At 35.3% G+C, this 60,948-nt stretch overlaps 1 protein-coding gene across 1 annotated transcript; it reads left to right on the forward strand.

Moving 5' to 3' along the window:
* Nucleotides 1–45,289: 45,289 nt before the first annotated feature.
* On the forward strand, nt 45,290–60,291 carry LOC115448683 (cytochrome P450 9e2). Its single transcript, XM_030176194.2, has 10 exons — nt 45,290–47,054; nt 48,038–48,201; nt 49,846–50,000; nt 50,373–50,546; nt 51,083–51,221; nt 51,619–51,663; nt 52,521–52,736; nt 55,347–55,447; nt 56,500–56,668; nt 60,116–60,291. The coding sequence occupies exons 1-10, from the start codon at nt 46,861–46,863 to the stop codon at nt 60,289–60,291; spliced, it is 1,533 nt and encodes a 510-aa protein (XP_030032054.1). The 5' UTR covers nt 45,290–46,860.
* Nucleotides 60,292–60,948: the final 657 nt, after the last annotated feature.

Below are 60,948 nucleotides of genomic sequence, written 5' to 3' on the forward strand. Positions count from 1 at the left end.
TGGCAGTGTGTGAATTGAAATAGCTAACAATCCATTCATGAGGAATAAGGTCGCGCGAATTGCGTTGGTTATTGGTCGAGATGATGTTCCTTCTGGAAATTAGTTAACACGAAATTTGGCTGGCATTAAAGTCGTCCTTCTCTAAAAGAAAATATAGGCTTTATTTAAAACTGCCTTTTTCCAAGACAAAACTTAATAAACATATTTTCAACTCGGTAGGTAGGCAGGTACTTCTGATTCAGTCCTTATTTTCCTATTATAAGTTATTATTTTAGTCGTATTATGTACTAGCTAGTAGCTACTTACTGGTGGTAGGTTTCTCATATCTGAAAGCCCGCCTGGGTAGGTACCACCGCAATGTGTATTTCTGCCGCCAAGTAGCAGTGTGTAGTCACTGTTGTGTTCCTGTTTGAAGAATATTATAGCCAGTGTAACTACTGGACATAATAAGACTTAACCTCTAATGTCTAAAGATGGCGAGCGCAGTGAAATACCAAGCAATACTATGTAATTCCAGGTGTTGAATGGTGTTCCTACTGTTTATGGGTGGTCATATCGCTTACCGTCAGGCAAATGGCAAGCTTGGCTCGTCATTCAAACTAATAAAATAAAATAGTTGACGGTAAATAAGTAAAGTAAAAATCACTAGTAGCAAATATGTCCATAAACATAATATTTGACTCAACAAAGGAATACGAGTGCCATGTTACATCGAATATAGAACAAATAAAGCAGTTTCCGAGAAAACAACGAATATAAATGCAAACACGTGGAATATTCTCTAGTAGGTACTGTTTCGTAGAATCCTTTGAGTGATAATATTTAAAAAAACTAGACACTGCTGTACTCATAAGATATTGATAAACAAATTAATTAACAAATATAGGTTAAATATCATGTAATGTTTTATTTGTGTCTATGTATGATCAATAAATATTGTGCTATATTTTTATAATATGTATGTACAAGATGTTTGACATGTGCGCTCTAGACTGCCATTTCAGTTATCTTTTCTTATTCTAGCCAAAGGTTGTCTGGAAGAGATTGCGTCGAGCGATAAAACAGCCAATTACACCTCCTCTGTGCCTTTGTTGTTCTGAATCTTAAGTACAATGTTCTTGTTTTCGTGAATAATAAACTATAAATAAATATAGTTATATGATTATTACTTTAAAAGCTTATATTAGGTCTTGTATATGAGTATCTCCGTACCACCCTTTGTCTATTTCCGCTGTCAAGTAGTAACTCTCAAGCATTGCTGCAATCGTTAATAAATTATGACTACCGTCATTTACATTTTAATTCTTACTGTGAGCGCAAAGTTCCGCAAATTAATTGAAGATGCGATGAACCGATGGAGACAAATAATCCGTTCTAAATGCTGTATATCTAATGATGATCACGATCCTCAGTCATGAGGGACCGACTACAGAGAGTGAGCGAAAAGCAGTGCCCTACAATACCATAATTCAAAGTTATGAATAGTTTGCTAAAATGTATATTTGATGGAGGGTGCCACAAGGCTTCATTGCACTCACTACAGGCGAAGGGCTACTTACACACACACCATCACGCATTTATCCTCGAAGGGGTATGCAGAGGTGCAAACCAGGGCACGCACTTTTCGCCAAGTGTGTTCTGTCCCATGATGTGATAGGGGGCGAGTCTATCGGGCACAACTTCACAGACTTCGGGTTGATACTGAGCAGAAAATCTCACATATCACTTTGCCATACCCGGGATTCGAACCCAGGATCTCAGAGCGCTGTCGTACTGCGCATGCAGTTCAACTACGCCATCGAGGAAGTCGGTACTTTATCTATTTTTTTATATTAATACCGCATCCAAATCATACTTCCTTTCGTGTACGAGTAAACGTCTTTTTCTTAAGCAACCGCGACCGTTTACCACTTCGTTTAAGTGCTTATGTAATGTGACTCGTCCCGATTCCCCCTGACCCCCTTCCATTTTTCCCAGTTATATTTCATTAACACGGCGCACCATCTTCATCACAGTTAACAAACGGTGTTGCCGCGCGTTAATTTTAATAAGAGATAAAAGAATACTTCATTCGTAATTGTTTTCTTAAATACTTTGTTGTGAAGTTGCCCAGTGTTTCCTCTTTGTTGCGAGCGCCGAAAATTACCGAATTTGTTTATTAAAACTAAGTTTCACATTTAATATTTTGTTATTATTCATTATACAATTCTGTTATTTGTAGACATGGAATGTTTTTGTCACGGGACTTATATGAATTCTTAAGGTCCCTTATGTCGCGTTACATTCAAATTGCTTCTCAAATCAATAAGAAAAATGTATAATTGTAAAATGTAAGTAGAAACTGTATCATTGACTTTTCGCACGACCAACACCTCAGTCATGAATGCAGCAATCTTCGATTTACGTCGGAAAAAAATATAATATAAAAATCCGCGGTAAAATCCGAAAAATAATTTAATTTCGGTATATTAACTTGTAGTATTACCCTACAATATAGCTAAAACAGATCTTCCTTCAATTAGGCCGTGCCTAATAGATAGATATAGGCCAGTATTCTCATCAACACATTAGGACAACTATACGTTAAACACCTAACAAATAAAACATGCTACAAATATAATTATCAACTGTTTTATTTTAAATCCATAACGTTCATAAAGGAATAAATAAAAGAATGCCTAAGTATTACAATCTTTCACTATAATTTAGATACTAACACATTTACATTTTTTTAGATTAACAGAATAATTTCTTAATTTACCTTATATTACTGCCAAGGCACTTAGGTGTTCGATCTTCCAGCTAGTCACCACTTTCAACCGCCCGTCCCTGACAAAGGCTCCCGACCAAGTGCCTTGCAACATTACACTTTTTAAATAACGGCAATATTTCAAATATATGCTGACAATATTAAATTACAATTTAGTAATATTAATAATTTTAAATTAAGACCTAACAAACTGTATAAAGATATATTTACAGTTTAAATAAGTAGGAATCGATGTAGCGTGAGTGTTTGATTTTTTTCTATACGGGCACTGAAAATTTACCCCTTTGGATGTCCAAATGCCATTATGTAATGGCCAGTGAATAGGAGTCCAAACATCACTGGTTGGTTACTAAATGTTTTCCAATAATCCTGAAAGATAAATAAAGGGAAAACCATGACTTTAATGTCTTTATAAATTTTTAGCAACAAGATAATTTTTACTCAAATTTTTTCGACATATATATATAAAAATTCGATTAGAACCTTATAATACTGAGCCACCGCCATATTGAGTTGACTGACGAGATATTTTTATCCCTCGCCAGGCGACATAATCATGCCGGTCCAATTGAATCCGCAAAATAATTCACTCTGTGTTAAAAAATCATTCAAATCCATTCAGCAAGTCATCAGTTAACTTCCAACAAACATCTACATTCCAAACATCTTCACGAGTTAATAGCTATTATATAAATATAATAGTACTATAATATTTTATAGTATTTCAGTCTAGACTCGTCATTAAACGCAGCATTCGAAACAGCAGTACTCCATTGTATTCGTACCCATTTTGTGTTAATTTGTTAGTGCCAATGGAAACATGAAATCGCTTTCACATCCAACCAATAGTTTTGGTCTCAATAACTGTTTACTGCGTTTCATTTTCATCGCTATGCCTTCGATATTGTATCTATTTCGGCTCGTTGTTGCGGTGGCATTGAGTTTCTAAGTTTGATTCTCAGGGTAGAATTTATTATTTCATATTTCACAAATGTTTGATTTGTATCTTGATTCTTATTACTAAATTACGCAGGTGATCACTTTTGACGATTTCGAAATATGTTTTTAACAAAACCCTAGCCCTCAATCGCTGGAACTAGCAAAAAACTATTTATTATGCCCACATTGAGGTCAACTCCGCATTTATTTATTTATAAAGAAATTACAGCACTTGGCCAATACACTTACTTCTAACAATGTAATCCAAGTCTAATTTTAACAATACTAACTGCTAACAATAAAATTTAAACAGATAACTAAAGCTATTTCTAATACTATCAATATATTCGTGGGTCCTCTCTTGGCTTGCCGGCAAGCCCGACAGCCACATGACATTACGCGTGTCACGGAAAAACAACCTTATTATGTAGTATATAAGTTTATATTCCCGCGACACACGTAAATGTCAATGTCACATTGAGAGGACCCAGGAGTATGTGCTCGATATGGCGCAAGGCTTGACTTTAAACATTCGATAGATTGAACTATATGATCGGGAAAAATCTGATACACTAGTTATAGTTGGGCAAACAATCTTAAATAAATACGAGCATACTTTTTCGTCCACTATTATTTTTGAATCCTTCCTACCTCTTTATACCAAGCGATCACTTCGAGGAAATTGAGTACATTTCCATAGATTTTTTACTGTCGCCAACATAGCCTACAGGGTAGCCCGTACACAGAAAATAACATTTATTTCAAACCAATATGTACAACAAAAAACATCGACAACAGACATTGTATTTATCAAACCCTCTACACATTTGTATTCCAACCTCAAGGAACCGCAAATGAATCCCAAGGGACGCCACCCGAGCCAAGAAACGCCGCTGGCCATGCCACACATAAAATAGTTATATTTTTCACAAAAAAAAAGCATTATGAAAACAGTCCGGCCTCCACTCAACAACCGAGACGTATCCGGATCGTCCAGCCTTTTTTATTATTTTCCGTGACAAAGGAAACCACAAGTAAATCCTCACTTTCGAATAAGAAACCATACACCCTTGACATTATCCCGTACGACGGTTTGTCGAAGTCAACGCGTCGGGGATTTGAGATCGACACGGAGATTAGTGAGTAAGTGCTGGCGTGTAATCCTTTAGGAAAACAATGGAACATATTGCCTCGGTATCAAGTGTGTCTGTTTATTGTAGATTTATCAACATAATTGCTGTTCTGTGACAGTGCTGAGCCATTACGGAATATAAGTTTCTTTATGTAAATTTACCTAAATTTTGTTTGTATTTCATCCTAGTTTAATGTAATTCATTAACTTTACTTTCATTTGATAATAATGTAGTAATTCTTTATCTTTACTTTTTAAACTTTATAAAAATAATACTTTTGTCACATTTCACACTCCTACTTTCCCGTAATTTTCGTAAAAAAGAGTACAAAGGTTTACTTGACGTATTAATATAGATAATATTTACAAAGATTTTATTTATAAATAATCTACATTACCTGTTTTGTACTGTGTTGTTTCGTCATCAATAATAATAATAATAATAACAGCCCCGTATATAATATACTTGCCCACTGCTGAGCACGGGCCTCCTCTACTACTCGTCATCAAACCATTACCGATTCTTTATTATTAGTTATCATTATAAAATATCCATTTTATAATTCTACTATATTAATCAGCGTAATGTAATATAATAGTGCGTTACATAATCTCTTATTTACTCAACAATTTGTTACCTAGAATCCAAACAAACTTCTAATTCAAACAATTAACTAATCAATGAAATATTTTAGGTTTCACAATAATCTACATACTATATACATTCTTTCGAATCTCACTTCGATCGAGAACAATAAGTAATAAAGGATCATTGGAAAACAGCGTCCGGGGAAATCTGTAATCGGGTTTGTCTATTATGCCTTATCCCAATCCCGGAGGCCAACCGGGCGTCTCGGATTTTTATCTTCGGATCTCATGCCACCGCTGACGCGAGGGACCAATTTTTGACTTTAGATTATGTTAAATCTTCGAACAAACACTTTGCCTTTTGAGGGTTTTGGAAGAGAAAGGATACGTGCAGCCAACCATTAAACAATGATCGCTTGCTTCTTGCTAAGGAAAGCATCTTTAGGAAACCTGCATACCTGTGAAGTTCTCTTTAAGAATTTTATGAGTGTGTGAAATCTACCAATCTGCATTAGACCAGCGTGGTGGATTAAGGCCTAATCCCTCTCAGTAGTAGAGGAGACTCGTGCCAAGCAATGGGACAGTATATAATACAGAGCTGATATTATATTATGACCACTAGACATAAGGCGCGGATATTTTGTCAAGACCAATTTGTTACCTTCGATACTAGTGAAGTTATACTGAATTATTTTCAGTTATAGCTGTGGCTGGAAGGAACTTCAAATATGTGTTTTAATAATCGTTTTTACTAATTAAAAAAAGCGCCCAAAAGACACACATGGTGCGGGACCGCCCGTGACACCAGACGTAATACCTTTTTGCAAAAAATAGTAAAATAGTCCCGCAAAACGCTGGATGTATCTTGCATATCCCGTGTGCCTATATTTTTAACAAAAACTTTGTTAGATGAATGCACTACGAAGTAATCACTCGTTAATATTCGAAATAGGTCTTTTCTGTGTTTTATTAACACTATAATTACTAAGTACATTAATATCTAAAAACACCACCAACAGTACCCCAATAAAACGTACTTTTCATGTTCAAAGAATACAAAAACACAAACATATTTCATGTCCAGTAATTAATGCTATTATTCCATTGAAGCAGACAGACGTTCAAAGAAATTAGTCTGCCGAAAAAATAACACGCCTGAGTCCACTTTGTAATGCAAGAACCGTGGGTGTACAAAGCGGCACAATGCGAGTACTCGCTAACAAAGTTACCCAGTCGTCTCATTATCTAAAAGCCTAGACGAACCGTTTACAGTTTACGACACGACTCTTGGACTTTTCTGGTTTCCTGGTACTTTTCTGTATAAAGGATCATGGTAGACCGCAAAACGATACAAAATACAGCTTTTATTATAACAAGAAATTATTTAACCAATTTAATAAATAATAGTAAAAGTTAATATTAAACGAATTTGTAGTAATATTTTACTTTACAATGACAGCGTGAATGAGTATCATCGTTGTCAAATTACAAGCCGACAGTGTTTGCGTAACCTCTTGAAATTTCTTGAAGACTTTGATAATACTACAAAACTTTTTTAATATTTCCACTTTGTAGTTACACTTCCAGGATCGTAAACTTATTAAGAAGGACGGGTGGGTTCTTGTTGGAATATCTTCAACTAGGTGAGAGGAAACTGACCTGGCTCGGTCCCTTAGAAAAAATTGCTGAATTTATCGAAGATTTCCAGAACTATCTTCTTCCCTGCCTAATAGTGTTCCTCCTTCTGAGCTGGCAACATAACACACATTTAAAGACCGTTACGAAATAGTGTTTCAATTGCATTATTAAAACCTTCTTGCGTCGATTCCCTAATGTAGGGGTCGTGTTTCATCAGGGAAACAATTCTTTCAGACGATTTTGTGCCATCTGGTTCAGTTTTTGGCGACATTAATGCCATTTTTTCTTTAAAAAAAGCTGCAAAATTAATAATGATTTTGCAGCTTTTTTTAAAACGATTATATTTAGATTCTTAATTTATCGCTGTAAATGTGCTATCGAGATTCAGGAAACATCTTTTGACAGTTACATAACGTTTCATAATATATTATCAAATATCAACACGCTTCCAGAAGTTATACTTAATAAATACTATCCAAGACTTTTTGGGATTTACTGCTTTAGTTTGGATTAATATCACATTCTATAGCCCACATCATGATCATCAAAATGGATTGAAACAATAATTGTGACATCAATAAGCACCAAAATGAATACCTTCGCATTCATATTAGTAGCATTACACATACTACAAGAACACAAACATTAAACATGTTTTAAAAAATAAATACCAAAGAGCTATATATTGATTAACCAGATTATTGAGATGTAAATTAAAGCACTGAATTCTTGTTAAAATACTTAAAAGCAAGTTATTATGTCTTCATATACGTTTTGAGAATAAGTGAATTTAAGACAGATATATTTAAGGTATTTGCCATAAATGCGAGCCGTGAGTCGAACATTAGTATATTAGATAATTTTTTTAATGCAGGATGTTGGTATAAATTTACTAACATTTAAAACCAGTATTCAGTAATTTGCAAATTATTTAAAAATAGAACATGAAGTAACTTAACTTTTAGGCAGATTTAACGACATACCCCAAATCCCCATATCATACGTAATACTAAACTGCACTGTGACACTCTAATAATTTATGTTAAATAATTGAGCCCAAAATCCAAAAAGAAATTGAATGCGATTCCGAACTAATTTCTCAACCCTTATTCATATAATTATATAATAAACACAAACTCGAAAATACCCTTTCAAATTGTAATAAATGAACACGGAATATTTTGTCCCAAACGTCAAGTAAATACGTCGCAATTGTTAGAAGTTTGACGCCCTCCGCTTAGAAGCCGATTTCCGCATTACCCCTTTTATCTTACGCCTCGGGCTTGGTGGAATCTTTGGGCAAACTTGAAATTCCTGATCAAAGGGCCCTCGAGACTGCGACGATGGTTCTTACTTAACTCCAAATTCAAAAGACTTTCTTTTTTTGAATTTATTATTCCGCTTAAATGGTTTTCGAAGACGGAATCAAATTATGTATCTTAATGGGGTAAAAATTGAATAACAATTTTATTATGTTGAGAGACGTCTTGTCGGCATAATAATATATCTTTTTTTTATTTTGATATTACGTTTAACGAGCAAGAATGTCAATTTTAAAAATAGAAACGACTTCAATCCTACAAGATATTATGATAATATTACATAATATGTGCAATATAGAACTTTCTTTCATACGGATGCGATTAAACCAACTACAGAATATTACCAGCACGTTCCCATCTTTACACATATTTTTTTTTATCAAAAAGGTATTTCTTTTGTTAGGGAGCGATTAGAAATTAGAAGACTCTATCCACCAAACATTTGCGTGTCAAACATTAGTGTATTTCAAACAGTCAACGCAAAATTTTAGAATAATTAACCATAACTTTTAATTTTCTATTTGGACATTCTATATAACACATACTTGACATAAACAGATTGTCTGATTAAGTAGTCGTGATTTCATATTCACTAATTTAGTATATGCTTAATTACATACGTTCCTATGAATAAAATAAAAGTAAATAAAAACCTCATGCATTACAGCGAGACACGATCGCTAGGTAATAGCTAGCCAGTTCTGACGCTGTGCAAATTAGCTCAACTGTATCGTGTGATGTAAACACCCCGGGTCGGGTTAGGCTACGTTATTCGATGATCTAATCATGGGTAATTCTCCATATGCATCTGCATTAGAGACGTGAAAACACACGCACACAATAGGATACTCGCTTCGGTTTTACTATGATTACGTTTACGGGTACTGACGACTTTTGTACCTAAGTTTTTACCTGCTTTAACGAAGACGATTTTTTTCAGTTACTAATTATTATATGTTCTGGACAAAAAATTCATGGGGTTTTTTTTTTTAGAATTTATGCTCAAAATGCCATAACTGTATTGTCTACTGAATTGTCGCAAATAGTTAAATAAACTTACTTGATTTTAAGACACATTCAGTCTCTCTAAAAGGCATGTCGGTTATAGTATTTTAATTAGACGGTAAACTTATGTCGTATGATGTAAATACCCCAACACACGTTAGTCCCGTGTTATCTGATGATCTAATCATGACTAATACCCTTACATATGCATTCCTGTAATGTGAAACACGTGGACCAACGAATAGCTAGTGTAGTCAAGTGTAGGTGTTTTACACAGTATTTGCTAATAAGGTATTTTCACATGTCTTACGCTCAAATGGTTTGAACCCACAACGTTTATCTGGGCAATATATTTTACTACGCATTAAAAATAATCTAATTTAATATTATATTATATTATATCTAATGTAATAAGCGGCGATAGCCTAGTTGGGTGTGGACTGCCGAGACGAATGTCCGGAGGTTCAAATCCCAAGGGCACACACCTCTGACTTTTCTAAAATCATTGTGTATTCTTTATGAATTTATCGTTCGCTTTTGCGGTGAAGGAAAAAAATGGTGATTGAACCTGCACATCTGAGAAGTTCTCTATAGGAATTTCGAAGGTGTGTGAAGTCTACCAATCCGCAAGTGGACTAAGGTCTAATACCTCTCAGTAGTAGAGGAGGCCCGTGCTCAGCAGTAGGCAAGTATATAATACAGGGCTGTTATTATTATTATTATTAATTTAATATTACTTCTATTTCATAACCTACATAATCCTTTTCAATGGAATTTGCACAGGGGTAAATAGTTTAACGGCTCATTTAACCATTTACCCCATGAACAAATGAGCAATTTAAAGCGTTTGTATATGCAAATTGAACTCAAAAAGGGGCACTAATGTCGACATGGGTAAAATAGCCCCTAACAATAATACATCAAAATGATTCCATAGTGAATAATTGAACGCAACCTACATTAGGCTTCGGGGTACACTAATAACCTAAATAGTTAATTTACTGTTTATTCATTTTCACACAATTTGTTGTACAAGTTCGATTATAGGTTTAGTGGTGATACTTGCGCTATGCTATATCTGGGTTCGACCAGAAGGAGGTTTGCATATCACGTTTTCGTCATGTAAGACAGTAATAAAGCAAGATTTTGTTTTTTGCGTGCACGCCAAAGTGACCCCACTGCACCTGATCATAAGTGGAGTGGGATCCCATAGAATGTCGACTGATGAGAGATGATTACTCCTCGGTAGTCGACACAATTATGCCGGCCTGTTAGAACCGGATATACACAGAGATAGATATAAAATATATCCTTCCAACAACAGCTTATCGCTATATCGGACAAAAGCCCAATTCCCAGTAACTCAAATGTCATATAAACATTAGTAATATGTTTTTGAAATGAGCACAGATTTTTCTACTTAGAAATCAAATTAAGCATTTTTAACGATTATGTCTCCGAAATGGCAAAGTTCGCCAATTATCAGGCTCTCGGCAAGTGTAATTTTACTCATTTACGCGTGACTGATCATTTCTCAATTCACATCACCGAATAATTTAAATTTAGTAATAAAAATAAAAACGTTAACAAAAATAAAATCCGAGAAATAGTTTAATTTTAATGTCTTACATTCGCGTACATATAAGAAATCATTATAAAAATAAAAACGACTTTAAAATTATATAAAGCTGCTAATGCGACTTTTGCAGTTATTATTCATTTGTTGTTTTTATTGTCATTGTATTACTAACATACTTTACTACTACGTTAACTCTGATAGCATAAACATAAACCTAATTGGTTTCTTGATGTTATCTTCTAACAAATACCATTGTAACTTTACATGTTAAATAAATAAAAAAATATAATGATAAAATAAAGGTTAATAAAGCATACTTACTGTAGCCACTTATCCAGATGGACTATCAAACAACACACTTCCACCTCTGCATTCAAACCTACGTATGCTTGCCGATATGGAAGTTACGTTTTAAAACATCACCCAGCTCGACCTTTCTCACTGCAATTTTGGATCCACGTTACAATTTTGTGAAGCAACAGGGATATTGCTTAGTTTTAAAGTAGGATTGCCTAAGATCCACGTTGTTTAATAATCCGATTCCAGATTCGATCAAAATATTGTACACAAAACCTATACAAGTTTTTCTCAACCTAAGAATCAAAATACTGGTAAGCGAGGTAGACCAGAGAAGAAATGGCGGGACACTATAACGCATGGTGATTCATGGAAGGATCTTGGCGAGGCCTTTGCCCAACATTGGGACATTATAGGCTACAATACAAGAATCAAACTTGTACCGTCACTATCATTTGTGTCCCGAACATTTGAGATATCAAAAATTTGAAGATCGTAAAACACCAAATTGCATATATTAATAACTTCGTCCCTACAAGGGTCGAGAACCCCCGCTTATGTTCGTAGACTATGCGATTATCTCCTGACCCTTAAACGAGATAAATACATTCGGACGGCAACTCCGCGGATTTAACAGTTGAATAATTTTCCATATTGCTATTATTTGTGGCGTGTTTCGCAGGTTTATAAATGAACTATTTTGGTGGGCCAAATTGTTTTATTGTTATGGATGGTATTAAACTTCTGCGGGTAGTTACGATTTAAATCGTGTCCGCAACGAGCAAGTGACTCAGTAGGTTATCTTCGCCTATGGACTCCCACAAAACAATAGCGATGGCAAAAAAAAAATTTGGAATTAAATAGAAACTGATATATTTCATTTCTATATTAATCCATTCAATTATTTTTATCAATTTAAAATTTTGTATGCTGTTAATTATGAAAAACATACTCAAGCATAACCAACATTTCAAGAACGACTAACAACACCAACTTCATTAAAAATCACATTAAAAATCAATTGTGGTGCGTTCATAAATCTCCCCATGCTTTTCTACCACTTAAAGATGCACAAATGAACGCGGCTTCAAAGCACGGCACGCCCTCGCAACACCCAGCATTCGCAGGCCGTCGCAAATCATCCCGCATTAGACAACACAAGTGCACCTTAGCAACTTATCTGCATATTTTTCAAAGGAATTGCAAAACGCGTTTTGGTTTCAACATCTACTGGAATAACGCTATATGAATATGAAAATACGCATCGGGTGCTTATCCCGCCGTTTACGTTACAAACACCATGATTAACGGGAATTTTAGGACAATTCTCCCTCTACACTGAATTATGACGGCTATTTATTTTGCAGATTGCGTTTTGTGGGTCGGAATACCGGCATGGCTGACGTAGACGGCGATTTCTGTTTTAAATACGTGATCGGGTAACGGAATGCAGACGTGATTTCACGTTTTGTTCGCATACAGATAAAGCTACACGATCCTATAATAACATCAGCCGTTTATTAAATTATCACCCTCTTGGGCACGGCTTTCATTTAATAAAGGGGCGCTAGAGTTATTGCTTGAAAATTTTTATAACGAACTCTCAACTATCTGCCTTTTGGTTTTTTGGGTCATCGAGATCATTTTTAGTTCGTATGTTGCAGACAATTACGTCATTGCCTTTTAGGAATATACCTCGCGAGCAATCATAGTCAACGATTATCTAAGTATCCCCAAAAAACGGAGATCAAAAATATAACGAGAAACAAAATAAAAATTCTGGAAACTTCAATGGTCACCCCAGAAGCCCGACCAACGCCCTAGCACTAGTTTGAAATCATAAATGCAAACTATGCTATGAATACAATCCCCGACGGTCTTGCATTTAAACGTGCTACATGCCAGGATAAAATCTAAATCAACGAATACGTTATTTTTAATGATCCAGATGAGTTCAGAGTAATTACTAGGTATAGTGTATGCGAGAGTCTGAATAAGTATCATGTATCCTGTTTTTTACTTCCAGAAAGTAATAACCACCAACGCAACTGCTTGTTTTCCACAAACATGACACAATAAGATAATCGTGATAAAAATTAACTATAAGATTTACAACCAGTAAAAGGCCTAGAGTTTTATATTACTAAACACTACCTAGCACTTTTGCTGGTAGTAGAATATATTTCATATTCGCCGGGATAGCGACCACCGTACACAAGACTTTAAAACCGTCATAGTGGCTCGCGTAAGTGTGTCGCGCTCCGAGATCAGCCTGTATATATCCGGTTCCAACAAGCCAACATAATTGGGCCAACTGCCAATGGGTAATCATCTCTCGTCAGTCGACATTCTATTGAACCCCACTCAACTTACCATAAGACTAACAATAAAAAATACCCCGCGCTCAACATCCTCAAACAATGGATTTAAATTCCCATAATCCCTAGATATCACTATTGCTACAATGTCTCTCAGATTGGAACAATACGGCAATTGGTCAATTTTCCTTGGCGGCAAAAATAGACATTGCAGTCGTTTCTACCTATGAGGACTATTGTATACTAGAAATCTCTCATTTTACCCATATAGCTATAGATTCACGTGCGTATAAGTTATTTTGATTGCGTTACTAAAAGAAACCACATATTCGTCTTTACTCTGCTAACATTGCGGCAAAAAATCATCCATGGATAAGAAATATCCCGGTTTTAGTTTTCCGGTTTTTTAATAATTCTGTGGCTTAGAAAAAAATATAGTGTATGTAAATAAATTTCTAACTGAAAGTATGATGTTGCCGCTCCGATAAATTCTCTTTGTGTAGTAGTGGCCTCAGGTTATGTTAAAAATTTATTTTGCTTGAAACTTACAATTTTTTATTTTACAGCTATGGTTAAAACAAGTTATAGTAAAGTGCTGTTTTCAAGTACGGTTTCATGGATTATCGCAAAATTAAAATGTATATTGATAGGTAAAACCGAACTATGTCGTTATGTACCGAATCGCTCTGTCCATGGCTAACGCACTCTTAAAACTTGTACGCCTAAGTTTATTATCAACAATACATAATAAAATTGTTTATTAAACTTAACACTTCAAACACAATAATCACCTTATAAGAAAGTTCATCTGCCTTAGAATGTGATAAAAAACAGGACTTGTTAGTCGATGTCTTTAATTTTATTGTTTGCGGTTGATCGACAGACTAATGCGTCAGTCACGTGCTAGTTTGAACCAATCCGACTCTTACCGATCCAGAAGGCGATATCACTCTGACTAATCGCTGTAAGAACGAGTTCTTGAAACTCCATACTCCACAAGACCGCAGTTCCGTCCTCGCTGCCGAGGACTTCGCTGCGTTCCCATCCCTCCGACCTTTCTAATAGTTCCTGGCGACGAATAACGGTAATGGATATATAGTTCTTTTCAATCATCTTTTCATATAATCGTTGGTCTCCATTCTATCTCAGTGACCGCTCTGAGCCAAGGTTTGTAACCCGTTAGTGAGTTGCCGTCAGCATGGTCACCTAATTCACTGGGTTCCGAGCGCCTAAAGCGTTCACCTGAAAGTCTGGTATGTTTGTATAAGCTGACCCTTGTACGACAAACGTAAGAAATATTGAAAAAAGAAGCTAATCCCAATAAAACGACACGGAGTAATGTCGTGTTTTTTTATTACTTTCTAAGCGCACTGAACTAAGCAGATAATAGAATCGTCATTTAAAATCATCAAGACCCACTTTCAACACAAAACGCAGCACATTCTAAAGTTAACAAAGTAAATCTACAAAGTGAATAATTAACTTCACAATATTGCAGTCGGGGATGGCGAAGCTGTTTAACCGTATGCGTTAGAGTTAACTTCTTGCGTGGTTACGCCGAAACTTTGCCAACAAACTTGGGCAGAATTAAATTTACTGTTGAAGTACATTTGTGTTTCCAGAAAGTCAGAGTGGAAACGAATTTGTTATGACATTCGAAGCTCTTAGATAGTATTGATATTCTTTTTGGTAGAAGAGTGGCAGACGAACAAGTGAAATTGGTGACAGTGAATATTCGTCTACATTTCGAAAGTGATACACCTTATAACAAATTAGTTAGCATTAAGATTACTGAGGACCATATTTCTAAAATTAAGATAAGATCATGTCGTCTTAAGATAGTTCAACCACATTTATTCCTTTAGCAAACTTTCTAGTAAGACTACTTCGCCAACATTACTACCAATGTATGTAGACTACAGCAATATTTGATTTTGACCAGTTTATATCATAGACATAGGGGAATAGACTGCGCTGACTACTAGGTACCTTTGCCTTATGTGTTAGTCTCTCTTAAGACGTATCAAATTCTATAATTCTGGCTACTGACCGCAAGTGTGCTATAAGTCTTTCTTACATTCTTCGGCCATTATTCACTCCAAATTTCGAATTTACAGCACATTATGAATATCATGTTTATGTACCACCAAAGGATATTAATGCACCCCTGCTCGATAAAATACAAAAACAAAATACATCCCAAAACAAACGACTACATTAACAGATTGAATTGTCTTAAACCGTTTTGCCGGCAGGGAATTTTTAAATCAGCAAAATCCTAAATCATCAGCATTAAAAGCATTTTCGGCACGGACATTTGAATACCGCAACGAGCTCAAAATTTTATCAAGCGGAATATTTCCCAATTCAACAGAACCGAACGTTTAAATTCGCGTTGTGAGTAACCAGCAAACCAAATATGTGTTAACAAGAAATAAAAGAATATCAAATGGTATTTTTTGAAGCATCTCGCGCTGCTCTGTGTAGACATATTGAATTTGTCGTTGAATGATTCGATTTTATGAACGAGTGGATTTTTATGCCGGTGGACGGTATTTTTCAGCCAGGTTTTGTGTTAACCTGATGGTGAATACAATCAATTTAAAAAAAGGCTGCCAACGTATAAATCACTGTCATCGGATGTAATCGCTGTGCCAGTCTCATAAGATAAAGGATAATTAATGATAAGGTAAAATGGCTCTTACTTTACTCTCTTCGAATACCCGGTCTATCATTGAAGCATTTACTTCTGTTCTGTTAAGATCAGATATTAGTTGTGACAGTTTAAAACAAATTCTTTAGGCATCGAAAAGTGCCATAAAGTATAAAAAATAACGCACTCACGGGTAATTCTGTCTAGCAATTAATAAAAGCTTTTGTATTAGCAGCCACAATAGTTGCGAACTAAAAGGTCTATACAGCCACAAACAGAGATGTCACATCGTCATTTTCAATGAATTATACAAGTAGAAGGAAATCCAAAGGCTAGTGATGATTGCATAACGAAATTAAATGTCATAGTTTATCCAAATACATAAAATGTTAAAAGTTTATGAGATTCCGTTCATTTTTACTCTACTATCCGCTCAGGTCAAAGAAGAATGAGCAAGACAATTTAGTGTTGCTCTTTTCAAAATAGAATGACATTACGCGCAAATTTGCTAGCAATTCCACTCTGTTTAGCTGTATTCCACTAGATTACAGTTTATCATATACAGTAAATAGGAAACAGACGTGCAGAGGCGCAGCGACGCGCAGGCAGCACGTGTGCGCCATGTGTAAACACGCGTGAAAGTGCAGCCGGCGGGAAGCGTGCGGTTTTGGCGGCAAATCAAGATGGCGCCCAATTTCACAGCTGACAACCGACGCGAAACGTCAACGCGCACCGCAATCCGTATCTCGCTCGTTTAATTTGTGGATAGCATTAGAATAAAGCGGTTTGTTTAGTAAACATCTGTTAGTTTTGTTTATTTGTAATTAGAGATATTTGTTGTTTTTTTTGGAAAATTTTGAGGTTTTGCAAAACGGCTAATGAGTTTGAGCTGCGGATCTCTAGTTAATAAATGTGTAAGGTGAAAGATGTGTGAAAGCTCTGGTCAAGTTACACTCTTATCTATCTTTGGGATCCTTCCTCAACTATAGAGTGACTTTACCGCTCACTCGTGTGAACATACATCATTCGCATGCCATGTACGCTAAGTTTAATCGATCTTTAAACTGAAATTCTGATCACAAACAACACTCTGATTATAACAAGCACAAATTTTATGCCGATCATAATTACCGACATAAGACCAAATCAATTTGAAAACAATTATTTAACCGAAACTGAATATCTAGTTTAATTTTAGCGAAAACATAAATAGCCTTTACTTTGTTTGATATAAGCTCCAAAATACACGTTTAATTAGGCAAGCAACGGATTTGGAATAGAGCTACTTCCGATATCAAAGTTTGCAAACAAAAACAATGATTTGAATCAGTGTTTCGTATTGAGAATATTGTAATGGCAATATAATGTCTAAATCAGTACAATATTGTCTAACGTCCTTACATGATAGGTCTTTTCTATGTGAGCAGCCGCCTGGGAAGGAGTCACATTGTAGCCAGCGCAATTACTGGGCATCATGAGGCTTAATATCTTGTCTGAAGGCCAAGCTCTGGCTCAACGCCATGCGGAGTGGCAAAAGGCACAGTGCAGCGGTGTTATCCATACTACTCTGTATCAGGCATCCTTTGTTTTTCCAAGTATAACTGTCTCGCTCACTCTTCGCTGCTGAAACTAAACTGCTTTCGGAGCCACTCGGGCGGCGACTTCATTGTTTGGCCCTATGGGTGACGATCGCGGTATTGGACCACACAGTACTATTCAGTAATGTATACTCGTATTGTTGCTACTATTTATGAGCGGTCTTATCTTTTACTATCAGCCGAGCGACATACTAGTCTCGCCATCTAACTGCAATGAAAAAGAAACCGGCTGCCACACTTCTTTAATCTGGCTCTGTCTCACTTTAATGTGAGCTTGGTCTGTCCAACATACTATTTCAAGCATCTGGAGGACGAGTATCATACACGATACCTACGAAATGTTTGATTTCGCAATAACACCATGTCACGTCATCGTAAATATATATATGAATTTATTTAAGCGGCGATAGCCTAGTTTGGTGTGGAACGGACTGCCGAGACAAATGTCCGCAGGTTCAAATCCCAAGGGCACACACCTCTGACTTTTCTAAAAAATCATATGTGTATTCTTTGTGAATTTATCGTTCGCTTTAACGGTGAAGGAAAACATCGTGAGGAACCTGCACATCTGAGAAGTTCTCTATAGGAATTTCGAAGGTGTGTGAAGTCTACCAATCCGCACTAGGCCAGCGTGGTGGACTAAGGCCTAATCCCTCTCAGTAGTAGAGGAGGCCCGTGCTCAGCAGTGGGCAAGTATATAATACAGGGCTGATATTATTATTATTATTTAGTAATTTGCAATATGAATATTATTTCAAAATAACCCTGTGACATGCTAAACGACGAGTGATATTAGGCTTCGGGTTTGAAATTCCCAGAAACATGGCGGTCCATTTACTAAATCTGTATTGACATGCTGGAAGTAAACATGTAGTTTATCATTAAATGCGAGGGAATACAAACTTTCAAATACAAACAAGTTCGTAACTCTGTTTTTGGACGAATCAAACTGTTTTGTAATGCAAAATTCTAATTAAATACTAGTTTTTAGGCGGACATAACTATTAATTTAATTAAAACTACATATTTTTTACCCATATATCTTAATTTAACTCAATAGGCTACCATATAAACATTTCTTATATTGATTAATTTACTTTAACTACTGTAAAAATTTCCTCGACGGAGAACCTTCTAGAATTTAGCTGACGATAAGAAACTTTATGTCAAGTCAGGATTTTCTTAGGAATGCTTATTTATTCCTTGTCCTATCATATGGCGAATGCTCGTTTTTCGTAATAATATTATAGATTAAATATGACACGTTATGAAACGTCCTGGATGTCTCATCATGTAATATTGAATAAAGATGTATATTTTATATCGATGTCAGCCAAGATGACATTATAGGTCCCTGTAGGAACAATAACCTGTACGTAGGTACAGAGAAATGACAAGTTTAGTATCATTCTACCATGAATCAGCGTGGTGGCTTATTGATACGAACATTTTACTTCTAATCGAAGCATTTTGCACTGTTAAACTACACCTACAGTGTAACGCTCGTAAAAACAAGCGAAAATAAAGGTTTTGTGTTTTAAATTTGAAGTTACTATTTAACGAGGCATTCAACAAAGGCCCAAGTCCCAATTTATTTCCAATACTCTCAAAGGGACGGAAATACATATCAGATACTCCATTACACTGAAGGATTGTCTCGAAAGTTCGCCAAAACAATTTTCAAATATTCCAATATTGACATCGATAAGCATCGAAACCTCTTACTATATATCATATTACGGCAGGATCGCCCATATGCGACGCAGGGGTTACGTGCCGCTCTGCTGGCTGTGAAATTATCGGGAGCACGTAATTTTATCGCCATCTCATCCATCGGCCGCTCATTGAATATTGACAGGGGATCGGTGGCGCTGTTTACACCGGTTCGAATCTATCGGGCTTTGTAATCGCTCCGGTTAACTGAGTCGTTAATGACTTTCAAATGTTCCATTCATTTATCGAGCGTGGAGGCTAGCAGAACTTTTAGTGCATCAGTTCAGTATCGGTTTTGAATTGTCTTACTCTATTGTTATTACTAATTTGTGCGTCTAAGCTATGGTTTCCAGTGTTAAATTTTTTAGAGTTATGACCTTGATAAAGTGCGAGTAAATCACCAATAGCATTATAGTTCATTAGTTAAAGCAACGTAGTTTACAACGCTTTTTTAAAGGAAATATTTGTTTTTATATCTCCGGAAATTTTCTCGAAGGAGCCATCACATCAATTGGTAAGGAAAAGCACAAGACATTTTCTACAATTAATAACATTGATAGAATTGGACGGCAAGATAGATGTTTTGAGAAATTTTATTACGAGGAGCGTAGGTGTTTCATTTTTCCTGTTATTAATAAATATATTTTCCCCACATACATTCGAATCAGACGAACCTGTAAGTAAAATCTACGCCAACATTTTGTGAACAATGAAATATATTTATAGCGCTAAATGTCTAAGGAACAGTTGAAAACAAGGCTAATGAATGTCAGCTGAGAGACTATAGAAGTAAGACAATTTGAGTGACGTGGTGTTAATGCGAAATCAAACATTTCGTAGGTATTGTGTATGATACTCGTGTATATATATATTATTATATATATATTTATTGGAAAGTGTTATATATATATATATATATAACAGTTTCCAATCAATTACGAGAAACGTCAATGTAAAATAAAAAACATGAAGTTTTGCAGAAAATAAAAATTAATAAAAAGTAATTTCAATTTAACGCGGCTTAATGCTACTACTACTACTCTAAGAGAGTTCGTCACAGCGGCAACATCATACTTTCAATCAGAAATACGCACACGCCATATTCGCACTAAATTACAAAATGATGAAAAAATCAGAAAGTAAAACTAGGAATTTTAGGAGAAATGTTCGTTATTCATGCATTTTTGGTACAATGTTTACAGAGGTAAACCGTGTATGTGGTTTCATTTATTAACTCAATGTTAAAATGTTCCTGTATTGCTGTATTTCGAGACGAAGCATAGGCATAAACACAATGCTTAAACTCAGTTTCTGCGTTAAAACATCCAAAATATATAAATATCTCAAAATTTTCACAATTATTCGCATTTTTAATATAAACAAGATATTACATTTAAATCTCAAAACAAATCACAACACAAAAGGGTTTTGAAGCAAATCTAAATGTTCTTGCGTAAATATTCCGCTCTAATAAACGAATAACTCATTTTATAACGCGAACGTTCCTTAATTATAGACTAAACGAATATACATCAAATAATACAGATAATACGCACTCAAGTGAAATTATAAGTGCGAGTAATGTCAATCATCTGTAAACACTCGTAGAAGCAATGGATTAAGACATTAATAAACTACCGAATATGTTGCTTGTTTACAGTACTTATACATAAAATATGTTAATTTAAATCTCGGGAATATTTAAATATTAAAGGCACTGGGCCTTAATGTGTTTGAAATTCGGCAATATGAACTTAAATATAATTTAAGTAACGCTGTTTTTCTTGTGAATGAGGGTACATTAATTTCACTCGACAATGTTAAACAAATAATCTATATATATATATACTATTATATAAAGCTGAAGAGTTTGTTTGTTTGTTTGAACGCGCTAATCTCAGGAACTACCGGTCCAAACTGAAAAATTCTTTTTGCGTTGGATAGCCCTTTATTCGTGGAGTGCTATAGGTTACATATCATCACGCTATGCCCAATAGGAGCGGAGCAGTAATGAAACATGTTGCAAAAACGGGGACAATTTATTAGTTTTGAGAGCTTCCGTTGCGTTTAAATGGTTAAAGTTATGCAACAATGATGTATGACGGGATTGTTCCTCTTAAAAAGTTCTAAAAAATATATTATAAAACAAAGTCCCCCGCTGCATCTGTCTGCCTGAACGTATTAAACTCAAAAACTACCCACCGTATTAAGATGAAATTTGGTATGGAGACAGTTTGAGACCCCGGGAAGAACATAGGCTCCCGGGAAACTACTACTTTTATAACGGAAAACTTTCGCCTGAAAAACTTTATAACGCGGGCGGAGCCGCGGGCAAAAGCTAGTTGTATAATATAATAATACATAACATAATTCTGTGCTTATGGAGGTGTAGTCAGTCATATTCCGTGTTGGAGTTTTCCCTCGAGCGCGCCACACGCTGATTGATGGATGAGGCACACTAGATTAGTGGCCAGGATTAACATTATTTTTGTATATCTAAATGACAAGATATGCAGCCATGAGCACCGCCAAGATTAGTTTTAAGGGGGTGCATCTGCACCTACACACTATACTACAAGTTTTTTTTTTAAATCAAATCATGCGGGTTTTCAAAAATGCTTTATCATAAAAAAATCTCTAGTCGATAGTTCCCATTGTCAGTTTTATTCAGCGATTTATATTTTTTGTAATTTAGTTCAACCTTCCGGCGCCCATGTATGCAGCCATGACAGCGCCTGTAAAGAAACATTAGCAATGATGCCCAAAAATGTCGATTAGTCTTTGAGTTATACTGGTTAGAATTTTCTTCAGATTAGAACACAAAAGTGCTCGCACATGGCTGCTTGGCGGTATAACTATACAATGTCCCTCCGCAACGTGCACTTACTAAACACAAAAAAAACTATACAGAACATAGCAAACGTTCAATACAAGTCACAAATTCGTGAAACTATATAAAATAACAAACACAACATTAAATATTAAAACGCAGACACGAAAAAGACACAACAGAATAAATCGTCCCTCCATAACTTTGGAGTAATCCTTAACTTTTTGCGCTGAGTTGAAAGCTTTGTGATGTTCAACAAATACACGAGAATAATATACTTTTGATCAAACAGAGCGTGCTTTGAATGTACTTTTATTAGCTACATCATTTTATTAGCTAACCCTATAAACCTACATTAGCAATTAAGTCTCTATGTAAGATCTGTCTCGCAACTGCTTTCTAAGTCCTCATGCTATACTTATTTTGGACAATATGCGAGTAGCACAGATCAAAATCTGTTAGTCAGCCCCAACCTTTTTACCTTGTTTTTAAACGTGCACGTCAAAGTGACCCAAATGTACCTGATGGTAAGTGGAGTGGGGTCCAATAGAGTGCGACCGACACGAGATGATTACCCCCGGCAGTCGATATAATAGGGTACCGGACTCACTTTTGTTCTTTACTATTATCAAATATTTACATAATATAAATTATAACACAGAAGGAATTATTAAAATCCGGTAAAAAATCAACAAGTTATAAGTCTTTGAATTTCGGTGGAAGGGTTAATGAACAAGAAACAGAAAAGAGACGAAATACCCACATGTGACGTCATCGGTAATTACGACGCGTGCGAAAAAAAGAGATAAAGCGATATCCCCACATCGCGCCCACTTTTTGCACATTACATTATTTTAAAATGAATTACTCGCTCATTTTTAAACCAATTTTAATGCAGTTTTCGCAGCAGTGCTTCTTTTTCATATTATTAACCAATACATATTGAATAATGTACAAAATCAAGCATAGGCCGGTCCCCTATTATGCCGACATGTTAAACACAGGCTGATCTCAGAACGCGACACACTAACGTGGACCAATGTGACAGGTTTTAACAGCTTGTGTACATACGGTGGTCGCTTTACGGGAGAATATAAATTATATCTTATCACCAGCAAAAGGTAATCCGAATTATACCTAAGTAATAGAAACACACACTCTGTCCCTCGCAGCCATAACCTTAGGACATCCGACTCTGCTCAACATCCCGATAAATAGCAATGTAATTTGTAACCATTTACCCATTATAATAGTTCAGAGCCAACAATAAATATGAAAAAGTACATACCTACAATATCTAATTCCTTTAGCCCGTCAAGGGTTAAATTAATTTCTATGAAAACTAAACAATACAGTATACTCGCAAACGAAACGCCAACTTCTCGTAAACAGACATCAAACAGCCGAGAGGCAATCAAGAAGGCGGCCTACAATTAAAATTTTAGACATTGTCGCTTCAGAACAAATTAATTCACAACTCAGAATCTTGGATTAATTAATAAAGTTTCATAAAAACTGCATTAATTACTAACAGTCTAATAGTCACTTATATCTTGAGCTATTTATATTACACGTCGATTCTTGTATTAACTAAATAATAGAAATAAATTATTATGATTATAATGCCACCTCTGTTTTACATACCGTCCCACTAATGGGCATCGGCGGAGGCCTGTTTCCTCTGAAAGGGCTTAGGGTTCATCCTGCGGGTTGATATATACCTATGAAATGGTTAAATAAAATTATATGTAGTGTTATCGGGTATCAATGGCGAAGAGTGACATTTTCCAAAAAGGCACCCGACACAACATATAGGTACTACTCAAACGCGTAAATGTGGTTTGCAAATCATTCCAATGATAATTAGATTTTACATAAGTCACGAAAAGCAAGCCGGCAGAAATCGGACTACCTATATGGACCCTTCGCCAGTCGAGTATGTAGGTAGGTTTCCTCGCTATGGTTTCCGTCACGGCTCAAGCAAGCGATTAATTGACCAAAAATAGGTACACACGATAGAAACAGGTAAACGATAACTTAAGCTATTCAATAGTTCATCAAATGTCTAACCCCCTTATTCATAGACGTTACTTATCTAAGGACGGAGCATTGCTGTGATAACAAGTCTGTTACTCAGTGCTGACGGCATGGCAACCTTCGCAGTGCGCAGACGTAGGGCCGTTGTGATTGGCTAATATTGAGACACAACTTGAATCTAGTTGGCTGTCAGATAAACAAAGCTAAACAAACGGCAAGCTGTCAAATAAACAAAGCTGAGATTATACGACGATAACAACGTCAGAGTGATCTCTATGAAGTACTGTAAAAGTAACATGGCAGATGTAATTACGTAGTCATTTTAGTAGCAAATGTAGTTGCGCGTGGAATTGATACATATTCGACCAAAGGATTTAACATAGTAGGAACAAACGTAATATCGAGATGTTCAAACAGACGAGTTAGTTTAATATCCTGCATTAAAATATCGCTGCGTTTAGTTAAATAATTCAGAATCGTAGTAGTTGAATATCCCAATTCAAAATTGATTGTTTTTGTCAAATTGAGAAGAGCAAATACTTTTACTTATTTTAATTGGATTGAAATAAAACTATTTTTCCGGATTTTATCGCGTTTTTTTTATATTGTAATATTCTTCTAAAACTGCAGCTACTGCACGAACTGCCATTGCAGCTGTGTATACCTAGTCTTGCCATAAATATTGTAATAAAGAAAAAAGAAAATTGTTAACTGCAAATAACATTTATTACTTTTACAGTGTGTCAGTTTAATACATAAATATAAAACAATTAAAAATATAAAAAGCTTATTCGAAGTGGTCTCCATTGGCTGCAATACAGTCCTTTAAACGATGAGGCCAGTTATCAATAGAAGCACGCACTCTTTCCATGGGAAAATTCTTCACTGCCAATCGTATAGATTGTTTTAGGGACTCCAAATTATCATGGCGTTTAGAGCAAGCTGTACTCTCTAAAACTGACCACAAATCATAATCCAGCGGATTAAGATCGGGACTAGACGACGGCCAGTCTTCAGCTCTGATGAAGTCCGAAACGTTCGATTCCAACCAAGACTGCGTGGACCGAGCTTTATGACCCGGCGCCGAGTCTTGCTGGAAGGACCATACTTGGTTATTGAACATGGTGATGTTAAGGGGCTTAACTACCTTCTCAAGAATGGTATCTTGATACACTTGTGCCGATGTTTTGATACCTTTTTCACAAAAATATGGCTCAGTCACTCCTTCATAGCTAACACCCCACCAAACCATCACTGAAGTCGGATAATGTCCACGTTGCACTCTGTCGACTAATTGGGAAGCTTCCTTAGAGCTTTGAGCATAAATACGGTCATTTTGTTTGTTAAAATGTTGCTCAATTGTAAAAATTTTCTCATCCGTAAACAAAATTTTTCTGTGACCTCCCTTTGCGTACCGCTTCAGTAGTTGTTTCGATTTTACCACCCTATTCTTCTTTAAATTATCAGTTAAGAAATGGCCAGTGCGTCTCTTATAGGCTGCAAGTCCTAAGTCATCTTTTAAAATACGCGACATGGTTCTAGGTGCTATCTTCATTTCCCGAGATAAAATCTTTTGCTTTCGGACAGGATTTCTTCGAATTCTTTCCCTTACTGCTTTGACCACCTTTTTCGTACGAACACTACGTGGACGGCCAGATCTTTTTCTGTCACAAACAGAGGAGGTCTCATTGTACCTATTAATAGCCCGGTACACAAACATTTTACTAATACCAAGTGTATGGAGAGTTTTAAAAATTGCATTTGGCTCCATACCTACTTTGTGTAATGCTATCACAGCGATTCGGTTCTCTTTATCACCCCACACCATTTTAATATCGCAAAATATTTTACAATGTATTGGCGCCAAAATGAGAAAACACAATGAACAATCGTATAAAAATGACAGATTCGAAATTCAAATGTAATATTTTTTTATAATTAAGTGTAACAGTATTTATGGCCAGACTAAGTATATACTGCCCAATGATCAGTACGAGCCTCTTCACTTACTGAGAGAGTTTAAGTCTTAGTCCACCACGCTGACCTATAGAGAAATTTACAACCTAGTAAGGACAACGGACAGCACAATCTCTTGAACGAATCGTAGACTGTTTAGTCCATTGAAATGTTACATTTTTTAGGCCTTACCTTGCGTTTTTTAGAGGACGCAATTTTATTTTTTTGAAGTGTAGGGGGGGTCAGTCTAAAGCTAAAACCAAGTTTGTGGGGTCGCCACCCTTGTCCCACGGCCGCCATCTTGAAAATAGGGATTGAAATGGTTTTTACGATGTATTTCTTAAACTATTTATCTGACAAAAAAAATGTATGAACATTTTTTGTTGCAAATTAAATTCTCTACAACTTTGGTCTAGTAACTTTTGTCGTAGAACTATAAATAAAAAAGTTATAAGCAAAAATGTTAAGAAATTCAATGTTAAGCAATGTGCATTGCAACGTCATCAGAACGTGTGTTTATAAGGTTCATAATACTTTTTTGTACTCTCATTAATACCCAAATACCCAAGGGACCATTAGGGAACAAAAGAACATCTGCCTGCTATTATTATTATTATTTCTAACCTCTCTTATTGTAAGAATAGCTGATAATATTGTGTTGAAGTTGTCGTTCAACTTATATCTTTTAGTTGTGCTACATATTTCTGTACGTGCGGATGTATTTTATTCTGTTTTTAATTATGAAGACGATTTCGAATGATTTTAGACACGATTTTAACTTTAGTGAAAACTACTTTTTATTAGCATTTTGACTTTTAAAAGACTTTTAAAAGTCAAAATGCTAATAAATAACCTACTACGACAACTTCAACACAATATTATCAGCTACTCTTACAATAAGAGAGGTTAGAAATAATAATAATAGCAGGCAGATGTTCTTTTGTTCCCTAATGGTCCCTTGGGTATTTGGGTATTAATGAGAGTACAAAAAGTATTATGAACCTTATAAACACACGTTCTGATGACGTTGCAATGGACATTGCTTAACATTGAATTTCTTAACATTTTCGCTTATAACTTTTTATTTATAGTTCTACGACAAAAGTTACTAGACCAAAGTTGTAGAGAATTTAATTTGCAACAAAAATGTTTATACATTTTTTGTCAGATAAATAGTTAAAGAGATACATCGTAAAACCATTTCAACCCCTATTTTCAAGATGGCGGCCGTGGGACAAGGGTGGCGACCCCACAAACTTGGTTTTAGCTTTAGACTGACCCCCCCTACACTTCAAAAAAATAAAATTGCGTCCTCTAAAAAACGCAACCCCAAATGTAACTTTTCAATGGACTAGTTATATTCGGCATATGGAGAGCGACTTTTAATATAAACATTCCTTTTTTAAAAATAATCAATCTTCTCTAAACAGGGTATAAAAACTAAATCAGTTTTGGAGTATTTTTATTTTGCATGAACGGAAACGCGGAGGGCAGGCAAACTGCACCAATGAATTGACTTTGGATCCTTCTTAATTTCCTTACCCAATACTGCAATGCTCTCAATTCTCAATCTAGTAATTCAAAATATAATCCCACTTAACATGCCAACCAACAATCCGATCGTATAAAGCGAAAGCAATATTCAAGCCAGGTGTGCTAAGTACAGAGAGCAAGGTAAAACCCGCATTTCTGGTCAAAAGCCAATCGGATTCAAAGCAACCTTTACCTTCAAACAAGCAACAAAGGTGAAGCTGTACATGATTCTCTGAATAATTAACACATCAGTCTCTATATTTTATAAGTATTATAGACGGAAGGGCTGGATGTTCGGTTTGACATTGGTAAGTAGAAGTAGGAGCTCAGCAACTGACATTGAACGCTAACTACATTTTATACAATAAATACAAGTTCAAAATACAACAGTCATTTCGTGATATTTTCCTAAATTAACTAGACAGACCGGCATCTGTTATTTATGATATTACATTTAAACTACAGATCTAAATCTAGTTACAGCGTAGCAGTAGAGATGGGTCGTTGTAGAACCTCTTAGATGTAATATAATTTTAAAATTAAAAACATTAATATTATCTTATGTCAACTCGTGGAAAACAAGTGCTCAATGATAAAAAACATTGTCTAAATTTATCCGTATTTTTCATTTCACGTATAGTATTTCATTATTTTTACTGCAAGGGTCCATATAACCCGATTCATGTTTGCTTCTCTTTCATAATTTACGTAAAATCTAATTATCATTGGATCGATTTACAGACCTCATTTATGCATATTAATACCTATATGTTGCATCGAGTCATCTTTCGGAAAACTTCACCCTTAATCACTGCAGTAGTCGCTTTAAAGGTGAAAAAATTATTACCTACCTGCCATCCAACCCCAGAATCTTGGGTAAACCCACAGCCAGGCGTATAGTTTCGCAAATGGCGTGACTATTCGTGCTCGGGCGGTCACGTACCTTGGCTGTTTGAGACGTAAACTTTATGCCCGTGGGGCGTTGCATATTCTGGCGATATCTCAAAAAGCACGATCCCGGCCGCGTGACCGGAACGCTCGCCGCCGGGACTCGCTTACCGGGATTATTATTGCTGCACACGTCGATATAATACAAATACGGCTTGATAACAAAATAGCTTTAATATCATGATCAAAGACGTTTCTTTGAAGAAACTATTCATGTAAACAGGCTCTCTGAAAAGAGTTCGAACTGCTTATTTATTATCTGTGCTTAAGGTCCTCACGAATTTTTGTGAAATTATAACGAGTGTGGATACCGACCCCGCTGGTCATGAGGGTTAATGGAGTCTTGTGTTGTGGTTATTAGAATATATTCTGGACTATACATAAATTGTGTAAGGCAGTACATTTCACTTCACGAACTGAAAATTAGTGGCGATAGCCTAGTGACTAGACGAATGCCCGTAGGTCCAAAATCCAAGAATACACCTCTTACTTTTCTAAAGTTATGTGTGTATTCTTTGTGAATTATCGCTTGCTTTAACAGTGAAGGAAAATATCGTGAAAAAACCACTGCACTAGGCCAGCGCAATGGGCTAATATCTAATACCGCTCGATGGTAGAGGAAGTCTGTGGACTGCCACAGTATATAATACGGGGCTGCTATTACATATTTGCTATTATATATTTTATAAATACTTATGTCTAACACACTGAAACAGACCACAGACAATTTAGTAATAGAAATACTATAACTACAGCCCAGCATAATGAAAAAAACTTTAATGCATAACACAAAAAATATATTATAAACCAAGTTAAATATTAACAGTGAAAAACTTTATTCATCACTGAAGTATTCTAATAAGCGGCAAAGTTCGTTCAGAATAAGATAGAAAACTATTTAGCATTTTTAAAATTACTTATCACAGGTGTTAGTACCTTCGTTTAGTCATTTATTATTTATTTAAAATACAAGCCCTTATTTTCCACTTTGTATTTTTTTGTTACAAATTATTATAACATAGAATGGGTTTTATTGTGTAGTATTGTAAATAATTCCTAAGCGGTCTAAAGAAAAAGAAAACTTATGTGTACTGTGTATTTATATGTGTACGTGTTTGTGTATGAGCTTGTAAATTAAGTTATGTCGGTTTACATTAACTTCTTATAGAAATAGTGTTATATATGCGGTGCCTTTCCCTTCTAAATACCGCATGGCATTAAATCCTTTTTGTGAATACGTAAGGCTTACCGGTGTTGCTATTTTACAGAGTCTACGTAACTAATAATTGCTATTTCTTACATACTCACATTTTAAAATCATTGTTTAATTAACAATAATAAATCCTCAAAATAAAGATTACACTTAAAAGAATTAACAATTTGCATTTATACTCACAAAACTCATTAAAACGCGCATTAATTATACTTAAAAATATAACATAAAAAGAAAAACAATACGCAAAGGGATCAGGAGAAATGTGATCCGCATAATACCTCGTTACCCATTTTATCCTTCCGCCATTATTCAATCACGGCTAATACATCAGCCAAACGACAATAAATAAACAAAATCCCCGAAACGGAAAAAAAGATCGAATGCGACATTTAAATAGCAAATAAACCGGTAAAGATCGGAATCTACCGGTTTTTTACAGCTTAATCACTCGCGCCGGTGCACGTACAAATAAACGTTCGGAAATGACGACATAAATCGGTTTCCGAACGAAAAATATGGCGGTCGCGTGTGCGCGCCGCGCGCGAAGTGTAGAGTGGACGAAATGTACGAAGAGCAACGAATTTTTGCTGGTCATTTTTTCGGTGACGTGCGAATTGCGTTTTGTTAGATTAATACATGGGAAAAGTGCCCCGAGTGTTTTAAATTGATTGCTAACATGGTGTGATAATTTCATATTGTATTATTTGGGCATATGTCATCCCCTATTGGAGGTTCCCGTTAGTGGCAGATTATGTGACAACCTAAAATATCTAAACCTGGGCCTGACCTTGAAATCAAAAGTACCTGCCAATTCCCAACATATTACAGGCTGCCAAGACTAATGAAGCGACTATCTAGATTGAAAACCTAATTTTTAATTCAATTCCACGTTGGCGAGTAACTTTATAAATAAAATTCATAATTTACTGTGCTCGGATATCGCATAGGATATGCAGAGTTGTCGTTTTTATATCCAAAATCAATTTCCTCCGCCAAGCTACATTGTAAGCGGTGGAAAGTTTCACGTGAAGTTTATTCAAATAAATAGGAATATAGCGATGTTTACTGTCTACGTTTTAAATAATAGTGATTCCAAATCTTCATCATGTATTGGTACTGTTACTTTACAAAGAAAAATAAAATATATTAATAAAATATTAATTTATACCTACCGCCCTATGTCGATTTGAAGTTACCATAACACCCTCTACATTTAATGCCTCCGTTTAATCTCTAAAATCAAGTACAATACATCAATGAAGTTCATGTTACATTGATGTTAAAGCCTAGAATTGTCAACTGTGAGATAAACTCAATCCAACAACACGTAGATTGTAACAATTAATATTGAAGTCACATGAACAATCACTCGTAAAATCAACCTCCTCGCATTTTGCATTGCACCACCATCAAATGAACACGGCAATAAAAACGAAGCCTCACCACAAAATATATTACAAAAATCAAAAACTGCATCATCCGTCCACTGTCCAGCACAACAAGCGATAATAAAACGATTACTTCTCCCCAATTGCCCATCAGCCATTCCACTAATTGACCTTAACGTATTTTCCATGCTGTGATTATCGAGTGTCCCAATGAATAGTCCGACCGATAACGTAATATTGACTCGGTTATGATTTTTGGTTTCATCGTATCAAATTTGAGTGTACTCAATCAATATTGATGTTTTCGTGAAGCCATATAGCTGGTGGTAGTATATTTTAAATCCGCCCGGATAACGACCACCATACACAAAGTGGTGAAACCCTAAATAATGGCCCACGTAAGTTTGTCACGTTCCGGGAGCAGCCTTTGTATATCAGGTTTCAGCAAACCGGCATAATTCTGTCAACTGCCGAGGGTTAATCATCTCTCATCAGTCGACTTTCTATTGGACCCCACTCCACTTACCATCAGGTGCAGTGAGGTCACAATGCCTTGTACGTATAAAAAAAGCCAAATGGACTGACAGTATTATCATGTGCTCAAACTTTCACATAAGTTTTGAATGTGTGTCGATCTTGATGTCGCGTTTTGTGTGGTGTAAGTGGTTACTCCTCTAATTAGTTGCGATGATTTTCCTTAAAAACCAGGAGTATATCCATAAGTCTCGCAATTCACTTTAATAAATGTGACAATTGTTTATTTCCTTTACGGAAATTTTACTGATCATACGAACAGCTGCATTTGTAAACTACCACATCGTTCTTCTGTGAGACGATGGTACCCACTAGTTAAGCAAAGCGGAGTGCGGCCAGATAGATCCACTGGCGATAGCTCCCTATCCCTCGCAAGTTAAGAAGTTAAATTTTAATTAGACACCGACTCCAAAATTGCCTCAAATCCGTGCCTTACGGCCCGGCGTTGAGCCACCCGGATTTGATCTTGACCTTCGAGTGACCGCCGGGCCGAGTCCCTAACCTATATACACGCACGGCATACCAACTAAAACTCCGCGGTGGCCGTCTTCGGCGCATTAGGGACGACTGTGGGCTTCCTCTGACTGAAATGTTTAAGTTTTCGTCCGCAATCGTCCCTGCGCGGTGCCGCCTGTTTCGGCCCGTCTCCTATGGGGGGGCTCAGAAGAAGAAGGACGCTCTCGGCGTCAACGGCAGCATGAGGCCTACCTTCCACGCTGCCGTGCATCCCGGGGGTCATTACAATGTGCGAGATGTGCACAACGTACACTAAGGGCGGACGGCCCCCAGCCGCCCGCCGACGACTCCCCGATGGCCCCTATTAGTCGCCTTTTACGACAGGCAGGGGATACCGTGGTGGAATTCTCCAAACGCCCCCAGTCCACAGGGCGGGAGAGGCCGGTCAGTCGTCCGCCCGGCGCCTCCTTGGAGCACAGGTCCTGATGTTCGATCTATAACTAACTACTGTCTAATGTCTTTGGTCAAAAGGTTTGTAGACGTCAACTTGGGCGATAATAGCTCCGATATACCTAAATGCACGTGTTATTTAAAGTTCATAAATGACGTACGATTATTGCTGGCAATAATTGATCCGTCTAAATAAGGATTAAGATATCAAAAGACAAAATAATTACAATGAAGACACGATCTGACATACTTTCGGAAATCTGACATTTCTTGGCAAAACGTCTGGACTTATCACGAAATGTCAGATCTAAAGGTTAAAAGATGTCGCAACAAAGGCGTATCAGAGTATAATATTATCTACAATATTCTACTTATTTAATATTTAGACAAATTAATCAGTAATCACGTTGGATTTTCAAATAAAACTATTTTCTGAATTTTATCGCGTTTTTTTATGCTATGGTCTTCTCCCGACGCTTCGAAGACTGCAGCCTTTCGATTAGCTGTATGTCAAAGAACACATAATTGAATCTATGGCGTTCAGCATGAGATTAAAGAGCAATATATGTGCTATATAGTACAAGAATTCTCCTCAAGGAAACATGAAAATTAATGAGCCTACTGCTGATTCGAGTGCCTTTGACATCGTCGCTTTTGTTTTGCATACATTTGAATTTTGTTTGTATTTGTTGTTCTAATTTAAGGCAATTAAGATGCCAGCCATCCTATGAATTGTTATCATAAAGTTAAGTTACTGGCAGATCATTTTTAAACTGGGGAGACAAATCAACTTCTCGACATGATTGTAGCATTATCATCACCAGCTCTGGAACGTCAACTATTGAACATATTATTATGTCTCTTCCAAAGATTTCTATATCTACCCGTTGATCTGCATACAGCAACTCCTTATGACCTGATTAACTCTAAAAATATGATTACGATCGTCAAGACCCGTTGCATATCTACAATAGCTTAAATTGTGTCTACCCGCCTTTCTTGATGTACCCAGAAAATAGAAATGAGCCTTGTTAAAAAGGAATAATAACCTAATGTGTTGTTGTGGTTAAGCATTCTCACAGGCGAATATAACAATTATATCTGGCCTCCCATCTGACCCATGACTCTCATTAAATACTGAAATATGATAAAACTAAAACTCAATTATTAATACTAGAGATGCATAACAAAACCTAGAATGAATCCATCCATATTAATATTTAATTAAAACACTACAGCCATCGCGCAATTTGCCTTCACAACAAATAGAAACAGTTCCATTCAAAATTGACATCACCCGCCCACAAATTCTACAGCAATAAGACTCCAATTCGCTCGTATCACTCCTAGTCGAGGATATGGGCTGTTACACTCCATGCTAATACGCCTGGACTGTTCGCAGACTTTTCCTTTGTTTTATTTAAATTTATTATCAAAGATGCATTTAGCTCCTCTCAGATAGTGTCGGGGCCGTTAAAGGCTCGTTACGGTGGCTGTTAGCTCGTTAACGTCTGCTCTCTTTACATTTTTTACTTCGGTTTTTATGGCGACCATTGCTTACGTGTATTTTTCACTGGATTGTTATGTAAGCCTGGGTAATTTGTGAACAGTTCTTGTTGATAGGTGGTGCTTGGCGTCTTTGTTAGCGCTAATTTATTTTATTGTGTCTGCACTTGCGAAAACAATAAAGATAACTTGTTTCGCAGTGAAGTAGCGATGTGCAAGCATTGTTAAAGAATGTTATAGCTAATGTATCTGGGCTCATAACTGGTAGGAATTAAAGAGTTGTTGTGTTCAACTACGTTATTATTTTCAATAATACATTGATAGGTCGGTCTGGTAATTTTTAGGGAGGCCTATATGCAGCAGTGGACTTTATGTGGCTGATAATGATGGTAAAGATCGTGTGTTATTACAAGCAGGTTACAAGTAGATAGCAATAAACAAACATAAAGAACATGACAGATATCAATAGCAATGGTGGCGTTCATTTAAATTCTAACAGCTGATGTAATTACTGACGTTTTTATAACTCATATTATATTTCAGAATCACGGGCCTAATACAGAGCTGTACAACCTTTTCAATTTGAAGTTCTGATAATAATACTGTAAACAGTTCAATGAGAGTCTTAACCCACAACTCTTTATTACCCCAGGAAGACAGAGTAGCGGAATTGAAGGTAAGTGGCCACTATTATACACAAACACAAATAACGCTACTATCAACCAACTTCATTGAATCTGTAGTACGCCAGAGTCCGCTTCCATACTTCAACATTTTCTCAGAAAGTCTTTTAAGCAAAAGCCTAGTGAAGAAGCAAGTAGGTCACCTGATAACACATTTAATAACGACTTGCCAATAAAGAACGGAATAGTGTGTTAATCTTTTGGTTGTTCCTCCAAAACTGTTATAGCTTAACGCTCATAATACCTTCCTACGTTATGACTCTCCATCGCCACAATATTTAATGTAGCGGCATTAAATTTAAAAAATAATACGGCTTTTAGTACGCAAATGTAAGCAAAATCGTAAAAAAGCTTTAAAGCCAATTTCAATGTCCGCATAACGCGATAAAACCATTACCGCGTCACAGGAACGCATAAACTTTGAACATTGAAAAATATAGCCGGACGGTAAAGTTGCCGTCACGGATGGTATGAAAATTATCTGTAATCCTTATAGTTACTTGTAATTGTGTCTTTGTGAACTTTATGCTTCACACCAACTTAGTGTCCGTACGTCACCTGTGTCCCTCGTTGGAAATCAGCGCTACAGCATCGGTCATGCTGGTACTGCAGCAAGAAGCTGAATAAGGGTTCCCATTGTTGGCACAATGGGTATAATTATGTATTTTTCTTTATATGTCTTGTTTTTCTTTGCTTATATTGTACATTTTATACTGTTATTGTCCCAATAATAAATCTTTCTTTCTTCTTTCTACTCGGCAGTAAATATTATAGAGAACTATAGAAACAGAGTGAGCAAGGAAGCAGAATATCATTAAGGTGAGAATGACGGCCTGCTCTACAAATCCGAAGATAAACGATTAAGTTTTCTGAAGCCAATGTGTGATATTCTCTGCAGAGTGCTTATCGACATGTGTGTTTCTAAAATTGTAACTACTTTTTCCTTACCTAACAGATCGACACAGGTACCACCGCAATGTACTGGTGGTAGGGCTTTCATATGTGAGAGTCCGCCTGGGTAGATACCACCGCAATGTCTATTTCTGCCGCCAAGCAGCAACAGTGTATACTTAGTCACTTTTATGTTCCGGTTTGAAGGACATTGTAGCCAGTGTAACTACTGTACAGAATAACATTTAACATGAGCGCAGTGGAATATCAAACAATACTTTGTAATACAAGGTGTTGGTGTTTGTGCTGTCTATGGGCGGTCGTATCGCTTACCATCAGGCGAACGACAAGCTCATCTCGTCATTAAAAGTAATAAACCATCTAAACTCAATAAAGAATTTGATCCCTATAAAATATATGATTCCTGTGAGAGTTTTATTTCAGAATCTATATTAATCACGCAAACGAGAACATAAGGAAACCCGTGAACTCGTGAATATGCTGATGAGCGAATAGAAATATGCAAAAATTTCGAGGGAGCACGTTTGCTCTGCTAATAGAGTACATATAACGGTATTTAAATTAGAAAACAACTTCGCATTAAATTGCTACTCGTGAATTTTAATTATGTTGAATAAACCCATCATGTTAAATTGAAGTGGATGAGATTATGCTGAAATTAACCTTAGAATCGATAATGTGAGAGCTTCTAAACTGGGTTACATTTACGCCGCCAACAACTGTGTGCAAACATTGTACTTCCTGGCAGTGGCGAAGCGTCCATACAAGCCGATTCCTACCGGGTTATCTTTTGCGAATTAGTTAAAAATAATAAAAGAAAAACATAACAATATAACTAGAATAATAATAGAATATTCAATAGTCATCTTATAAATTTACTAAATTAAATCAATACTTCAATGATATCTGTCGTTCATATCAATTCGTTAAATCGTAACTCGCGCGCAATGCTCGCGCCTTATAGTGTTTGAACTTTGAAGTGAACCCGGCGGCGCATAGCTTCCCGTGCGATATTGTTGTCTCTTTCAGATGCAGCGCGGCGTCTTTGTCTAATCTTTGTAGGTGTTGTTTGTGTGTAGGTGTACTTCAGGATAACCCGAGAATTTGCGGCTTCATGTTGAGCCATTGGCACGAAATGTTTTTAATAATTTAGAATGTATTATTAGTGTTTGTGTATAGTGTGCGTTATTAATTCTTATTGGACTCTTTTAGGTAACTATGTTCAAAATATGTGATTATTTTGTAAATTTAGAGACTAGACTTATACTTAATGTTTATGTTAGAAGGAAAATATTAAGTATTATATTTTACTGATTTTAATTTATTGTGAACAGCGGATTATATGTTAACTGTAGGTAAAAATATTTCCTCGGGTTCCCTTTTGAAAAATTTCACCCTTCGCCACTGCTTTCTGGGAATTAATAGCTTAGGGTGACAAAGGCACTTGCCAGGAAGTTATACCTAAGGTGTATAGAAATACTAAGTCATAATAATAGTGTGTAGTCACTGTTGTGTTCCGGTTTGAAGAACATTGTAGTCAGTGTAACTACTGGACATAATAAGACTTAACATCTCATGTCTCAGGATGACGAGCGCAGTGGAATAACAAACAATACTTTGTAATTCACATTCAATCAGATATAAAAAAGTTTACCGCTGACATAGATAAAAAAGTTTAAAATATAATATTATAATCAATACCAAAAGTCTCAAAATATGTTATATCCCTGATCTGTTAACCTATATTCCCTTCTAGAGTTTGTCAATAACAAAATAGAAATTGTATAAAATCCTGTAGATCAATACATCAAATGTTTGAAAATTACGTTAATATCAAAAGATAAGCAGAAAATCCTAAAACAAATACAATAAACATAAACGATTCGGAAACAAACCGTTTGTGCGAAGGATTTTCTCAAAAGGAAATATGGAAACCGCAAATTCTAACTTAAATCTAGGGCTTGTGTATTTTTTATGTGAAGTTTAAGATGAACAGACGTAAATCTGTTTTACTCAGCTCGTATTTTGATTCCTTGATATTGTAAAAAGAAATTGTATTTACGAACAGCTAAGTTCAACATTAGCTTGTACATCTTGACATGTTTTGTGTACCTACGTTGCTTATAAAAATAACATACATTCGTGCAATCATGATGAATGTTAATTAGCCATTACACTTCACCATATTCATTTTGGTCTTAAGGCTCATAATACCAGGACAGCGGGGCGGGAACAATGACGTTTATAGTATATTTTTATTATTATTACACCTCTGTACAGCCCTAGCAGCTCGCATTGATACGGCCCGAGCGTCGACCGCCGTCGCCATGACAGTCGAACACAATGAATTTATTAGTTAAAAAATAAGGTAAACAGTGTATACTTAGTACGTATGAAATGAAACGTTTTTTTTTTCATTTACAGTTGGAGTATAATTTGTACATCGTCTAAAAACACAGGAAGGCATTTTATAAAAATACAAAAAGTTTGTAAGTCGTAGTAGTAGCATTGACTAAGCGAATGTCGGGCAATTACCTTGCTTTCGTCTTGCCAGTATTGAGCTCGGACAACTATGTAATAAAAACATCTTAGGGTGGGAACGACAGTACGGAATGTCCTTAGAGAAGTAAAAAAAAAATTTAGTTCGTGGCAACAGCAAAAGTAGTGGAAAGCGGCTCTATTTGGCTGCTGTGCCACCGTCGCTCCCACTTTAGTCGAGATCACAGCCGAAATTAACCTAAAGCTCACTGAAAACACAACTACCTAATTAAAAACAACACGCCACATTAAAAGAAAGAAAAAAACTGACAGTTCCAAATTTAAAAATGTTTTTTTTTGCGTGTAGATACGGCCAGTATCTATTAAAGTTTTTTGCTCGTAATGATGTTCCCAAACAAGCCAGATTTCTTGTTGGAAGGCGGTCGGGGCAACAGTTTACCGCATTGTTCTATTTGAATATAGAACGCCAAGGAATTCCGACTCAAAAGGCTCCGTTGCTACAACGAGCACGACTTTGCGGTTGAACGTCAGGCGCATTTAGAACTTGAATGGATTACTTTACTAAGTATCAGATGTTTAAGGAGACCCACAGACATAAAGAATGGAATAAGCAATATTGTCAGAAAATTAACCAGAAAAAGTTATAAATCGAATGTGCGGCCGCCGCCGCTCGTTCATTAAAAATGGGAGATATTGACTACGTATTTGCTCTATCTCACAATTTTATGTTTTGATATTTATTTTAGAGGGAGAGACGGGGAGAAGTGGGAGGGGGTAGGGAGGTCAAAAAATGTAATTTGATGTAGGATTGCTAAATTTTATTTCGTTACAATAAAATTAGTTTTATTTAATTAATCTTAAAATTTGCTTTTCTCTTAAATTTTTAAGTAGGTACTTAAGAATTTATACGCATCTGTAAAGTAAATAAAAAATATATTATTTGTGTTAAATTTAAAACGAATTAAATTATAATCTGCGATATTGACGTGGCTGTATGGACTAGAATCTTTGGCTTTCCACACAAAAGGGAATATTATCAGATATTTTTTTTTTTCGTAATATTACTCCTTTACGTAGGCGCTAGGACTTACAAAAAGATTTATATGCAAACACGTGTGCTAAATATATTTAAATTAATAAATATTATTAAAAATATGTGAATTATAATGTTCAAAATAATTCTAAATATAATTATTTTTTTGTTACATATTTACGGCATAGTATTGAATTAAATTGAACATTAAACTAAATTAGATTAGTAAACACATAAATACCGCCCATTACTAAGTTCCATACATCTGTTCATTTACTGATAACCAATAAATTTCTTCGAACTTATAGTACGTACTCCAAATGTTTCCTTTGCCCGCACCACTGGCACACGAAAACAACGCGGATACTATCCGCAAACCAATTCAACGCGCAGACGGGACAATCTCACGGTTTTATTACAACTATAAGTTACTAGAGATGTTGGGTATTTTTCTTTCCTACTACCATCCAGTTGTGTATGTTCACTGAGACATAAGAAGTAGCATTTGTTCCCTAGTTCTTTTTATAGTTTTCGAATAAAACTACAAAGATATTTTAAATGGCGTACACGTCTGTATTATGCGCATTTTTGATAATAAGGAAATAATTCTATAGAAAACTCTTCGAGAGAAATGTGCGTAAGCTCACAATTCTCATGTTGTTGTGTAGACGTTATGTAGCACAATAATGGTTCACTGGGCTTGTATTCATTAAGTTAAAATGCTGAATCGTACGCTATATCGCACACAAATGCAAACCCCTCCACAAATTTTATGTTTAAAATAAAAAAACTAGCACAAAGCTTGTCCTACTGATTTAAGAATCTAACTCAGCACTTTACCGACTTCACGGTCTCTGTATATAACAATAATAAAATAAAATAAACTTCACACACCCTCAAAATTTAATAAAGGCGTACATCACTTTTACTGCCTCGGTGGCGTAGTTGTACTGCATGCGCGGTACGACAGCGCTCTGAGGTCCTGGGTTTGAATCCTGGATCGGGCAAAGTGATATTTGGGTTTTTTTGCTCAGTATCAGCCCGGAGTCTGGAATTTGTGCCCGATATGGCGATAGGCTCGCCCCTCCGAAGTTTACTGGTAGGTGTCTCATATGTGAGAGTCCGCTTGGGTAGGTACAATCGGACAAGTTGGTGCTAGTACACTTCCAAACACATTTTGCTTGACCGGTCTAATGTCCCGAGATATTTAGACACGCCCCTGTCTCATATTTCACCAATTACGACAGTTTTGGAGATGTGCGAAAGGAACAGCAGATAACTATTATTGTTTACTTTAGTTGTATTTTACTGGTTGACGACGCGCACGCAACTATTGAGTACCAGTAGTATTTTGCTCACAATTATTTTTTCGTTTACGGACACCGATATCTTGCCACTACGTAAACTTATGTTCGTTTACTGGACTCTTAATTACTTAGTCGCCGACCCGTCATGTGACTACTGCACCGTGGATTATATATTCCGGGAATTAAATATTACAGTAAGTAAATCAGTCATACTATACTATATAATATTTTAATATTAATTTTAACTAGTGGACGTTAATATGCGAGGGAAAAATATCGTCAGCACAGAGAACTAATAATTAAAATTTTGCAGTTTTAAGAAAATCGCGGTTTATGGCTTTTTTTTAATTATTGGTCATCATAATTAATTATATTTAAAGCCAACATAGACCACCTTTTTAAGCTCTTTTAAATATAATTATAATATTATTGAGTTTTGATGAATACTTATTCCTTTAATTGTGTAAAACAGACTTCAATATGCTACTTATTATATTTTATATTAATCCTTAAGTTATCCTATCTATCGTAGGGTCAAATATGATTAGTCATTGGTGTGTTTTTTTGCCAAAAAAATTAACATAGTGCTATTAATCATACTTGTAGTAATCTATGTAGTATGTTATTTAAGTTGCTTTACGTATAATCAAATGTCAAAATATTGAAAAGAATTATAATTGGAAAACTAAAAAGTACTCAATGCAAAAATAAACTACTTCGACGGGTATACTCACTATAGTTATAGGTGTTACCTATCTTTTCTTGATCTCAGTTAAAAATTCAGAGTTTTCGATATTGAAACAGCAGTAGCATTAAGCGTAACTTTTACCGTCGACTTTTAATAGTAAACTCTAATTTAATGTTGGGAATATATTAAGACAGGCCGGTAAGCCTTTTAGTCCAGTCAATAAGCTCAAAAAGGTGTCAATTTATGTATTATAAAGATCCAAAAATATGAGTGATAGCTCATTCGATTTGGATAACATGACGTCTAGAAAAATAATCTTTAGTGTTCATTGGCACTTAAAAAAATACAATTGTTATTAAGAGGATAAAGAGGTTCTTCGATAACTTAAAAAATATTAATATGTAAGAAATAAGGAGGAAATTTCCAATTTAAAGAAGTCACGACGCCCGAAATTCTATCTCCTTTATTAATATTTTTTATTTAATGCCAAAAATATAGACGAGTATAAATAATTTATTGATAGGCGATAATTTGTTTTTATTACAGTAATATTGCATAGCCAACATTTTTATTGCTGCACATGTGCAGTATAAAAAGTGTAAAGATTTCACATAAAAAGGGTCTTTGTTACAGGACGACATTTTTTTATGTTTTTGTTAACCCCGGTTCCACGTCGACGCCTTTATCGGAAAGCGGCGTTCATTGTTTATTGAATTTAGACGAGTTTAAAGATTTTAAGAAGTGGTATTATGATTTCTTACTAGAGTAATTAACTATGTCGGCGCGTTTGTAAGATCCGCTTATAGACGTTTAAGTTCCACCCAGTTTAACCCAGAGGTTTCTGTTATTATTGTTTCTTTTACAACTACATAATATGTAGCACTGAATTAAAGTAGAATTACAATCCGATTTAATGCAAATTTGGGATTTTTATCTCAATAAAATGTGTGCAATTATGGAAAACAGAGCTAATTTTTTTTTTTACTTAATTTGGATTATTTCGTACTTGACCCACGTATTTTGTGTCGGCCGCACTGGCGTTCTGCTCCCATATAAATTTTATTATTTTGGCACTGTAGTCATTACGTTAAAATATTATTAGAATAATAGATTTTAGTAATTAATATATAATTTAATTGTATTACAGAGAACCACTGTCCCTCGATGGATACACTAGGATACGGATGAGAGCTCCATCGCTAACCGATCCAGATCGCACACTCTACTCAACCTGCCTGCTGAGCGTATCAAACTTGTAATGAATACAATTAAATCATATCACTGAAGTAACAAAAAAATGTGTTTTATTTACATGGACTTTCTACGAAATTTCATTTTACATGTGTATCTCATTATTTGTTGGTATAGCAAATATATTATCTACTATATTCGATTTTAACTTTTGATAATTATATATCGTAGCGATATGTGCGTGAGCCTCATCGACTGGTTCACAAAACGAGCCTATTGAAATAAATCATTTTATTTGAAAGATTTGATTGTGAGATTTTAAAAAAATTATTTACTTTAAATATTACACTTAAAATGAACTCTTTGCAAATATAAACGTTATTACATTTGGAAGGCATCCCGAAAATAAGTTAAGTAATCAAAAATCTTGTTTAGTTATCTCTGAAAATAATTACTGCGAATAACATTTTTTTTTCAAATTTTCTTATTTTTAAATTTTTCCCTTTATATCCGCAAATGATAATAATAACACTTACTTATGTAAAAAAAAACAGGTAGTTATATCTTTTGACGAATCGTGAAATTATTTGTATGAATTACTCAGCCATGACTTTTCTTTCTTATTTTTCTTATCAATGAAGGGTCTAAACTTATTATTGTAATGACTCCAAGTTACTAATTTTTGGCACATTATTATTCAATAAGTTTGAGGTTGGTTGGAATTTATTCGAAACAAAAAACCAGCGCCCATACAAAAAACGGACATGTCCTTTAAAAAGTAAATAAAATGTTCAAAAAAGCATAAAAAAAATTGAGAAAAAATATAATAATTTCTAATAATGAAACGAATAACAATAATTTATGATTATGTGAATGATTGAACAAATGAAATAAACTGAACTGTTTAAGTAATTTTTATAATTCAAAATTCAATCATAATATGCAGCTATTAAATCGGTAAAAAAATCAATAACTGTAAGTTGATTATAGACTTTGGGTTTTAACTGAGCGAAAACTAAATAATTGGCTAAAGAAAGTAACTAAAATTTACAAACTGGACATGTGCAGCAATAAAATGTTAGCCTTGCAAATATTACTGTAATAAGAATTCAAATCAACGCCTACACTTATAATCTTTAAATGCCTCTAAATTCAATAGCATAACAATAGACTCAGTTTAACGATAAATGCGTCCACGTAAGACCGGTGTCAATACAAACATTGATAAAAAATGCGCTCTTTAACAAACCATTTTTATGTGATATATTTATTCTTTTCAAACAACATCTGCAGCAATAAAAATGTTGGCCTTTCAATATTACTTTAATAAAAGCATATTACCGCCTACACATAAAATCTTTAAACTCACGCCTCAAATTCAATAAATAATAATCGCTGCATACCGATAAGTAGTCCAATTAACTACTTCAAAAGGTGTTAAATAGTTCAAATTAGGGGATGAAAAAAAGGTATTTCGTTATTAACTCAAAAACTATTCATATTTAAGATAAAAAAAAGATCATTAAGAGGAAATAAAAAAAAAACAATATCTCCAAGAAGCTAATAATTTTAGGTCAATTATTTTAACTTTAATGTTAATACATATTTGTAAATACAGAGATTGGAATAAAATGTTACCGTCTAAGTTTTTGAAATTAAATAAAATAACAATTCAAATAATGAAATCTATTAACTATGATTTATTATTATAATATGAATTATTGAACGAATTGAATAAACTGAACAGTTTAAATTTTACGATTCAAAATTCAATCATAATATTATGCAGCCATTGAATAAATTAATTATAGACTATGGGTTTAAAGAGACCGAAAACTAAAAAACGGCTTAAAAAGTAGCTAATCATAATTTACTTACAAAATATAGTTGTGACAAATATGGCGGAAATTGCTTTAAAATGATTATTTTTGAATACAACATAAAGTTTGGTTTGTTAAAAGTTAAAAAGAAGGTAATCAGGCACATAATATGATATAAAATAATTAACGTAATGTCGTTTCTCATTTATTAAAAAATAATGCCAAAAAATTCAACAATAAAAACACTGTAAATCGCGATTGTCTCCAAACTATAAATTTTTGTTATTACGTTCTTTACGCCGACGATATGCATCTTACAAGTATAGGAATTATCGTCATAGCATAGACGTGCGCGCATCAATTTTAATTTCGTTTTCTATTATACACTCAGCAGCGGTTCAGTGGTGTTACGTAACGTCATTGGAAGTAGCCAGCAGGCCAACGACTAATATCGATCTATGCAATTGATCCCAAGCCCCGCCTCCCAAACGTAGTAAAACAAATTTGCCAAGTTATTTTGACCCTTAGGGTGGTCGACCGCCAACTTTGCTGATTTTACATACCTCCGCAATTTCTATTTCTGCCGCCAAGCAGCAGTGTATGGTCACTGTTGTGTTCCGCTTAGAAGGACATTGTAACCAGTGTAACTACTGGACATAATAAGATTTAACATCTCATGTCTCAGGATGGCGAGCGCAGTGGAATACCAAACGATGCTTTGTAATTCAAGGTGTCGGATGGTGTTTCTACTGTTTATGGGCGGTCGTATGGCTTACCATCAGGCGAACGGCAAGCTCGTCTCGACATTTAAAGCAATAAAAAAAGTTGCGAGCCATGCTTAGCTTAGTTTATAAATCCAGCATCTCCAGTTTTCTTACAAATTGGCATAGATTGGCCGCTGTTTGATCCAAAGAGCCAGTCTCTTTGGCGAGGGTCGCCGATTTCCATTTGCATTTTAGCTGTGGTTATTGACCGTGGCGTCTTGGTCTCTTTTATAGTGCATTGTTTTTGCAGCATTGATTTATAAGGGTTCGATTTAAAAAGTAATTTTGTTTTATTAACTTTATTATTTAGATTTTGAATACTTTATGATGTTTTCTTATTGATTACACTAATGTACCTACTATTTCAGGTAGGTATACCTACCCCCCTTAAACAAAATTCTGCAAGAATACAGGTACGTATTAAATTAGGTCACCTAGTTCCCACGGTGAATTAAACATGAGATTTGACGCAGCCTGCAGTATCGAAGAAAATATACATACTAGAAAAATCTCGATACTTAGTATAGTGACTTTCTATGATCAACTTAAAATGGTTTTCTTCGATTATATTTTCTTTGAAATTTACGAAAAGAATGCGCGGATTATATTATTGTTTTATTAATGACGTTTTAGTAATAATCACGTAAACCGTAGTTACTTCTTTTGTTTTTTTATTGCCTTAGTAGGCAAACGCGCGAGCGGTACGCCTGACGGTAAGCAGCACCTGTCGCCCATGGACTAAAGCAATACCAGAGCCGCAGCCAAGCCGTTGACTACCGGAATGCATTGTTTTATGGTACAAGAGAGGTTTACGTACGTCTACGTAAAGCCGCTCCTAACAATCTTCTACAATATATTTTACCGGTAGAGAGAAAAAGTATTGCCGTGAGCAATAACAAATTTTAGAATGTAATATGAATCTGATCGCGAAATATCCTGTAATCATTGAACCAAAAACATAGCATTATTCTCACACAGTCAAACATTATATAATTAACCATGTTTTTTTTTAACGGACTTTATTATTTATTGTACTTATATAAAAACTTGTTCACCCACTCTTAAAGCAAAAGATACAAATATTATGAATAATTTAATTATATTATTTTAGCATACATTTAAATCGCAAAAAAATACGTAATAGTATTTATTATTATATAATAATTGTAAGCCTTAGATGTATAATTTATACCAGAGTTTGCAAAATAATAACATACGTCAAAACCTTTGGGTTTTGTCAAATTCGCCGAATTGTTGGAGCATTAACCCAACGAAATAAAACAAAACATTCGTGTACTGTGTATGTGTCCGCGTAACCTTGAGCACCTTACATAATATTCTGTTAAGTAAGAATCTCAATGGACCGGCCAATGGCGGACAAGACTTTCTCTCGGCCCGTCTCAGTTTCTAATAGATACTACTAAATTCAAACGTTCCGCAACTAAAAAGGCGGCAACACGCGTGTTCCATTTTCAAAATTAAAAAACTTGTCACACCATAAATCATTCTGGTGGACTAAAATAGCGTTCAATTTATTTTATTTTCATAAGTTATACAATGTGGTGGTTAGTGTTGTTGTTGGTTATGTGCTTGTTATATTATTCGAGGCATCGGTTGCGATATTTCTCATCAAGAGGGGTGAAAACGCTTCCGCCGGTCCCGTTTTTGGGCAACCTGACAGCTGTCACTTTGGGACGGGAGAATTTCGTGGAGGCAATCGGAGCGGGCTACGACGCGTTCAGAGATCAAAGGTAATTCGAATATATTTTTTTTATCTAAGCAAATGTTTTGAGGCGACTGTTTCCTTAAACTTAACATTTATTCCAAATGGCTTGTTTACGGATAATTCAAATATCCGGTGTGTTTTTTTATCTTGTTTTTAGAATTTTGTTGGGGCTCTTTCCTTTGCAGTAAGCATAATTCAAATAAACATAATGTTTATTTAGATAACAATTTTAATGTAATTATTTTTATTTCTTACACAGTAGTAAAGCTTTCTACTCAGATTTCCTTTAAAAATGCAACAAAATATATTATTATTGCGAAAGTTAATTACAAAACATATACAACTTTATTATTCTGAGCTAAATATGTAAATAAATTGTAAATTTTGTAATAATTTATTATACATTTGTGACATAACTAATACTGGATGTTTGCGAATATTTAAATTCTTTACCTTTTTTTTTATTACGTTTTTATCAACTTTTGAATATTCGGAACCATCCATAACCATTTACTTATTCTATATTAACCAACAAAATAATATAAAAACGAAGAATTAATATCAATCTTGCTTCTCTTTTTAACCGACTTCAAAAAAGGAGGAGATTCCCAATTGGACTGTATTTTTTTATGTTCGTTACCTCAGAACTTTTGACTGGGTGAGCCGATTTTGATGATACTGTTTTTATTTGAAAGCTGGTGCTTCTCGTGTGGTCCCATATATAAAGTTTCTATGATTTTAGACCCTTGACTTCGAGGATACATCAGAAAACTTTTAAAATGATGTCACAAACATATACTGATTTTTACTAACACATCAAAGCAAAAATTAACACCTTTTTAACAAAGAACGTACCGCCTTCAAAAACCACTAAAAACAAAAAAATAATTTAGCATCACCTTTATACTGGTTACCAATTTTGAAGTCAAGGGCTGCCCAGTGATTCCAAAATATCCTATAAATGGATTATCTGAGTATAAAATCTTAAACATTACTGTTTACTTACAGATACTTCGGTCTATACCAGTATCTGGTGCCAACCCTGGTGCCTAGAGACCCTGAGCTCATTAGGCAGATCATGGTGCGAGACTTCCACGCGTTCGCTGACCGAGGCGTCCATATTGGAGTGGATTGCGACCCGCTGTTTGGACGGAACCTTATCATGTTGACTGGTTCGTAGAGACTAAGCTCAGAGGGGATTATAATTAACAATGCTTACCGTCCTTATTTAAGCTGTAAGGTGTCGCGCAGACACTCTCAAATGTATACTTTTGTTGGTGTATTATATATACATAGTAACTATTGGATGGTATTGATATTTACTATATAAAAGCACAAACAACTGGTTGGTTTCTAATCTATACTAATATTACAAAGCTAAAGAGTTTGTTCGTTTGAACATGCTAATCTGAGGAACTACTAAATCGCTTTGGACTTTTCTCCCCAATAGGAAGTTACATTACTTCTGATAGGCTACTTTAATTCCGGGCAAATATTTATCTCGGAACAGCTCATTCACGTGGGCAGAGCCGAAGGTTAGAGCTAGTTCATAAAAAATTGGTACTTCACATTTCTGAGTAAGTACGTGTAAGGTACAATAGTCAGTTAGGAGGGTCCAACGATCTTAAAACATGATCAACAGCTCATTTAGAAAGTAGTCATTTTACAATTTCCTCAATTTAATTCATTTTTGTACATGGTCGTATTATGAATACCAATATGTGAACTTAATGGAACTGGTTTGTGTTGACACATGTTTATTCCTTAAATAACGAATGTTAAAAAATTGCACGTCCAGCGGTCACACTTTCCGATTCCCCGATACAATTCAGATGACCTAGTTCAAGTCGGTTACGTATAAACAGGCTCAAGTCTTTATCCCAGGTTGAGAAGATTTTAATGGAATTGATTGACGTACACATGGCGGTTTCCACGTCGTGAGCCAAAGAGAATATAACACTACGGTAGATCGTGAGCGATGAGCTAACTATGAAACAAAATAACGGTTTCTTTTCGCAAAATAATAATGTGGCCTTAAATCTATTTTGCTTTTGAATATTGTTAAGCCAAAAGTACAATCTAAACATTTGTTTTTTCTTTTCTACCAATATATTATCTTTTTTATATTGCATAATAAAAATCTATCATGTCTATAAACGGAAAATAATAGACGCCCTTAATTCACTCGACCAAAACCAAATCTAAAGTTAGTAACAATTTAGCAAGAAGAATGAAGTGGGGAAAAGTTATTCATCAAATAAATAGAACTAATTGGCTTAATTCAAGTAACTCAATGATGAAACTACTAAAGTACAATTTATTTGGAGTGTAGACTCGTGTGCAAGTCAATAATACTCCTCGGAGCTTGGTTGATTCTTAGTAAAACATTTTTATTTATACTTAGAAAAGTGTAATGTTTGTAACCTAAAAATGTGGTTTTGGCTTGCGTTCGGTGGTGAGTGTAGTCCAAGTACTTATTTATTTAGTAAGCTATAGATATTGTTCTACTATCAAAACAATATAAATAAAAATATTATATATCTGCTCGTTGTTCTTACCATACTCAAGAAAAAATACTTTTTGATAATTGGTAGAGCTTGTAAATATTTATTTACATTCACTTTATTACTCGCAGCACCATAATACCACATAATAATAAAACCTAATCTAATAATAAACACTTATGACAAAATTAAAAAAATATACTTTTTTAGTAATATTATAATATATACGAAATATAAATACATATAAATGTTTGCTGTTAGGTTTCCTAGTTTATAAATATCGTATAGATTTTAATTACACCTCTTTATTAGGTTCAAAATGGCGTGCAATGCGCGTGGCTTTGTCCCCTGCGTTCTCTGGTGCACGTTGCCGCAACATGGCGCCACTCATGGCGGAAAGCGCGCGAGCTGTCGCCGACCATCTGAACGAAAGGATATGCCAACAACAGATTATGGATGTTAATAAAGTTAGTACTATTAAATATTAATACCGGATTTGGGATTTAATTTGAAACATTTCAGACGCATGTTGTTATTTAGTTTTAGTGCCAAAATGTCCATCAACTCTATCGCTTATGTTTATTATGAGCAACGGAACAGTTACTGATCGTTAACTCCTATAAGTCATTCCAGTACACAGGGTATTTCGAATTTTATGTTATATTGGATAAGGTAATTTCTTTGTTTAATATTTATATAATTTTATATTTTTCACCCTTTAACAATATCACAACTTCAATGTTACAAGAGAATTGGAAACATATGGAAGATCAAATCCTCTTTACTCTATGAAGCTCTTATAGACCTTCTTTTATTTCTAACTTCTTACCTCTCCTCAGATCACAATGGCCTACGTGAATGACGTCATCGCGTCTTGCGCGTTTGGTTTCGCTGTAGACTCACTGCAAGAACCAGACAACTGCATCTTCAAGTTGGGGAAGAAAGCCATTGTGCAGGACACTACTCAGGTCATGAAGTTCTTCGGGTATGAGAACATGAAGACTGTTATGAAGGTGTGATGCTTTTATTAAAGACGTTGAAATAATTCGAAGAAGATACTAAACGTTGTATGAAATATTCATTTCCTATACTACTAATAGCGTGAGTAAGTCATTCGCCTGATAGTAAAATACGATTAGACGTAAAGAAGAGAAACACAATCTAGATTTTTTTTATGTGCATTACAAAGTGACCCCAGTGCACCTGGCAGTAAGTGGAGTGGCGTCCAGTAGAATGTCAAGTAACGAGAGACAGTTACCTCTCGGCAGTCGCCGTAATTATGCTGCCTGTCAGAACCTGATATACAAAGTCTGATCCCGAAACGCGAGACACTTAGGCTGAGAGTTTTAACACCTTGTGTACGGTGGTCCCTATCCGAACGGATTATAAATATATCCTACCACCAGAAAATCTATAAAAAACTAAGCAATGCCTCGCATTGCTCGTCGCCTTGAGATGTAAATTTTTAAGTAATACAAATAGATCTTCCAATTGCCACCTAATTTCTGTGCAATTTTTTTTATATCCTACAATATTATTTTGTTTGCAGCTGATGAATGTTCAAATAATCTCCACACAAGACGCTGAGCAGTTCTCTAAACTGTTCAAGTCAGCGCTACAAGCAAGACGAGAGAACAAAGTGAAACCGAGACCTGACTTCATACAAATCCTAGTGGACGCTGCTCAAGGTAACAACAAAAATTTTGAATTACAATTAGAAACTAGTGAAGACCAAAGTTCCTAAGTACCTGGTATTACTTAAGCCTTTAATACCAATGTATGAAAAAAAAATTACAACCTAACATGATACTTTCTTTTCTAACCAAATTCCGGCGACCAGTCATAACAGAAATCAGCCACATACGCAGGCGATATTATAATGCACAAGTGTTTGCGCAATACACAGCGCAATCTCTGTTCTTGTTGCAATTTAACATAATTACACTAAAAGACTATTATTCTGAACCCGACTTCCTTTCGCGTAAGTGAAATAATATTGCAAAGGTATTTTATGTCCTAAATAGGAAATCAATCCCCTTGCTCTTCAATTGTATTTAAAGATTTAAAATTACTTCTATCCCTCAGGAAAATCTCGGACGGAGGAAGGTGATGATACAAAGAATAGTCAACGTAAGTAAAACATTAGGGATAAAGATTTTTACATTAGTAGTTATTTTATGAATAATCATCAGAGAATCAATACTTTGCCTGACAAAATCGTGATAGAGTAGATAAGTTATGGAAATGATATGTACACAACTAGTACAAAAGTCCCTTAAATAAATAATAAAAAAAGAGTAGATAAGTTTATACTTATAGTCAAAAATATTTTTAGTAACACATAACATTGGATAACATTTTCATTCGATAATGCAAAATTTTGCTGGTGGTAAAATATATTTCACAAAGAATACACACATAATTTATTAGAAAAATCAGAGGTGTATGCCCTTGGGATTTGAACCTGCGGACATTCGTCTCGGAGTCCGTTCCACAACCAACTAGGCCATCGCCGCTTCTTTGTGAATTATCGCTTGCTTTAACGGTGAAGGAAAACATCGAGAGGAAACCTGCATACCTGAGAAGTTCTCTATAGGAATTTCGAGGGTGTGTGAAGTCTACCAATCCGCACTAGGCCAGCGTGGTGGACTAAGGCCTAATCCCTCTCAGTAGTAGAGGAGGTCCGTGCTCAGCAGTGGGCAAGTATATAATACAGGGCTTTTATTATTATTATTATAAATATATTTTATATCACCACTGTATACAATTGTGGCCGGCATAATTGTGTCAACTGCCGAGTGGTAATAATCTCTCGTCAGTCGACATCCTATTGGATCCTACTCCATTTATCATCAGGTGCAGTGGAGACACTTTTCCATGCACGTAGAAAAAACCATACTCTATATTTTCTGATTTAGTTTTAACCCTGATAAGTACAAATAAAATTATAAACAAAAGCAAAATTAATTAAAATTTTCTCTCTACAGAATACACAGACGACGACCTGGTAGCCCAAGCAGTATTATTCTACGTGGCCGGATACGACACCACAGCAAACCTGATCAACTATTTCCTGTACGAAATGGCAATTAACCAGCCCGTCCAGGAGAAGCTGCAGCAAGAGTTGGACAGAATGCCGGATGATCCAGATGATCTGTACGAAGCTATCCAGGATTTAGAATATTTGGACATGTGTGTTTCTGGTAAGCCATCATTTAATATTGAATGTGATATAGTGGTAGTTCGATTTAACAGTTTTATTTTAGGAGCAAAAAATCTTGAAATTAAGCTATGTTTAGTCTCTCCGTTCTTCCAATTCTTTCTTTACCGTCTTTCACGAAAGCATCACACCAATACAATATTATATTATGTGCTTTGTGCAATCTTGGCGGACTTGTACAAATATTTTACCAGTGGAGTGACTTTTGTACATTTTGTATAGTCAGTACTATTGGTGGATATTTCTTTGTCCTCAGTCTTCATTCTTTTTCCTCGTGGATTCGGAACATATCCAATTTTTTTCTGGAGATGTAATGGGCAGTGATCACTACTATAAGAATGTCTACTTTTGCTATAAAAAGAGCGCATTTATCAGGAATACATATATGTTCCTTTAAGGTGTTAAATCTGCCCCCTATAAATCTGTATGAAATGTGTAAAACATCATATCTATGCTATGTATGCCTGTTGCGTATTTATTTGTTGTGTTGACAAGTCTTTCAGGGCATGTTAGTCGTACTCTGTTTGTAGATCCAACTTGTAGGAAAAATAAACCCTTTTTCATCAACCCGAGAGCGCGATGAAAACCTGTCATGTTAGCATCGATTATATATATTATTATATCTAAATTAGCCAACGGGCGTTCGACGAAAACATTATGGAATTACATTCCTTCTTTTACAATTGCAAATCATAAAACTTGCCCTTGAAGATATGGATTCCAATTTCAATGTTAGATTTATTAGAGTCAAATGATTAAATTAAAATTGTGCTCATCAAAATGTATGCGCCAAAACTCGAAATGACGAAGCTGTCCCATTGAACAGCATTTGTCATAAAACAAGGAGTCAAACGAATACTGCCATCTTTTAAACGGCTGAATGTAATTATTATATACAAGACTGTAGAAAAATTAAAATAGTAAAACGTCCGAAAGGACAAATAGTATTCCAGACATTAGTACCCGCAAAGCCTCTGTCTTATCTCCCGGGGAGAACAACGTCTTATCTCATTAAAGCACTAAATACAATCTCAGTTAATTAGATATAAAGGAAAACTCTACTTAAAAACTAAATTAAAACACAAATTACATCCAAGTCATTACGCAATATAAGACGTTTATTCTACTGAATAGGAAACAATTTGAAACATTCATTACCTCAAGACAATTATGCATCGCTGTTATTTATCCTGTGTACGAACATTTCAATGGCCATTTCGGAAAACGGACCAGAGTGTTCAAACAGACGATTAAACTACCAAAATCGATGTGCAAAATGGAACAATGGAAGTGCTGTGTGGCTAGCGAATCCTCTGTATAAACATTCCTACTAAAATGTCAATAATGACTGTTTTTTTAGTAGTCAAGGTTTGTTTGTCTATAGTATGTGATTGAACATAGTCCCACATAGCAGTAACATTGCTGGTTAACACTACGCTTTACTTCCATCCCTGACTTAAGATTGATAACGTAGCTACAAAGTCTGTAGTTTTTGAGTGTTCATGATTTTGGTGGGATTCATTAAATAGAGAAAAGGATATAGAGTGACCTCATAGTGATACGTGGGCCGCTTCCAATAGGTCGATTTGGAAATTTTTGGGAAAGGTCTAATTTCAGCTTTGGACATCCTGCGGTTGATGATGATGATGATGACATAAAGTGGCGTGATCGAGAGGAAGCCTATATCCCATAGTGGTAGTATGCCGATTGATTAAATGGATAAATAAACTGACTACATACTTATTATTCCACTTGCATTACCCATATTAATAAAGGATAATGAATAAGCACTCCTTTTATGTGATTTATTCAATTATTAACTAACCTGACATACTCTAAATATTTGATCTTCTTTTTAACCGACTTCAAAAAAAAGGAGGAGGTTATCAATGCGACGTGATTTTTTTTTTTTTTTTGTGTATTTGTTACCTCAGAACTCGCTCATTTATGAACCGATTTGGAAAATTCTTTTTTTATTCGAAAGAATTTCTCTCCAGATTGGTCCCATAAATTTTTTTTCAAGATCGCTTTGGTAGTTTGGTTTCAAAATTAAAAAAACTAGAATAATTATGTCGTCCAAGAAAACGAAATCGCGAATTTAGCTTTCCTGTGACGTATTTAGTTATGTTTTTGCATTGAGTTTGGTTGACTGTACTTCTCACATACTTATACATATAGCATAACATCTTTTCCCCGTGTCAGGGGTAGGCAGAGGCGTAACATTTCATCGCGATAGTCGTACTGCGTGCGAAACACATTAGTTGTGTTTTTGCGTTGGGTTTAGTTGACTCTACTTCTTACATACATACATATATATAGCATCACATCTTTTCCCCTTTTCAGTGGTACTCAGAGGTGTAACTCCTCAGCGCGATAGTCGTATCATGAGCGAAACACAACTATGCCATAGCTTAACTAGCAATTTTAATTAGGAACTGACTCCAAAATTGGTATCCAATATATACTTGTTATGTGAAATTATTTTTTGGTTTTGAGTGGTTTTTGAAGGCGGTTTAATTTTTTGTTAAAATTATTTTTCCATGTATATAATAAACAAATACGGATAGGTACCAATAAAATAACTTTATTTCAGAGGTGCTGAGACTATGGCCGCTGGTTGGAGCGTCGGACAGAAGATCTGTTACTATGTATGATTTTGGACCAACATACGAAGGCAGCGAAGACAGGCTAATTGTAAGTAGAATGTTTCTTCTTTAATATACATTTCTTAATCAAGTGCTGCATATAATTTTTTCCTAATATATTACACAAATGCTAATCGTATTTTTCTGAAATATCTCTATCTATTTCTTTTTAAAGTATCAGGCAGGCTAACCATGCCAAACATTTGTTATGTATAGCTAATAGAAATTGAGAATTAATTGCGCATGAGAAAAACAGTAGGAAATCTGCATACCTTAGTCTCCTACAAGAATTTCGGAAGTACCAATGTAAACCCGCGCTAAATCAGACATAACGAAAGAAAACGTCACAATAGAGGAAACTTCTGCCCACCTGTTTCAGCTTATTACAGAACTGATATAAACCCAATTCCAAGTATTTCTGTACAAAATAACGTTAACGGAAATACGTGACTCCTAATTTATTGTGAGATAACTATTAGCAGTATAAATTAAGACAAACTTCGCAGTGTAGAGAACGAGAAACGAAGGGTCTCTAATTTGATTAACACTGCGGAACATGAGCTTGATTCGCTAATATTTGTTTGAGTACTGGTTTAAACACAACACGTGTTAACAACTATAGATCAGCAGCAGGGATGGTGATTTCGATATAATTTAATAATCATAAAGTCAGTTGCAGACATTGTAGGATTCATATTAAAATTGACTTCTCTCATTTCGGTTTTTTAGAATTGAAATCATATCTACATTTTATAAATTATAACATTTATGCATTACAGCTTAAACGTGATGAAACATATTGAGTAATGTTTCTCGAAAGCACGCTGTGGTAATTATGTGAGCACTCCGGTTTGCGAAACATCCGTACACAATCGAATTTTTAAATGGGACAATCCGTGCGATCGTCGTTTCGTGTATATGCGAGCAAGTTTCCAACATTCATCACCTCTATGATATCATTTGCTCAACATAAACTTCTCTATAGATTTCCATACTAACTCATGAAGTTTAATATCCAGTGACTTCCTGCAACCTTTAACAGGTCGATTGTCCATCATTGGAGACCGTTATTATCATATTGATCGCCATTATTTTTTTCAGGCACCAGCCGGTATCCACGTCTGGATACCAATATACTCCATCCACAGAGACGAGAAATACTGGCCAGAACCAAACCGATGTATACCAGAACGATTCTCTTCTGAAAGGAAGGGAGATATAGTTCCTTACACTTATTTGCCTTTTGGAACTGGGCCTAGGCATTGTATAGGTGAGAAGAAGGCATATTTAAGGATCAATCTAAATATAATTTTTAACTAAACAATTAAATCTAGCTAAATGATTTTTACATTAAATGATTGTTCCCTTGCTAAACAGTATAGATAGACAAACGCGGTGCTGACCCAGAGATACTTTTGCTAATGACATATCACCTAACAAACAGTTCCCTACTTATGAATAACCCTACAATGGTCAATTTGGTTGATGGTCTATATCTTATTACAAAATGCAACTATTTACATATTTTATATTTTTCTATTTACATAAATATAGTTTTGTAAGTAAAACTGAGATAGAGAAACTCTTTTAAGGATGTTTTTAACAAGTTCTAAAAAGTAAGTTTATTGAATGGGCTTTAAGCTATCTGACGACATAAAAATCATTTCTTTTTGAGATACCGGTTTGGAGCTTAGCACGACAGTATATTTTGCTACGGTGTATCAAAATAAATAAAATAAAATACTTTATTTATCACGTAGGCGAACAAAGTTGCACTTATGATACGTCAAAACAAAGCATAAGAATAATAATTATTATTTCTAAACAACTATTAAAATCTATACTATTATATAAAGCTGAAGAGTTTGTTTGTTTGTTTGTTTGTTTGTTTGTTTGTTTGTTTGTTTGTTTGAACGCGCTAATCTCAGGAACTACCGGTCCAAACTGAAAAATTCTTTTTGCGTTGGATAGCCCTATGTTCGTGGAGTGCTATAGGCTATATATCATCACGCTATACCCAATAGGAGCGGAGCAGTAATGCCTAATCTCAGGAACTACCAGTCCGAACTGAAAAATTCTTTTTGCGTTGGATAGCCCTTTGTTCGTGGAGTGCTATAGGCTATATATCATCACGCTATACCCAATAGGAGCAGAGCAGTAATGGCTAATCTCAGGAACTACCGGTTCGAACTAAAAAATAATTTTGTATTGGATAGCCCTTTGTTCGTGAAGTGCTATAGGCTATATATATCATCACGCTATGCCCAATAGGAGCGGAGCAGTAATGGCTAATCTCAGGAACTACCGGTCCAAACTGAAAAATTCTTTTTGCGTTAGATAGCCCTTTGTTTGTGGAGTGCTATAGGCTACATATCATCACGCTATGACCAATAGGAGCGGAGCAATAATGAAACATGTTGCAAACACGGGGAAAAATTATTAGTTTTGAGAGCTTCCGTTGCGTGCGCTGCGTAAACGGTTAAAGTTATGCAATAATGATGTATGACGGGATTGTTCCTCTTAAAAAGTTCTAAAAATATATATTATAAAACAAATTCCCTCGCTGCATCTGTCTGCCTGAACGTGTTAAACTCAAAAACTACCCAACGTATTAAGATGAAAGGACAATGCCCAAAACCAGGCTATCTTTGCGTCAGTCATGCGTCTTAACCAAATATCCACGAAAAATCATCATTTTAATTATTACTTCATTTGTATTTATTTCAGTCATAAGCGAATGGGGTTTAAAAGATATGAAAAAAAAAGTTGTTTAATTGTTGCAAATGAAACACCGGATAATGTATTGCCAATATGGCGAATTGATACCAATTCATAACAAATTCCCTTTTTAAATGGAATAAAAAAGTAAATATTATGTACACTAAATGTACCCGTACTTGAATTTATAATATATTTATTAAATATATTATTCATCTCAAATGTATTGTTATAAAATAATATATTTTACTTAATAATTATGACCAAACTCCAAATAACTGATAAAAAAAGAGAAAATATTAATTGTTCCCAAACCAAACAAATAGCCACTTGTACTTGCATTGACAGAAATACAATAGTCAGCTAAAACATATCTGGACTTTATATTTAATTAATGAATATATGACTACAGGTTTTTATTACACTGGTAACTGAAATTAATGACATTTTGACACTTCAGATTTGTTTGAATGTTAAATCATTAAAATATTTTGATATATTTTATCTTACTCAAGATCGGAGTGTTTTTCTTATGTATTTTAATGTTGAGTCGAAAAATCCTCTTTTAAAAAACAACGTGTATAGTGTGCGTTTCGAACTTTGAGACGGAAGGCTTTAATTAAGCAACACAATGTCGTCTAGAGCCTAGACCCAGGACAGTTAATCGAGACGGCATATCCCGGCGGTGTATTGACTGCACCTTTGCGGCGCCACAGCAACGACAAGTATATTCCTTAGACGAGCTGTCCAGTTTGTAAGTTATGTAGATTATTATTAACATACCCACAATGTGGGAAATATTTTGCCAAAGTTAAAGAAAACAGTTTAACAATAATAATAATCTGAACATGTTTACTCAACTTCTAAATTATATTTTAGGTTTCAAGGCTGGAATGAGTTTATGCTGCCTGCTGGAGATCAGCTTATAGAGAGGTTCACAGATAACAACATGACATGACCCGACCAACGCTGCAAGAAGTCATTCACTCACTTCAGGAGTATATATAAACGTGCTGCAGCTTTATCAAATTCTTGTTTTTATTTTGGGATGCCAAGAATATATACCTCTATTAAAAGTATACATCTATATAAAAATATGCATCGGATTTCGTATTTCTGGTTTTATTTTTCTTTCCCTGTGATAATGAACTATTAGCCTAATAAAGATGTGAAGTGAGTTCCTGGGTTCGATTTCCAGGCCAAGCAACATTTTATCTCGGTATTTTTAACATGAGTTGCCTGGGATCGGAATCCTCCAAATAGGGTTCGCGTCAGGCATAAGGCCGGTCATAAAAACTAAGCTGAATCTATTCTACAATATGTGTTGACGCCATATTGGAGTGAGATAATTGTAGGTAGAAATAACGATTAGGTAATCCATGTAATAGAATAAGTCGTAAGTCAGATAAACATATACACAAAAGGTCAGGTAAAATATGTATGCTCCGTGAAAAAGCTAATATTCCGCCATACTATGTTAGAAGTTTTATTGGAGTTTCGTCTTATCAGATATGTTAGTACCTATCAGTTTCTTATGAGGGCAATTGAAGCTAGGTGAAAAGACCGTCCACTAATCGCTTATAGCAATAACAAGTAGGTACTGCAATGTTGAACTTAATCAGGCACGTAGGTACTTTCTACCTTACATTATTGCAGTCCATACTTAACCTCAAAATAACCGCGCTATAAAAATTCTGATTACTCCGAACTCCCATCTAATATCCAATTGTTTTCAATTTGTATAAAAATTACGATATATTCTCTATAGTTTTGTCAAGGTTTTGTACAGACGCAAGCGTAGCCCAACTCTCATACAAAAATGGGCATTCTCCTTTGGTATGGAAACAGTTTAAGACCCTGGGAAGAACAAAGGCTCCCGGGAAACTACTACTTTTATAACGGAAAACTTTAGCCTGAAAAACTTTATAACGCGGGCGGAGCCGCGGGCAAAAGCTAGTAACTTATATAACTATGTACATTTTAATGAATTATTGCCTAGGTTCCCGCTTCGCCGTCCTGGCCGCGAAGGTGTTCCTGGCGCGGTTCGTGCGGCGCCACCGCACGCGAGCGCCGCGCGCCGCCTGCCGCCTCTCGCCGCGCGCCTTCATCCTGCGGCCCGCCGACGGCTACCACCTCATCGTAGAACCTAGATTTCAAAATAATAATAAACTTTAATTATAACTGCAGTTTTATTTTGCTCTGATCAATGGCCTTATTCTCTATGACACTGCAAACGCGTAACGCGGCCGTGTCATGTTATTTGTGTGAAATTTGTGTGGAATTGTATTCTGTATGCCAATTTCTATTGTATTGAACGTGACGCGATACGTTACGAGCTTGTTACGCACTGGGCCCTTATTCTGTATGATAGTGTAAACTCGTAACGCGGCCGTGTCATGTTATCTCCGAGAAATGTGCGTGGAATGGTATTCTGTAAGTCAAATTTCTTTAGTCCTAAACATGACGCGTTGTGTTACGTGCTTGTTACGCACTGTTAAAATAACGTGCGGGATAGAGAATAAGGCCCCAGAATATAAACTCAGCCCCTCATCATCTCACTGTTTTCGACTAAAGTGAAATTTTGACATGTTAAATAATTACAAACTATCCGAAATTTCGGGTATATCCGAAATTTTGGACGAAGTGTGGATGCAATGCGAAACTTTAACAAAAAAGAGCAAATACTTACGAAATAAAGGCTTACTTTACTACAGTAAATTATTTTTATTATGTATATTACATTAACTTGTAATTAATTTATTAAAATCAAAGTTTCTGGAGTCTCCTTTACTTCCAAAGACATAGTGAATGAAGCGTACTAGGCTAGGCGGT

This window comes from Manduca sexta, chromosome 12, assembly GCF_014839805.1.
Source record: "Manduca sexta isolate Smith_Timp_Sample1 chromosome 12, JHU_Msex_v1.0, whole genome shotgun sequence".
Classification (NCBI taxonomy): Eukaryota; Metazoa; Arthropoda; class Insecta; order Lepidoptera; family Sphingidae; genus Manduca; species Manduca sexta.

Excerpts from the sequence above, each read along its gene's own strand:
- LOC115448683 (XM_030176194.2), top strand. The coding sequence starts at position 46,861 with ATGTGGTGGTTAGTGTTGTTGTTGGTTATGTGCTTGTTATATTATTCG. Across the intron at positions 51,664-52,520 it reads TGATACAAAGAATAGTCAAC|AATACACAGACGACGACCTG; the intron begins GTAAGTAAAACA and ends TTCTCTCTACAG. Across the intron at positions 52,737-55,346 it reads TTTGGACATGTGTGTTTCTG|AGGTGCTGAGACTATGGCCG; the intron begins GTAAGCCATCAT and ends ACTTTATTTCAG.